We start from the raw sequence: 68,029 nt of genomic DNA on the forward strand, positions 1-68,029 counted from the left end.
TATTAATTAACTAATTTATTTATTTATTGGCCATGGCGTGTGGGATCTCAGTTCTCCCACCAGGGATTGAACCCGTGCCCCCAGTAATGGAAGCATGGAGTCTTAACCACTGGACCACCAGGGAAGTCCCTTGATATTATTAATGAAATTATTATATTTTTTTCCTGCTTTTAGAGTCCTTCCCCTTCCCCACAATATGATTTACAGAGCCATAGGCAGCTTCCCTACCAAGCCTCCTAAAACAAGAGGTTATGGGTGGGGACTTCCCTGGTGGCACAGTGGTTAAGAATCCACCTGCCAGTGCAGGGGACACGGGTTCGAGCCCTGGTCCAGGAAAATCCCACATGCCACGGAGCAACTAAGCCCGTGTGCCACAACTACTGAGCCTGCACTCTAGAGCCCGTGAGCCATAACTACTGAAGCCCACGTGCCACAACTACTGAAGCCCATGCGCCTAGAGACCGTGCTCCACAACGAGAGAAGCCACCGCAATGAGAAGCCCGCGCACCACAACGAAGAGTAGCCCCCGCTCACCTCAACTAGAGAAAGCCTTCGTGCAGCAGTGAAGACCCAACGCAGCCATAAGTAAGTAAATAAATAAATAAATAAATAAGAGGTTATGGGTGGACCAGAATTTCCTGATTAAGAACTTTGAAGATAAGTTGCTAGCTTTATAGCACAGGGGAAATGCCACAGGGGATATGAGGCTGGTCTCTGGTACCAGACAGCATGGATTTGAATCCCAGATCTTCTATCAGCTAGCTCTGGGGTCTTAGTGTGTTGAAGTTTTCTGGCTGAACTGGAGATAATCATACTACTATTTCCTAGATCTATCGTGAGGAGTTGATGAGTTTCTAAAGAAAAAGCATGTATAAGAGTGCTCAGTACATAGCAGGCACATTCAGTAAATGTTAGTGTGGTTAGTGTGCTTAGTATTCAGTGCTGTTTATCAGGCATTCCTGGCTTTCTGTCTTCCAGGGACATGGTAGTGTCCTGCTTGTGGCTGGGTAGAGCCATGACACAAGTTCTGGCCAATGAATTTTGAGTAGAAGCGTTGTGTGTCACTTCTGGGCCAGAGCAGTTAAATGCTCCAGAGTACCTTCCCTTTGTCAGGATGGCGGAAATTCCAGATAGTGGCTGCCCCCTTATCCTGGTTTCAGGCTGATGAGGATGAACATTAACCTTCGTTGTTTCAGGCCTCTGAGATTTGAGATTGTTACTGCAACATGATTGAGCCTATCCTGACTAACATGTGAACTACTGTTCATATTTCTAGGATATACTCCTCAAAGCATTTAGTAACTCTTTTGAAGGGTCCTTAGTAGGACTTGGAAATGCTTGCATTTTTGTAGGATAACTGATGGTAGCCCCTTTCTGCGTGACTCCCTGTGTAGTGCACCCCAACTTCAGTGCTCTGCATTCTGAGTTCTGTCAGTTTGCTTACAGAGTTCTCATTTTCCTGAATGGAAAGCAATAAAAATGACTGCAAAAACATTAACAGTCTTAATGTAATTGGATTCTTGCCACTAATCAAAGGGTTTTAAAAATAAGAAATTCCTGGCTTCCCTGGTGGCGCAGTGGTTAAGAATCTGCCCGCCAATGCAGGGGACACGGGTTCCAGCCCTGGTGCAGGAGGATCCCACATGCCACGGAGCAACTAAGCCCACGCGCCACAACTACTGAGCCTGCGCTCTAGAGCCCGTGAGCCACAACTACCAAAGCCCACGTGCCTAGAGCCTGTGCTCCGCAACAAGAGAAGCCACCGCAATGAGAAGCCCGCGCACCGCAATGAAGGGTAGCCCCCGCTCGCTGCAACTAGAGAAAGCCCACGCGCAGCAACGAAGACCCAACGCAGCCATAAATAAGTAAATGAATAAATAAATTTATTTTAAAAATCAGAAATTCCGTTTTCTATTTACCATTTCCTGAATGAAACAGAAATAGTATAAGGATTAGGCTTCTTTGGCGAGATCTAAAGAAGTTACAGGCAGGCGTATTTCAGTGCACGCTTCCCAAGCACTCTCTCACAGTTGAGATATCTGGCAGTGGAGCCCACAGCTCGTAAGGACTGAACTCCCTCTGCTGGAGGCATTCACAACCAGTCACGTCGGAACCAGCGGTTCATTTTTCCTTCCACGGCACCCACGTTTCCAGCCCCAACACCCACTGCACTGTGTGTGGTGTGAGAATCCTGCTGTGTTCTGCTGCTCCATTCAATTCCAGCAGGAACTTTGGAGGGTGGGGATGTTATCCCTGGTTATCCCTGTGTGGCGTCCCTCACTCTCCTCTCTCATGCCGTAAAAAATTCCATACTTAGCAAATGCTCAGGAAATGTTTGTGAGAATAAAACAAACTGTCAACTTAGAGCAGTGGTCTCTCACCTGGGCTGCACCTGAGCATCGGCCAGGGAACTTTAAAAAAAAAAAATCCCGAGTCCGGGCCATACCCGAGACCAATTAAATCAGAACTCCTGGGGGTGGGCTTCAGGCAGAGTATATTTGAATGCTCCCCAGGTGATGAGTGCCGCCAAGATGCAGGACCACTGAAATGGAGGCTGTGTGACCATATATCAGGGGTGTTAAAGTAAAATAATAAATTTCATGTGCTGTTATTCTTGAGTAATATCTGACTTCATACTTGTTTAATGCTTCACAGTTTTCAAGGTGCAGTGAATGTTTAAACATTTAATAAAGATCTTACAGTCCAACAGGGGACAGAGATATGTATCAAATAATGCCAGGAAGTTAGAGGGAGGCGGGGGGTGGGGGGGTGGGGGAATGTGTGTGCCCCAGTCTTGGGAGGGGAGAAAGTGCCGAGCACAGCATTCGATGCAAAAACAGCCTAAAGGAAGCCCGTGGTGGCAGGAGGAAACAGCATCCCCCTGTGGCTTGGGAAAGCTGCTGTATGCCCACCTGTGGCAGAGGTACACCGCTTCCTCAGTTGTGCTGGGGCAGAGCATTGTTGTTGGTGCCAGCCCACAAAGAGGTCCGGTAGCTATAGCAAGGAGAACTAACTACCTGGGGAGGCTGGGGCCCTTCCTAGGACCCTGACAGGGACCCTGGGCTCTTGATCGCTGTTACCAACTCCCTGGGTTGTTTATGGGTGTCCCGTTTTAGGGGGTCCAAGGTCCCTACTTTTGAAACCAGGCCCTCCCTAGTGGAGCCCTGCCAATCGCTCCAGCTTCCTCGTCTGCTCCCACTTTTAGCCTCAGGAGGACCACAGCGTTTGCAGCTGTGTGATGCCTCAGGGCTTGCGTGCCTGCGGGGACCCCCTCCCTCCTGCTCCTGCTGAATTCCTCATTCCTCCAGCCGCAGCTCAGGCTCTACTCATCCTGGGATCCCTTCACCCCGGCAGCGCCGGGGGAACCCTCTTGTGCGGCGCTCCCACAGTCTTGTTTTGGAAGTCAGGACACTGGATCCATTCGGGTCGCCCGTCTGTCCTCCAGACGGGGGAAGGTACCAAATGCATCTTTGTATCCTCAGCACCCAGCACAGGGCCCGCCTGGCCTCCAGGCGACAGTCAGGAGACCTGAGTGAGTGAGCCAGTGAGTGAGTAAGAGGGTGGTAAGTGAACGAACGACTGAATGACAAGGTGGGTAAGTGAGCGAATGAGCTAGTGGGTGAATGAATGAGCGGGTGAACGACTGGGCGGACGAGAGGGTGAGCGTGTGAATAAATGAATGAATGACTGAATGGGTGCCTGAGTGAGGGCAGGTGGGGGCTGAACGAGTGGGCGAGGGTGCTGGCAGCGAACCGGCGGCCTGGAGCGGCGGACGCGGGAGGGCTGAGCGCACGCCCGGACCGCGCCACCTGCCCTACCCGGGGCCGCGTGGCCGGGGCGGGACGGGGCGGGGCGAGGCGAGGACGGGAGTAGGCGTGGCGAGGTCGGGCGCGGGCGTGGTAGGCCCGGGTGGGCGGGGATAAGCTGGGAGTGGGCGTGGTAGGCCCGGGTGTGGGCGGGGCGAGGCCAGGCAGAGCCCAGGCGGGCGCGGAGGAAGTCACGTGGCGCGCGCTCACATGACTGGCGGCGCGATGGACGTGCTACCCGCGGCGCCAGCAGCTGCTGCGGCTGAGCCGGAGGCGGACGAGGAGGCGGACCCGCCGGCGGCAGGTATGGCAGGCACCCACCAGGCTCCGCGCCGCTCCGGCCTGCGCCCCCTGAGACCCTGCGGCCTTCGGCACTCTGCTTGTCGGCGGGCGCCCCGCGCCCCGCCGGGTCCCCCCTCCCGCTCCCGCGTCCACGCCCAGGAGGGCGCGTGGCCGCGCGGCCCAGAACCGGAGCACCTGTCCGGGTCTGCGCCTCGCCGCGCGCTTCTGCCCGCGTCTCCCCGGGACTGTCCGGGTCCCTGGGGGCCGCAGGGCCCGCCCGCCCCGCGCTTCCTGCCTGCCTGCCTGCCCGCCGCGTGGGGCGCAGTCCCTGGACCTGCCGGGCCTTGGCAAGAACTGTGGCCGCTCAGGACTTGGGTGTTCTCGAACGCCAGCCCTTCGTGTTTCTCCCTAAGTGCTTTGCTTAGCGGATGAGCGTGAGGCTTGCGTTTTCTAGGATGTCCCTGTTTAAATTGGTACCCCCTCTAGTCCTCTAACTGGAGGATAGATGAAGGTGGGGGTTGGTGTGAGTTACTGCTGCTTCTTGCGGGGTGGCGGGGGCCCAAGGTTGGAAGCTCCGGCTGGGCCGTCTGGCGAGGTGTCCCTGAGGAGGCCATGCTTAAAGTGAGTTCTGGAGGGCTGCTAGACAGTGGATTCATTAGGGAGAAAAAGAGGCGGGAGTGGCGTGAAGCTCCTGGGCGCAGGGCTGGCGTTGCGCCGGGTTGGCCTCATTGGCGTGAAGTCCCTTGGTGAGTCTGCGTCTAGGCAGCAGTCCCCACCCCGCCACCCCCACTGGTCTTTAGTTACTTTTCCTTTCCATGTAGCCGTGTAAGGAGAAGCATGTGATGGCTCTTGCTCGTGGTTAGAACACTGTGTTCATGAGGTCACACGTTCGAGCCCAGGTGGGCCAGTCGGCCCACCTGTACCAGGGCCGCACGCTGGGCCCCCAGTGTTTGGGTAGGAATGGTTCTTCCCCCGAGGATTGTAAAGCAGCTCAGCGTTCCTGGATGTGATGGTTACTCAGGGGTCTCTTTGCAGGTACAGGGACAGCACCGTTTCCTGCAGGGCTCACCCACTAGCTGCTGTTGTGGTGTCATCTACCACAGTTTTCCGAGACTGGCAGCGGGCCTTCCTTGGGGCCCTGGTGATTTTATTAGCCATCCTGGATGGCAGGTGAAATGGTAGAGGAAAACAAAAACCAAAAAACCCACAACCCAGAGGCAAGTGACTTGTCCACAGTGGGCAATGTTAAGGGGGCATGTCATGGTGTGGATGGTGTTTGGAAGGGCTGGAGTCAGAAGATACAAGTCTTTGAGAATGAATTTTGTCCAGAGATGATATGTGTATCTCTCATGCTTTAGCAAGGGTTTATTTTTGACTGTTGAAGAAGTAGTGGCTTATGGGTATACAACAAATTTCCTCCTCTCTGGTGTTCTGTCCACACAGCCAGAGCCCACCGTTAGTGTTAATTGTGGGGATCGCGGGGGTCTAGGTCTTTGTAGTAGCTTTGGGATTGTCAGAAAAAATTGTGTTCACTGTGGTTTTCAGCCTTAAGGGTCTTATTATATTTCTAATCCCTGGAAGCTTAAGATGTAAATGATAACTTCCTCCTGACAAATTTAACTTTCAATTATGCAATACATGGACAAACGCATAGAACATTATAGATTAAAGTCTCACCCCATTTGCAATCACCTCCTCTTACCAGTTTGGGACGCATCCTCTTATCTCTATTTTTGTGTCTTATACATACGTGTACTCACACAGTGTTCACCTCCTTGTGTGCTTGTGCCCGTGTTTCCCTAGCGCAGTGTATTAGTTTTCTGCTGCTGCTGTAACAAATTACCACAAACATAGTGGCTTAAACAGCAAAAATTTATCATCTTACAGTTCTGGAGGTCAGTTGCCCCAAACAGGTTTCCCTGGGCTAAAATCCAACTGTGGGCAGGGCTGCGTTCCCTCTGGAGGCCCTCGGGGAGAAGCCATTTCTTGGCCTTTTCCAGCTCCCAGATGCCTTACGCATTCCTTGCTGGAGGATCCCCTTGCTCCAGCTACCATGGGCCACACCTTTCTTGTCCTGTCATCTCTCTGATTCTCTTTCTTTTGTTCACTTCTTCCGCTTTTAAGGACCCCTAGCATTACATTGGGCCCACCTGCTAATCCACATCCTTGCCCTCCTTTCACGGTCAGCTCATTAGCAACCTAAACTTCATCTACACCTTTAATTCCCCTTTACTGTGTAATCTAACAGATTCACAGGTTCCAGGGATTAGGATGAGAGTACCGTTAGGGGCCATTATTCTGCCTTAGATACCCCCAAGGAGTGGAATTGCCGGGTCATAGGGTGGCATATTTTTTGTTTTAACAAATCCTTACAAATTATCCTCTCTGATGGCTATTACCAATTTATACCTGTAACAGCAGTGCATCTTTTCCCCATAACCTCATCACCATTTCATACCATTTTTTAAAAAACTCCCTTCAGCATTAGAGAAATTAAGAACGTGTTTTATTTTTGTTTTAATTTCTATTTCTTCGATTATCAGTGAGGTTTAGTTTCTTGTAATACTTTGACCTTGTATGGCCTTCTGAACTGATTGTTCTTATTTTTTGCCCATTTTCTTAAGGGATTGTCTTTTTTTCTTTGATTTTTAGCAGTTCTTTGTGTATTTTGGACATAAACCTGTGGTGGGTTTTATATTAAAATCATTAACTATCAAAATATCTGACTGGAACACTCTGTTTTCTGACTATGCAGCATGAGAGTTTATTTCAAGGCTTGTTTAGAGGTTACAAAGCTCAATGATTGTGCCTTAGAGTGACAAAGAATGAGTATGATATGTGCTTGATTGTCTAATCTGATTTTTGCGATTGCATCATACACTGATAAAAAAAATATAGACAGATTACCACTGTGTATCCCAGCCCTGCTTTCTTACAACCCTGCAGACCTAAACTTGGTTTTAATTTATTGATTTATTTATTTATTGGCCACTCTCTGCGGCTTGGGGGATCTTTGTTCCCTGACCAGGGATTGAACCCGAGCCCTTGGCAGTGAAAGTGCCTCGTCCTAACCACTGGACCGCTGGGGAAGTCCCCTAAACTTGGTTTTTAGAACAAGGGAGAATCAGCTTCACTTCCGTTGGAGCGCCTCATTGGACGGTACTCCATACATCCCATTTGGTTAGGAAACTCTGAGCCGTTTGTCTTCCCAAACCTCTGGCTGCCTCCTGGTTGTCTATGGGGTCAGGCCTGACCTCTGCTCATCCTCCGAGCGCCTCCATGACCGGCCGCCGCCCTCTCTGCACGCCTGCGCGGTTTCCACGCCCCCTGTGCTCCCACCACCACCCTCGCTGCTCCTGCTCTGCCTGTACACATCTGTTATGCAAGTCATGAGCTGTCACTTGAGATGTGTGCATTTGACGGATTAAATTATACCCTAAAGTACCATCTGCATTGGGGCAAAAAACCTTCCTGCCCGTTCCTCTCCCTCCGTTACACACATTTCCGTTGTCAGCTCCTGATCGGCGGAAACCATTATTTTTCTTTACATCCCAGTGTCTAGAATAGTATCTGCTTTTCGGAAAGGGCTCTGATGTTGGAAAAAGTTTTTTTTTCCCCCCCGTGGCATGCGGGATCTTAGTTCCCTGACCAGGGATCGAACTTGGGCCTCCTGCAGTGGAAGCTCGGAGTCCTAACCACTGGACCACCAGGGAAGTCCCTAGAATTACATTTTTATCGTAAGTGTTTTTTAGGATAGTATCACATTTTAGTTTGGTAACAATGGTAGCTATGCGGATATTATTTAAATCGGTGTTAATGGTCTTTGAACTCCGTCTCTTTCTCCCTTTCACACACACACACGCACACACACACACACACACACACACATATACACAATTTGCAAGGTAAAAGGTGTCCATTTGAAGAAAGAGGAACTGAATCACTATTACGTAGAACACATTTTGCCAGAACTTGTGGTTAGCAAGAAAGTGATATGTTCTGGGTTGGGGAATTCTGTTTTGGTTTATTTTTTCCTTCCTAAGAAAAAAGCACCAGAAAAAGAGATGTTTGGCCTGCAGTGTGCTGGGGTGACGGGGAGGGGCTGGAGTGGTGAGATGTTGGAGAGATGTGAGCCGCCTTCTGTGGCCCGCGGTGCGTGTTAAGAGGAGCTCTGCCCTGGTGGTTAGAACCTGGGGCAAGTGAGCAGACAGGCGGCCCGGACCCTCGGGAATTCGAAGAGCTCGACCCTTGACCACGCACATTACCCTCTGAAGAACTGTAGTGCTTTCATCCTTTGAACGTTTTTGTTGCAGAATCGTTAAGAAGTCATATCCAGACTTGGGGTAGACGTTCTTGGTGAAAGTACCAGTATTAAAACCTCACGTGGGACAGACGGGCGCAGGAGGGCCCCAAACATGATCTGTGAGTTGAGCTCTAGGGGAAGCTGAGGCCCCACTTGGCTCTATTTCCTGCTGGCCAGGTTGTAGGAGGACACACGTGTCCTTGGGGTGTGTGGATAGGCATGTTGGCGGGGGCGGGGTGGTCCTTCAGCTCTCTTACCCAATTTCGAGTATGTGTGCTAAGCAAAAGGAAAGTGAAATTTCACGATTGATGAATTCCAGGGACGCTTGGTAGGGACTGGAGACATCCCTGAGAAGTACATTTACATGATTTTCCGAGAGTCTTTAACCTGATTTGTGCTAGTGAATTCTCTCCTACAAGTCTTATGAGTGAAGTGCAAGCAGACCAGTAAAGTCTCATGTGGTATGTGATTCGGCACCGCGAGGGGAATGTTGCTGTACACGTAAGATAAGCGCAAATACAAACGTCTTGTCAAAGGGAGCGCGCCCGTGAGCTCACGGCTGCTGTGTTGTAGCGTGTTTCCTTTTTCCTGTGCATATGCGTTTGACATAGTTAACCTCAGGGTGCATTTACGTTCGGTTTGGTAGTCTGTGCGTTTCACTTAGCGTCATTCTACACTACTAAGAAGTTTTCCTAATTCACTATTTGATGTCTGTGTAATAATGAATCAAGGAATGTACGTTTGTGCCTTTAAAGTGCTAATGTTGTAAAATTTGATCCTTTACGTTGAATCAGTATTAAAAAAATGTCCTGATGCTTGCACTTGGTAAACAAAGTTTCTCTCCTGCTAAACTAGTTCCCCAACCTAGAGGTGACCGCTGCTGTCAGCAGTGCGTGTTGAATCACAGTCTTAGTAAGCTCTAGGGGGATGTCCTTAGATGATCTCTGCCATGTCCTGTTTAGTGACCTTTTGCAAATGCAAGTACTGAGTCCCAGCACCCTCCACTGAGGATGCTGAGAGAAGCCAGAGAAAATACAGACCGTAAGACTCCTCTTTATATTAAGTTCAAAGCCATGCAGAATTAGACTCTGCTGTGTGGGTTAGAATTAGACTCTGCTTACGCAGGTGATGAAAGTATAAATGAAGAGCAGGTGAAATGGCGTGAAAATGGGGCTGTGGTCGCCTCTGATAGGAGAAAGGAGGGTCTGCGAGGTACAGGTCATGGGGGCTTCCAAGATCCCAGCCATCTTTTAATTTTTGACCTGGATAGTGGTTCCACATGTGTTTGATACATAGTTTTGTTAAACTGTCCATAGACATTTTATACCCCTGTGTGTGTGTGTGTCTATTTCACGGTAGAAAGTGTTGGGGGAAAACCCAGTGTGTCCCAGATCCTGAGACATTAGGTGGACTTGCTAACAACACAGTTTGACAAGCAAAGGTGGGTGCTGGGGATCTCATTTTAAAACAGTTTTGTGGGAGTTTTGGTCTCCCTTAGTTTTCACTCTCGAGTTAACATTGGAGGTGTATTTATAATGAAACGCATGTTTTGTTGTATTGACATCCACTCCTCATCTCGCTGTTCATCAGCAGGAGATCCCTGGCTCCGCTGTGTCCGATGTCTGTGTCTGGGTATTATTGGCGCTGGCCCGGCCCGCTGGCGAGTCCAGGTGTTCCAGTGGCCCCTGGGACCAGCAGGAAGGAGGACCGAGACGCCAGGGCCGCTGGCATCTGTGTGGCAGTGGGAGGGATGTCTGGGAAAGTCACCTGCTGTTCAGAGTACGCAACTCTTTGGCAGAGGCCATCTGCTGAGGCAGAGAGTCAGGTGATACTCCTGACTTGGCACAGTTAATTATCTTTAGAAGAGTAATTTCACCTCCCAGCTCCGGAGATGTTCCAGTCCAGACCGGGGGTGGAGGGCTTTTCCAGGAACTGGCCACTCACTGCTGGGGTTTCGCACGAAAGGGAGATTTGAAATTGCGCTGTCAGCTCTTGAGGACCCGCGGACGGTCTGCACGTGCGCGGGCCTTTATCTCGTGACGGCTTCTGCACACCGAGCGTCCTTCTTAGGATGGACCGTGAAGTAGGGGGTCTTGTGGGAGTTTCTCCAAGAGGTTATAGTTTGCCTCTGCCCCGTGGAAGGGGCCTGTTTCCCCTGAGAGGGTCTCTGCTGGGCGTACGGAGTCTCCCATCCTCTACCCCCTTGCTGGGAGGGAGTTGATTTGGGCGTTCTTTGCAGAGCAGTAGCGCTGTGTGGTAGCTGTGATGACTGAGCCTTCAGAGCACGTGCCGTGTGCCAGATGCCCTTCCTCGTGCCTGATGTGTGAAGCAGCTTAATCCTCTCTGATGCTATGAGGCGAGGCGTCTCACCACCCCTGCTTTACAGATGGGGAAACCGAGGCACGCAGAGGCCGTAACTTGCCCGGCACCTACAGCTAGCGGGTGGCGGAGCTGGAGTGCCGTCTGGCGCGCGGCTCCGGCCCCCGGTGGGAGTGTTGCCTTCCCGCTCCAGCGGCGTAGCTCGGCTGCCCCGCGGACCCCTTTCAGGACCCCGTCTGGAGGATTCGCTCCCGACTGCTTTAGCCAGTGCCTCCCCGACGGAGACCCTTCTCTTCTCAGAGGGCTTTTCTGAGCGGGAGAGGTGGCTCCGTGAGCCTGTGCTCGTAAGGAGCGCCCGAGACCCTCGTGAGGTGTCACGTTCTCTCTGCAGAAAGGAGCGCCAGCGCCGGGCAGCGGTGAGGGTGCGGGCTTGGGCCTCAGCCCTGCACCCCGTCTGCTGAGCGTCCCGAGTTCAATCCGGGGAGCGGGGCGTCGACCGGGGGCTTGTTTCCAGCTGGCTTGGGCGTGAGAGCTCTCAACAGATCACGTCACGTGTGTTGAGACCCACGGGCCGAGTTCCCCCAGCTGTTTGAGATGCTTAGATCACCCTGGTTCACCGGTTTCGGAGTTCTGGGCAGACAGGCACTGCGTGAGAGTCCCGTCTTCGTGGCCTGGAAAACTGGGTCTCCACCATTTAGTGCAGAGGTTTGATTGGGGCGGGGAAGCTGACTAAATATTTTTCTCTCTGTGACATTTTTCACGGTTCCTAATTTGTTCATGCCAGTTTCCGAGGCGTTCCGTGTTCTGGTTGATTAATTGCATTCCTGGTCGTTTACCCCGCAGGCAGCTGGAAGGCAGGGGCCTTTTTTTAAAAAAAATTTTATTTATTTTTTATACAGCAGGTTCTTATTAGTTATCTATTTTATACCTATTAGTGTATATATGTCAATCTCAATGTCTCAGTTCATCCCACCCCCCGCCCCCTCCCCAGGCAGGGGCCTTGTCTCACTCCTTGTGCCCCCTTCTGTGGATCAGCAAATATCTGTTTAAATGGATTGAATTGTATGTCACTTGGCTTGTGCTGTCGGGTGATCGCTCGGACTTTTATTAAAGGGACCGAATGAGGCTGGGAACACAGGTCCTCCATTTAGCCGCCACTGGGATCGAGACACACCGAGTCTGCCAGATATTTTGGAACGTGTTCACTTTTGTGTCCAGAGACCCTAGAAAACCGGAGTCACTTTCAGACGGAACCATCCAGGCCTGGGAGGAGGGTTTAAAAAAAGAGAACAAAACCAAAACCAGATGGAATTTAGTTACACAGAGGTGAGTATTCTTTTTGGAACTTTGAACTTCTACTTTGTGAGTTATTCCAAGATTTCCCGAGTTAGCTAAAGTAGTATTCTTTTTAAACTCTGGAAAAAGTCCCTGGGTCTCCCCACATAAAAACATTCCAGAAATGAGAGACCTAAGAGGCTTCTGGAGGGAGAGACTCAATGAACCCTTTCAGAAGCAGGTTTGGTGAGATTCACGGAGAAGCAGGGGTCCCGTGGCTGCCCTGCGGGTTCCTCTTGCTCCAAGTTGAGTCAGAGGAAGTCGTCTGATAGGTGACTCCTTTCGGGACTGGACTTCAGTCTTGTGACGTCCTAAGGAAACAAACCAGCGATCTTCCCCTCTCTTTGTGCTTTGGCCCCTCGACTCTCCCTCGGGAAGGAATAGCCACTTTCGGCCGGAGAAGCCCCGTGTGTGTGAACGTGAGTGGTTCACGTCCCCGGGGGTCCCAGGGGCAGTCGGCGCTCTGGGGATTGCCAGCAGAATTTAGGGAGTCACGTGTCAGGGGACCCAGTGCTTGAGGGAGCCACGTCCCCTGGCCAGCAGTTCATTCGCTCTGTGGTTTCATCTGGGCACGGGTCCTGTAAAAACCAGCCGCGTGCTAGTTGCCTTCACATATAAACATATATTTAACATTCTTGTAGCCAGCCAGTAATGTAGATGGTATTGTCCCCATTTTGGAGAGGAGAAAACTGAGTGCAGAGAGGTGAGCGGCTCGTTCACAGCAGGGTTTGCGCTGAGACCCTCTGACCCCTGGCCCAGGCGTGGGGTGTGCCCGCCCCTGCTCCTCTCCACGTTGTGGGCCTCGAATGAGGCCCTGTGAGTTAAGGAGGCAACAAGGATCTGGTGTCATCGGGTAACCTGGTGCAAGTTCAGGCCCCACGCATCACCTGGCTGACTCTGACCAGGCGGGCCGTGCTGCCGGCTGGGCCTCCAGTTTTCACATCTGTGAAATGGGGTCACAGTACCTACTTAGACTGTTTGTAGGATTCAGGAGATGTTATATCAGCATCCAGAAGGTTCAGACAGTGGTCGTGGCTCTTGCTCGAGTGGTGGTCGATACCGCATACAGCTATCCGGGTGACCGTCTTCCTCCCTGCCTTTGAATTCATGCGAAGAGGAAGAAGAGGGGAGAAAAGCACTTTATTAAGGGGAACTTGACTGGTTTCTTGGCCCTCAGTGGCTGCTTCCCCTTCGACTGACTTGCAGCTTCAGGCCACGCGGACCCCGGGGAGGTCCACAGGGTCCTGAGTGTGGCCACTTGGAGCTTCTGTGGCAACATCACCAGCTCACATTTTCTTACTTGTGCCTGAAACCCAACCGAAGGGTTTCACGGGTAGATGGTATTGTCCCTTCTTAGCAGACACCTTCTTTAAGATTGCGAGCTGTGTTCCAGGCACAGTGCTGGGGTGGGAGGATACTTAGTTTGTGTTCACAAAAACTAGAGAGGAGGGAAGGAATTCATAAAGCATTTTTAAAAGCTTTATTGAGATATAAGTCACATACCACATAACTCACCCGTTTCGAGGGTACAGTTCCGTGATTTTTAGCGTCTTCCGAGAGTTTTGCAGCCTTCGCCACAGTTGAGTTTAGAGCATTCTCATCAGCCCGTACCCATTAGTAGTCGCTCCCCATGCCCCCAACCCCCTCTTCCCCCAGCCTAGACAACCACTGCTCTTTCTGTCTCTGTAGATTTGCCTGTTCTGGAAGTTTCATATAAATAGAACCATATAATTTGTGGTCCTTTGTGACCGACTGCTTTCACTCAGCACAGTGTTTTCAAGGTTCATCTATGTTGTAGCATGGGTCAGTACTTCATTTCTTTTTATGGCTGAATAATATCTCGTTGTATGGATAATTCACATTTTACTTATCCATTCATCAGTCCACGGACATTTGGGCTGTTTCCATGTTTTGGCTGTTATGACTGATGCTGACGTGAACATTCATATACAAGTCTTTGTGTGGGCATAGGGTTTCATTTCTCGTGGGTGTACACCTAGGAATGGAATCATTGGGTCACATGGTAACCCATGTTTAACCTTTTGAGGAACTGCTGGACTGTTTTGCAGCAAACTATGAGGGTTCCAACTTCTCCACATCCTCACCAACACTTGTTATTGCTTTTTTCATTATATCCATCCCAGTGGGTGGAATCTCATGTGGCTGGTCATCTTTTCATGTGCTTGCTGGCCTTTTGTACATCTCCTTTGGAGAAATGTCTATTCAAATCCTTTGTCCATCTTTAAAATTAGGTAATTTGTCTTTTTAAAAAACTTGAGTTATGAGAATTCTTTATGTATTTTAGACCCAAGACCCTTATCAGATACATGGTTTACAGATGTTTTCTTCATTTCTGTGGGTTGGCTTTTTACTTTCTTCATGGTATCTTTTACAGCACAACAGTGTTTAATTTTGATGAAGTTCAATTCATCTATTTTGTTCTTTAGTTGATGCTTTTGGTGTCATACCTAAGAAGGCTTTGCCTAACCCAAGGTCATAAAGATTTACTCCTGTATTTTCTGCTGAGAGTTTTGTAGTTTTAGCTCTTACATTTAGGGCTGTGATCCATTTGGAATGAGTTGTTGTGTATGGTGTGAGGAAGGGGTCTGGTGTCATTCTGTGGCATTTGGAAACCCGGTTGTCCATCATAAAGAACTTTTGGGGTGCACGTGCTGTGTGCCACTCCTGTGCTAGGCAGTATTAGGGAATCAAAGCGCCCTGAAGGCGTTTATGTGGTGTGTGGGAGAAACCCGTGAACAAGATGGATTAGGAAAGCTCAGCAAGGACGTTCAAGCCAATCACGAGAGTAGGAAGGGTCAGTGATTCCAACTGGGGCTCGGGAAACACTTCACTGGTGAAGGGGTGTCTGAATTGAGCTTTGGAGGCTGGACGGGATTCAGTTTGGGAATTCTCAGCTAATAAGTACCAGAGGGCTTGGAGGGACCTTAAGAGAGAGTTTATATTTTGCTTCAAGGTACAAACACTTAAACCTTCTCAGGAAGGTGAAAAACATTCTTCTCTTGCTGGGTAGGTTGGTTACCCGCAAGGCACGTTACAGCTTTCTGTGATCAGGGGTTTTGCCTTCTGTTCTTTGAGGGGGGGTAAAAGGATTTCACTGCAACCTGGCAGAGAGGCCTTGGGGGGGCATGGGAGGACACCGCCAGCTTGAGGGTGTCGCTGCTCCGGGGCTCCGCGTGGCCGTGCGTGTTGACAGCCGTCCTGCGTGAGCAGCTCTGTCTTCTCGCGCGGCTCCCCGAGGCGCGGTGCCTGTCGCTGCCGAGGCCTGAGTGCGCCTTGTGCAGGTGGGGAGGGCATGGGGCTGTCGCCTGCCTGGGAGAACACAGTAGGCCTCGAGTTCCCCGCACGGCCTTCTTGCTCCTGCGAATTGGGGTCCTCCTTTCCGTCCACAAATGCTCACCGAGCGCTCACTACATGCCAGGCAGTGTTCTCGATCGCTGGGATACCAACGGTGAACAAAATACACAGAGAGGCCCGCTCTCGGGGGGCCGATGTTCCTGTAGCGGGAGGCGGACGGTACTCGGCAGACGCGGCGAGTCGCTGGCGCACGTTAGAGCCGCGGGGGCAGCCAGGGCGCAGGGCCGTTCGTCCCTGAGGGAACGCCACTGAGAGTGAGTTCTGCCCCCGATTGGAAGGAGGTGGCCTGGTGCGTTTCTGGGAGGAGAACCCTGGCAGAAGAGGCGGCAGGTGAAGGCGCCGGGCCGGCAGCGGCGCGCCGCGTTCACGGGGCGGCCGGGCAGCTGGCGTGGCTGGAGAGCGGGGGGCAGGCGGGCGGGGGCTTTGCTGGCCGAGGAAGGTGAAGGGGCTTTTTGGGGGGGCGGTGGTGGAGCTGGGGAAACCCCGCGTTCGGAGCTATTCTCCTTAGCGGTTGCCCTTCTGATCCTCAGTTAGGAAACTTCAGTGTTTTTTTTTTTAAATGCTGCCAGGAAACATGCACAGATCACTCAGGTGACTGCGGTAACTCTCCGAGGGGGGTTTCTGCAGGGAGTGCTGGTGACGTAGTGCGGTCCACGTGGGAAGATAAAAGCCTTCCGGGAAGCGTCTGTGAGCAGGAGAAAAATGTGGAATTCTTTAGGAGTGGATTCTAAGGATAGAATAAAAAATAGGGCAGACTATTTTGTGAACGGTGACATTCTTCATGCTGTCTTTAAGAGTAGAAAGCAGTTAGTAGGAGAACGGCTAAATGATTTTTAGTTCCATATCTAAGTTATTATTCAGTCTTTACAGGTAACAGTCTTAATAACTTCGAAAATATGGAACAGTGTTGTAAAAGGAAAGAAATCAAGGTAAAATGGCAGATGAATTGCGACTGTATTCAAGAGTCAAGGGCCTACCAGAAGGGCGAGGAAAACCGGACGGAAAATAATGAGTGTCGGCCAGCATGGGAGGCAGCTGGAACCCCTGCTGCTGGGAGTGTAAACTGGCTCAGTTACTTGGAAAACTGGAATTATTTACTGAGCTGCACATACGAAACCCCAGGATCCAGTAATTTCACTCTCAGGAATGTACCGAACAGAAATGCGTACATGCGTCCACCAACGTGCCGGTCGGTGCTGGCGTGTGTGTAGCAGCAGCGTGTGAAGCTGCCCAGATGCCGCGCGGCCGCAGAGTGAGTAATAGGCCGCGGCTGATCACACGGCGGGATCCACAGCAAGAAGATGGACCGTCTGTGTCCCATGAGCCGCGCAGAGGGGCTGTACACACCACGTTGAGTGGAAGAAGTCAGAAACAGAGGAACTCAGGATTTGAGTCCACGTGTATGGTATCAACAAAGAATCAGGCAGAGGTAACCTGTGGCTTTAGAAGTCTCTCCCTTGGGGAGAAGGGAGCGTGACGGGTACCTTCCTTTATCCAGGTGCTGTTGCCCTGACGTGTAAATTCATTGAGCTGAACAGTTTTGAGATGTTCGCTTCTCTGTTAGCACACTCTGTTTCAATATAAAAGGGTTTTAAAAGCCAGTGGGGAAAAAAGGGAATTGTATGTTTATTGTATATAATGAAAGACAATGTTTGCATGGACTTTCTGGACACTTATGTAGAGAAAGTGCACAGACCTGCCTGGAAATCGTACCCATCAACTCTAGGATAGTGGTTACTTTGGAATAGGAAAAAGGGGGTGGGGAGGATGGTATGCATCTGTAACATTTTGTTTATTAAAACTTCTCTTCAGCAAAAAATAGGGCACAATGTCCTTTTTAGTGAAATCTTGGTGGATACATGGGTTCTGATAGTTCCTGTATTTTCACGTATGTTTGAAGTATTTCACAACAAAAATACATGTATTTAAAAGGATAGGATGGAAGTGAAACAGTGTTCATAGTGATTATCTGAGTGGCTAGGAATTTAGGAGGTTTTTGCTTCTACAGAAAAGCTGAAAGAAACGTGGTCATGGAAGCTTGGAAACATGCTTGGTATTTGAAAATTGTTTGTGTCATATCACAACCCTATACACGAGGATAATGCACACAGTGAACACGGATATATATGGATTGTTGAGTTGGAGAGATTTTATTTCAAGATTTTTTTTTTAAATGGATTTTAAAAAATAAATTTATTTATTTATTTATTTATGGCTGCGTTGGGTCTTCGTTGCTGCACACAGGCTTCAATAGTTGTGGCTCGTGGGCTCAGTAGTCGTGGCTCACGGGCTCTAGAGTGCAGGCTCAGTAGTTGTGGCACGTGGGCTCAGTAGTCGTGGCTCACGGGCTCTAGAGTGCAGGCTCAGTAGTTGTGGCGCACGGGCTTATTAGTTGCTCCGCGGCATGTGGGATCTTCCCGGACCAGGGCTCGAACCCATGTCCCCTGCATTGGCAGGCGGATTCTTAAACACTGCACCACCAGGGAAGTCCCTTTATTTCAAGATATTGTAACATTACATAAAATAGGTTATTAAAAGAAAAGTAAACCTTAAAGTTGATGAAATTGAGGCCATGCACAGTTTGTTCAGTTGAGCTCCTGAGTTAGGGACAATCAAAAGCTGGCTGGTGACAGATCACTTTTTAGGGCGAGCTGACCACAGATGGGGCAGCTCTGTTTCCTGGCGTTTGGGGGGCGTTCCTGTCATTCCCTGGCCATGGAGCTGCTGAATGCTCATTTCTGAGGCCATGGCCATGATAAGGATGAGGAAACTTCTGCTTCCATTTCCTGACAACAGTTTGTTAACTGCAGAATAACAGTGTAGCCTAGAGAAGTTTTCAGAGGTTGAGACAGTTTCATGAGCCTGAGAAGGAATATTCAGGTTGAAAAGGGTGTCTGCTGACCCCATCTTACGTTATTTCGGTGAAAAGGTTGTCTGTCGTCTGGAATGTCGTTCGTTCCGCATTTGACGACTGCAGAAAGCAGGGTGGCAGCATTTGTGCACATCTGCTTTTCGTTAGATGAGGGGCACGGGTCTGGGTGAGGCCCTGAACTCCTTCCCTCCGGTTGCCCTGTGACAGTGGTTCTCACGCTGTGGCCCCCGGATCAACAGCAACATCTGGGGACTTGTTACAAATTCAGATTCTTAGGCCCCGCCCTAGACTCTGGGACTGGGGCCCAGCAATCTGTGTTTTTTTAAGTGTAAAATATACATAACGTAAAATTCTAACCGTTTTTAGGTGTACAGTTCTGTGGCATTAAGTGCATTCATATTGTGCCTCCATTGATACCATCCATCTCTAGAACGTATTCATCTTGCAAGATGGAAACTCTGCCCCATTGAACACTCCCCCTCCATCCTCCCGGCCCGCAGCCCCTGGTCCCCACCATCTGCTTTCTTTTTCTATGAATTTGCTCTAGGGACCTCACGTGAGTGGAATCATACATTGTCTTTTTGTGTCTGGCTTATTTCGCTGGACACGATGTCCTCAGGGTTCATCCACGATGTCGCCTGTGTCAGTACTTCCTTCTTTTTTAAGGCCGAATAGTGTTCCGTCGTGTGGATGGACCGCATTTTGTGGATGCATTCATCTGTCAGTGGCCACTTGGGTATTTCCACCTTTTGGCTACTGTGAATAATACTGCATTGAACATGGCTGTGCAATTATGTCTTCTAGTTCCTGCTTTCAGTTCTTTTGGGTACAGACCCAGAAGTGGAATTGCTGGCTCCTATGGGGATTCTATATTTAATTTTTTGAGGAACTGCTGCACTGTTTTCCACAGCGGCTGCACCAACTTTTACGGTCCCAGCAGCCACACGCAAGGATTCCAATCCCTCCACGCCCTTGCCAACACTTCTCTTTTTTTGGTAAGAGCTACCTTAACCACCAGTGGGCGGGCGAGCCCGCAGGTGCTCCTGATGCGTGCTCAGCTTGGAGACCTCAGCCCTGGGACGGTGCTGTGTCTCGCTGGTCCCTGTCCTCCCCACATTCTGGTGAACGAGCAGCCGCGGACGGCAGTGGTGGTGGAACCCTGAGCGTGGAGTCCATCAGAAGACATGTTCGTACGCACCTGCCACTAAACGAAGAAAATAGGGACCTTCCGCGCTGGCTGCCTTTGGGGGCCACGTGACCTCTCAGGGCTCGAAAGGCACTTCACGCTGAGGGGAGCTCTGCCAGCAGGGAGGACCCCGGGGCTGCGTGGGCTGAGCGGGGTTAGGAGGCTCTCCTAGGGCTTAGAGCAGCCCCCCACTGGAGCCGGCGTGGGTCGTGTGGGCAGCCAGGCTGGCCTCGGCCCCCGTGGGTGGCACCCTGTGCTCACTGTGGGGGGGGGGTCTCCCAGTCTGGACTTCCGTGTTGGTCAGCATTTGCTGAGGTTTGCTTAGATAAAGCAAGGGTGTGTGCGAGACAGCGTGGTTTATTCAGCAAGTCCTGTTCGTTTCCCAGAGCTTTGTTTGGGAGTAAGGGCCCCAGATGTTAGCTGCGAACAGAACACGTGGGGTTAGACCTCTTGGGATGCATCCCAGTGGCAGGGTTACTGCCTAAAGGTTCTGATGGGAGTGTGTTGGGAAGGATAGTTGGTCTGTGTGTGTGTTTGAAGTTTCATTGCTTTGATTTGTGGATAGCCGACTTGGAGAGTCCCAGAATCTCAGAGTTGAAGGGGTGTTAGATACTCCTAGCTGGCGGCTTCCCTCTTCATGCTGTGTGACCTTGGGGGCACACAGTGCGCTGGCGGCTGGCCTGGGAGCACTGCGGCCCCTCGTCACTGTCACCCCGGAGCCAGCGGAGCGAGATATCCAGAGAGGGGGGAGTGTGAGGCCCGGCCTCGCTGACCGTGAGGCCCTGATCCGTGGGCCAGCCTGGAGCCAAGGGCCCGACACGTGTTGTCTTGGGGAGCACGTGCTAAGTTTTACTCAGCAGATTTAGAGACTCTCTTGGGATTGGAACAAATGAGATCTGGGCTGGAGGCAAGGGTTCCCAAATGCGTCTGGGAGCTGGTTATCTTAGCTCTGCTGTCTCGTTCTGTTCCCACAAGGGCCATCCGTGTGGGCCGGTGTTAGCCTGATTCTCAGCCTGCGGGTCTGAGAGCTGCTTCCTGGCCCAGTGTCAGGACAGTGGGTGGCTTTTCAAGGCCAGGGCTTCCGGCTCCAGGGGACCCCACGGTAGAGCAGTTTTGTGCTGGAAAGTTTGGAGGGAACACCCTTGGAGAGGCCTGTTGGAAAGCTCAGAGGCCGTCACTCGCCAGCCACACTGCTGGGGACGTCGGAGACTGGATTTCCGCCCATGTCTGTCTAAGGTCAGAGCCAGCCTTTGTCCACCACCGTTCATCAGGGGCCTGGCTGGCCTCTCTTGTCCGAGCTGTTTCATCTCTGAGGGGGCTGGCTTGGTGGACAGTGCCTCTTCCAGGCCCTGGTCTTATGGGGCTGCTAAAACCTGTGTAGGAGGCTCCATTTGATAAGAGTCTTAAAGTCCTGCCGGTGACCTTGACATTGACTCCCTTGGTAAACCAGAATCTCCTCCCTGCGTTTCTGCCCTTTCGTCAGCATCAGCGTGTGGGCCATCACATGACAGTGCAGCCTGTCTGAAATGGTCTTTTTCCCTTCTTTTTTTGCTCTTCAGTTTTTTTTTTCTTTGAAAATATGGGTGTCTTAGTTTAGTAAATTGATGTTTGGGATGGTGGCTTTCTTGTGATTGAAACTTTTGCAAAGGGCTTGTTCTCAGGGTGGTTGAGAGTAACGTCTTTGGTTTAAAATGTGTCTTTTGAGTTGTCTTTTAAATCCTCCAGCGATCAAAATTCAGCTTTCTCAGCAGCATGTGATCATTTGGTAATCATTATTGAGCTTACATTCTGTCTTGGGACATTATCTTATTTTAATCATCAGGAAAATCATAAAGTTTTCTCTATTGAGTGTGTATTAATTTTTATCTTACATAAAAATTTTAATAGAGACCTCTGGTGCTCTTTCAATGATCTTTCCCCCATTAATTTAATTTTTCCTCTGTTCTTTTGTTACAGCTTACTTTTACATTAAATAAGTATTTTCTAGTGTTCCATTTACATTCCCACATAGTTTTGGTTATTATACTTTTTTGGGGTTATTTTCTTGGTGATTGCCGTGGGAGTTACAGCTCCCATATTTTATAACAGTCTAGCTTGGATTAATACTATTTGATTTCAGTAATATATAAACCTTTTGCTTCTGTATAGCTCCATTCCTTCTCCCCTTTCTGTGCTGTCGTCATCATACAAATTACAATTCTATAAATCGTTTGCCCATCAAAACAGATTTATAGTTGTTGCTTTATACAGTTGTCTTTGAAATCAGCTAGGAGAAAGAATTACAAATAAAATAAATACACGAGTACTGTCTTTTGTGGTTACGGGTGTGCTTCATTTCTTCATGTGGATTCAGTTCTCGTAGGGAGGGTTTGCTGGTGAGGAATCCTGTCAGTTTTGGGAATCTGGGAATGTTTTAATTTCTCCTTTGTTTTTTGAGGGATAGTTTTGCTGGATGTAGAATTCTTGGCCCTTTGACTACGTCGTCCCATTGCCTTTTGGCCTCCATGGTTTCTGACGAGAAGTCAGCATTAATCTTAAAGGGGCCCTTTGTACTTGGCGAGTCATTTCTCTCCCGGTGCTTTCAGGGTTTTCTCATTGTACAGTTTGAACAGTTTAATTATGATGCGTCTAAGTGAGAATCTCTTCAAGTTTATCCTAGTTGGAATCTTTTGAGTTCTTGGATTATTTAAATCAGATTTGGCTATTATTTATTCACGTGTTCTCTCTAACCCTTTCTCCCTTTGGGATTCTTGTTAGGATTCTGTTGGCATGCTTGGCGTGTCCCATGCGTCTCTGAGGAGTTGTTTGTTTCTCTGCACCCTTTTTCCTTTCTGTCCGTCAGGCTGGAAAAAAACATCTCAACTGACCCAACCTCAAGTCTGCTGGTTCTTCTTTCTGCTCACTCAGATCTGCTGTTGAGACTCCGGAGAATTTTTCAGTTATTGAACTTTTCAGCTCCAGAATTTTTATCTGTTTCTTTTTTATGATTTCTGTCCGTTTAGTGATATTCCCTGTGAGCGAGGTGTTGTTCTCATACTTTCCATTAGTTTTTTTTTTTTTAAATAACAGATTGTGGCTAAAACAATCATTCTTTAATTTTATTTATTTATTTATTTATTTATGGCTGTGTTGGGTCTTCGTTTCTGTGCGAGGGCTTTCTCCAGTTGCCGCAAGCGGGGGCCACTCTTCATCGCGGTGCGCGGGCCTCTCACTATTGCGTCCTCTCTTGTTGCGGAGCACAGGCTCCAGACGCACAGGCTCAGTAGTCGTGGCTCATGGGCTCTAGAGCGCAGGCTCAGTAGTTGTGGCTCACGGGCCCAGTTGCTCCACGGCGTGTGGGATCCTCCCAGACCAGGGCTCGAACCCGTGTCCCCTGCATTGGCAGGCAGATTCTCAACCACTGCGCCACCAGGGAAGCCCCTTTCCCTTAGTTCTTTAGAGATGGTTCCCTTTAGTCCTTTGAACGTATTTCAAATAGCTGATTTAAGGTCTTTAATAGGTTCAGTACCTAGGCTTTTTTAAGGACAGTTTCTGTTGTGTGTGTCCCCCGCCCCCCCCTTTGGCACTACCTTGTTGTTTCTTTGCATGTCTTAGAGAATTTTGTTGAAGACTGGACAATTTAAATAACGTAGCTGGGACTTCCCTGGTGGTGCAGTGGTTGAGAACCCACCTGCCAATGCAGGGGACACAGGTTCGAGCCCTGGTCCGGGAAGATTCCACATGCTGTGGAGCAACTAACCCCGTGCGCCACAGCTACTGAAACCCATGCGCCTAGAGCCCATGCTCCGTGCAACAAGAGAAGCCACCACAATGAGAAGCCCGCCCACGGCAGCGAAGAGTAGCCCTCGCTTGCTGCAACTAGAGAAGGCCACGTGCAGCAACGAAGACCCAATGCAGCCCCAAAATAAATAAGTTAAAAAAAGAAAATAATGTAGCATCTCTGGAAATCAGTTTTCCCTCCAAGGTGTTGTTGCTCTTTGTTGTAGCTCGTTTATGTAACAACCTTTCTGAACTAATTCTGTAAAGTTTATAGTGTGAGTTTCCTGGGGCTGCTGTAAGAAAGCGCCACAGACTGGGTGGCTTAAAACAACAGAAATACCTTGTCGCACAGTTGCGGAGGCTGGAAGGTCATGCTCCCTCTGAAGCCTGTCGGGGTGGGTCCTTGCCGCCTCTTGTAGCTCCCGGTGGTGGCCAGCCATCCTGGGCGTTCCTGGGTCTGCAGGTGCAGCTCCTCAGCCTCTGCCTGTGCTGTCACGTGGCCTCCTGTCTGTGTGTCCATGTGTCTGTGCCTTCATGTGGTCTCTTCCTCTTATGAAAACTCCATGAAGGCCCACCCTACTCCACTCTGACCTCATTTTGACATAACTAATTATTGCATCAATAAATGTACCCTGGATTGCCACAAACCTTTAGTCACTTCCCAGTGTTCTGAAAAAGCTGATTCTGACGATTTTGCTAGTGTCCTCGTTGCTTTTGTGGAGGAGAGGATTTTTGGAGGTCCTTACTCTGCCTTTCTTATTGATGTCACCTATCTTTGATACTTAAAGAGTTTATAGAGATATCATTTACGTGCCAGGCAGTTTACTCAGTTGAAGCGTATAATACGGTGGTCTTTAGTATATTTACAGTTGCGCAACCTTCGCCATAGTCAATTTTAGGACATTTTATTGCGCCCCAGGAGAAACCCATTATTCTTCACCAGTCACTCGCCCACCTCCCCCCGATTCCCTCAGGCCCCTGCATTCCCCCAGCCTCGCCCCAGCCGCATGCAAGCACTAAACTACTGTCTGTTTCTGTAGGCTTGCCTCTTCTGGATATTTCATGTAGATGGAATCATCCCATATGTGGTCTTTGATGACTGACTGCTTTTCACTTACTATCATGTTTTCAAGGTTCATCCGTGGTGTAGCATGAATCTGTACATGCTGAATAATATTCCACTTTTATGGCTGAATAATATTCCATTGTGTGCATAGGCCACTTTTATTTATCCATTCATCAATTGATGGACATTTGGGTTTTTCCTCTCTTTGGCTCTTATGAATCATGCTGCTGTGGACATTTGTATACAGGTCTTTGTGTGGACACACATGTTCATTCCTCCTGAGTGTATACCTAGGAGTGGAGTTGCTGGGTCATAGAGTAACTCTATTTCTAACATTCTGAGGAACTGCTAGACCGTGTTTGAAGGCAGCTGCACTATTTACACACCTACCAGCATATGTGAGGGTTTTCCACATCCTCACCAGCACTCAATGTAATCTTTTTTTTTTTTTTAATTGTAGTCAACATAGGGCATCATCTTAGTGTGGCTGTGATTTGCATTTCCATGACGGTTAGCGACGTTGAGCATTTTTTTCTGTACTTCCTGGACATTTGTACATCTTTGGAGAAATGTCTATGTAAACCCTTTGCCCATTTTTAAATTGGATTGTTTGTCCGTGTTTTTACTGAGTTGTAAGTTCTTTGTATATTCCAGATATAAGTCCTTTATCAGATGTATGATTTGCACATATTTTCTCTGATAAAAATATTCTCCCCCATTACCTTTTTAGCTTTATTGTTTCCTGTTTTTCCACATATTCTGCGACCTAGTTAAGATTTTGCTTTTCCCCAGAGGTGCTCTGTATTTCCCTCCTGGAAATACAATAAATAACAGTAAATAGTCACTCAGCAAACATTCCTTGAGCCCCCGTTGTGTGCCAGGCTCCCCTCGCCGGGACATACCTGAGAACAGAGCTGAGCGAATCCCTGCCCTTCCGGAGTTTGCGTCCTGGAGCTGTGTCCTGATTCTCAGGGCGCTGTTAAGAGTTATCGTGAGCTGATTCCCATTCTCCCCGGAGTTTGGATATTTATAGATTGTGCCTGGCAATGGTGGACACAGCTGTTTTCTGTGTGGATGAATTAATGAGCTCAGGGACCCTGTCTTATTCATCACCGTGTTCCCTGGAGCTGGTACTTAAGAAATGCTTGTTGGCTCCTTGAGGATTTCTGTGGTCCCCAAGGAGGCTGGGTAAACACAGTTTTAAGGCCCCTTTCCATGTAAAAATATTTTTACATGGAAAGGGGCTGGGGTCTTGGGATGACTTCGGAGAACAGGTACCTTCTAGAGATGTGGTCTCCACACATTTTTAGTCATTAAGGTATTGGGGACTGCCAGTTGGGGACACCTGCCCATATACACACTTCATATACAGACACTTATGTACACACACTCATACATGTGTGTGCACACATGTACACATACACACTTATACACACTCACACCTCATATTCAAACAAACTCATACACACGTACACACTCATGTATGTATGCATTGGTACACACACACCCAAATGCAACACCTGTACGCACTCATACACATGTACACAATTTATACATACGCATATTTTAATAATTTGTATGCATGTACTACACTCTACTACTCTTATGTACATTGTAATATAAATTAAAAAGGAAGAGATAGAAAATACAAGTACAATGAAAAAATTAAAAAAAATAAAGAAAATACAAGTACAGTTGTTAATGTCTTCTTCCTGCACTTGGTGGATTGTTGCGACCCTGGGATATATGCCCTCACTTGAGAGCAGCCTGCTTTAGAGCACATGACATTTAGTGGGGGGTTTTTTTGTTTTTTTTTTAAATTTATTTTTGGCTGCGTTGGGTCTTCATTGCTGTGCGTGGGCTTTCTCTAGTTGCGGTGAGCTGGGGCTACTCTTCGTTGTGGAGCACGGGCTGTAGGCACGTGGGCTTCAGTAGTTGTGGCTCACGGGCTCTAGAGCTCAGGCTAAGTAGTTGTGGCGCTCGGGCTTAGTTGCTCCGTGGCGTGTGGGATCTTCCTGGACCTGGGCTCGAACCCGTGTCCCCTGCACTGGCAGGCGGATTCTTAACCACTGAGCCACCAGGGAAGCCCGACATTTAGTTTTTGTATGGAGTTTTGAGGCCCTTGGGGGTTCCCAGATACAAGTTAAGCCCTTGTTTATTTTCTTAATCTTTAAGGTCAGTTCAAGGCAGCTATATTTTAAATCCTAAAATGCTGAGTGATTTCACAGATGAAAATAATCTGGTCATTAATTCTGTATTAGAATGTAAACCAGAATCTTGCACTGAAGAATTACTTTAAGAAGTAAATCATAAAAAGTGATACACTGACGTTGTAGAAAATTAAGAAGGTGGAGAAATGTGATCTACCATTTGTTGTATTTATTTATAACAGTGTTACTTGGAATGAGACCTTTTTCCCCCAAGGGATACCTTAACTTCTTCTTTTTTTAACTGAAAAGAACCTTTTTTTCTTTAAAGTTCTAAACTCTTCTCTGTACTAAAAACCAAACTGACCTTTTAACAGGATTTCTTTGTTTGTTTGTTGGCAGGTTGTTAGATATAAAATCTCTGATTTGTCTTTCCCTGTCCTGTGAATGATACGTGGGTGACTTCTTGTGTCTAAGGAAACTGAAGCTTTAGGGCTTAATGCTTTGGTTTGTGTGAGCAGGAACTCTAACTCAAGCAAGCATGTAGGTTTTTACACATTAGAATGATTGTGGTGGCAGGAACGCAGTGTGCTCTGATTCTGGAAACGCCGGCACATGTAGAAGATCGTATGGCCCGTTTCTCTGTTTTAACCCTTTTCTTGACTCTGGAGAAAAGGAGGACTGTATTTTTGCACGTAACTTGTAAGTATTTCACTTATTTTTCTCTGCCCAAGTTGAAAACTAGACTTGCCCGGTCCTGGACATGTGGGCGTGTTTGCTGATTCATGGCGTGGTGGTTTATGAGAGGAGGACGTGGCCCTGAGTGGACCCCCCAGCCTGAATGAATGAGCGTCACCGGGGCCAGGACGGGGTTTGGCCGGTGACGTGGCCGGAGTCCACGTGCTGAGCCAGCAGGCGGCGTCGGAGGGGCGGCCTCCCTGTCTGAGCAGCTGCGCTCACCTTGTCTCCAGCAGACTCACCACCAGCGCCCCAGGTCAGCGAGCCGAGGGCCCCGGACTCCAGTCGGATGCAGATGCCGCCGGGGAACCCACTGCTGTTGTCGCTCACGCTGCAGGAGCTGCTGGCCAGGGACGCCGTGCAGGTGGAGCTCATCCCCGAGAAGAAGGGCCTCTTCCTCAAGCACGTGGAGTATGAGGTTTCCAGCCAGGTACCTGCGGCATGCAGTGGGGGGCGGAGGTGGCGGGAGGGGGAGGGCCGCCGGGAAGACCCACAGTGGCGGGCAGGCCCCCCAGCATGCTTGCCTCTGCGGCCGCCCCCCAGCGGCCCTGCCCGCCCTCGCTGTCGGAGCTCTGGGATCCTGCCTCTCAAGACGCTCGGTGGGCTCTGGAGGGCAAGCCCCGGGCGGGCCGGCCTGGGGCGGTCCTGCAGTGCTGGGACGTCCCCGAGGGTGAGAGTGTGGACCCCAGAGAATGTGGGCTCCACACCCCGAGTCAAGTGTGCGGGGCTCACCCCCAAAATGGCGCTGCCGTCCCTGTTAGGGGCACCCCTGAAATCAGAGTTCATCGATGCCAGACGCCTGGCCCCGGGGTTGGCCGCGCGCGTAGAACCCTGTGGCATCTGCAGCGTTTATGTTTTGTCCGTTCGCCTGTTATCTTGGTTCAGTTAGGATACGTTCTGGTGGGAGCTTTTATTCTTTGTCCTGGGGATTAAGTCATCGGTGAACTCAGAGCACCCGTGTGTGTGTGGCGGGGGCAGATTCGCAGGGTCAGAGCTGCCCCCGCGCTGGGAGCCGCCCGGGTCACAGGCTCAGGCAGCAGCGCTGGGAGCCGCCCGGGTCACAGGCTCAGGCAGCAGCGCTGCAGGGCTTGGGCTGGGAGAGCATCACGACCGTCATCGCAGGGAGAAAGGCGCGTGTCCAGAGCCCGGGAGCAGTTCCCCGTCGCGGACGCTGTTTGCCGTGTTCCATGAGAATCAAGAATCACAGGATTTTTGTTTTGTTGTGTTTTAAAGGCAGGATGACAGAAGTCTGGGAGTAAACTTCGCTCTGACGCTGGTCAGTGTCGCTGCCAAGGGGGAGGGCAGAGGTCAGAGAGGGAAGGAGGCCCTCGCGTGTTTAGGGGACAGCGTTGCCGTCTGGCATTGCCGCGGTCTGGCCTCGGCCGCGGTGAGAATGGAGACTCCGGCGCCTCCTCTGGGGCCTTGTCGCCCACGGGCCGGGCGCCCCGCACGTGTGACAAGCTGCTCTTCTGTGAGAGTGGCCTTATCTTCAGTCTCATTCAACTGCCTGCTCCTGAAGTAAATTGATGACCTCGTAACGAACATTTTTAGAAGGAGGCCGTTTGGCCCAGGTCACCTCCTGAAACGTGCGTGGAGGGGTCAGCCCGCTAACGTTAGGACCGCGGGGGTGGCTTCTGGGCCACGCGGCTCCTCGGGCTGTGCCCCCTGCTTGCATGCTTGCTGGAGTTGGAGTGAGTGCAGACGTGGCACGATGCCCGCCAGAGGTGGACACATGTGGCTTCATACTTGTCCTTCGTATAGTATATTTAGCTTTTTATAGACTTTGTTTTTTGGGGGGTGTTTTTAGGTTCACAGCAATATTGAGCAGAAGGAACAGATTTCCCATCTTCCCCTCCTCCTACTGTCAATCCCCCCGGCCAGATGGTGCATTTTTTATAGGTGGTGAACCTGCCTAGACACGTCATTGTCACCCAGGGTCCACAGTTGACATGAGGGGTCACTCTTGTTATTGTACATCCTCTGGGTTTGGTCCACCACTGTAGAATCACACAGTGTAGCTTCACTGCCCTAAGCGTCCCTGTGCTCCGCCCCCCTTCACCTCTCCCCCACCTCCACGCAGACACCACTGATCTTTCACCGTCTCCGTAGCTTTGCCTTTTCCTGAGTGTCGTGTCATCGGAACCACACAGTATGTCACCATCTCAGACTGGCTTTTTCCAGTCAGTGATGTTAATTAGTAACTAGTGTAACATAGTTAATTGTAGCGATCACTGCTCATGCTGGTTCTTGTGAGAGCTCTTACATTCGACCCCAGTGAGGTTGCTCTCTGGACAGGATGTTAATCCTGTGGAACCTGCAGGTTTATCAAGGGCGGGCTCATGGTGGACTCTGTCGGCAGTTTCATCTGAGTTGCGTGTCTGCCGTGTTTCAGTCTTCGTGTTCAGCGTTTGGTCTGCTTTTAGGCCGTTGGGTCTATTTCAGGAGGCGCAGTGCTGCTTGTGTTAGCACGGTTTGAAAGTGTATGTTGAGGACATACCCTCAAAGGTGATCCCACGTGACACCTAAGGGGAGGAGGGATGCCGCCATATAGGTGGAAGCTCCTGTAAGGAGACTCGTCTTGTTCAGAAGATGCAGAATGATAGACGGTGAACTAAATACACAGTTAGAGCTATGCAGTGTTTAAAAGTTGTATTTCCATCCATCAAGGACATAGAGGATTTCTCCTTCTGATAAAGGCCTGGTGAGAGAAGGTGAGGAATTTAGTCCTGTTATTTCCGCAGGTTCTGTTTAGTGGTGGAAGGGGAAGGTAAGGGGAAACTGTGAAGTGTGAGGGTGTCTGCTGAGCTCCGAACCTCTTTTCTTGCAGCGCTTCAAGTCCTGCGTGTATCGGCGGTACAATGACTTCGTGGTCTTCCACGAGATGCTGCTGCAGAAGTTCCCGTACCGCATGGTGCCGGCCCTCCCGCCCAAGAGGATGCTGGGAGGTAAAGCTGGGTTTGCTGGCGGCCGGGGGGCGTAGGGAGGTGGGGTCCCCCCGCCCTGTGCTGAGGTCCTGGCTCCGTGATGGACGCCACTCTCCCCTCGTGGCCCATCTTCCTCTGGCCCTCTGTCCAGCAGGGATGGGACGGTAGCAGGGCTGTGGTGCAGCACCAGCCCCTGGGGAATCTGGGCGCAGCTGTGGCTTAGAGCCCAGGTCTGGTACGGGACGGTGACATCACCTGGTGCCCTTAGCTGCATGAGCCTCCTGCTTGATAACTGACACGTAGGGAAGTGCCCCGTTCTGCAAGGGAGAAGGAGTGTACCCCAGTTCTCCTTCCCAGAGGGCAGAGGCCAGGCGTCCTGGGGCTCCTGAGTGGGGGACCAGGAGCGCTATTTGTTTTGCCGGCTCTTGGAGAGCAGTGGGTACCACCATAGTGTAAGGTGTTCTGTGAGAGAACAGAAGTGAATGTCAGCCCAGTGATCTAACCTGCATCTCAAAGGAAGTGAAAACAATAGCGGGTGGCTGTCTCATCTTCATGCTTCACCGGCGATTACCTGGGGCTAGGTGAGGGATCACAGGTGTCTCCGGGCCCCCTGCACTGGCCTGTCTCTCCCAGGGTTCCAGAGCGCGGGAGACAGCTGAGGCCTCCTCTCAGGTCTCATTGACCTTCACCCACAGCCCTTTTCTCAGATTCTAGATGAAACCCGATCCAAAGGCAAGTACCCAAAGCTGACCATTGATTTTCTGCCGTTTTCCACCGTCCTAAAGTATTTCTGCTCTCACTGGTCGCTGACTAGCTCAGAATCTGATAATGTCGTTTTCTTCTTGCCCCGCCTGAGCACGTGGAACAAATCCTATCACGTGGACGGGAAGGGTGCTGAGGGCAGGAGCTGGAAATACTTCGGGAGTAAGGGGGATTCTCACTGAGATCCCAGCGTCGAGGTCGATTGGGTGTGGGTGGGGCTTAGAACCTGGAAACTGTCATGCAATGCTTGGTCGTGTGACTCGGCCTTAATGAAAACGTAGCCTTCAATGGACGGGGTCCTGGTGGCCTTGAGGGGGGGAGATCCTCTTCCAGCTTTTTCTCAATAATTAAAAAATAATACTTTAAATACCATTTTTATTTGCGGTCAGATTTAAATACCCTCAGTGCATCATCGTACACTTTTACTTTTTTTGCCCTTGGAGTGAGAATACGTAACCCAAACGAAAGCAGTTCGCAGTTGGAGAGTGAGGAATAAGTGACGTGAACTGGAAAAGTGGGTCAAATTAATACATGAGTTTAGCAAAGTCCGTTTGTTCATAGAGAGCGGCATCAGAAAGGGGTCACAGTGCGGGGTCCAGTGCCACTGAGCGAAGCCAGAGGGCTGTGTGGTTTTCCTCGGCAGATCCCGGACCCCGTGCGTCCGCAGGCGGCAGGGCGCCGAGCTGGGGGTCTGCTGCGCCTTCTGCAGCCTCTGGTCTGGGTCCCGTGCCCCCCGCTGGCCCTGTGGCTTGGAGAGCTCTCCGTGCGGGAGGCGTTGGGCCCTGAGAGCGAGGTCGCGGGGGCTCGTGCCCCAGGCTCCGTGTGGTCACCCCGTGTTCTGCGTCCAGCTGACAGGGAATTCATCGAGGCCCGGAGGAGAGCACTGAAGCGCTTCATCAACCTGGTGGCCCGGCACCCGCCCTTCTCCGAGGACGTTGTTCTCAAGCTGTTCCTGTCCTTCAGTGGCCCCGTGAGTACCTGCCGCACAGCGGTCTGCGTGCTGGGGCCTGAGGCTCCCCGGGTCTTATTGTCATTCTTTTTTTTTTTTTGGCCGTGCCGCACGGCTTGTGGGATCCTAGTTCCCTGACCAGGGATCAAACCCAGGCCCACAGCAGTCCCACTTATTTTCATTCTTAAATTTGCTTTTGTTTCGTGCTCTCCCCTTAATCTCCTTGTTTGGGTGCCGTGACAGAATCTATTTACATGGGACAAACACAAATAAGATTTATATTCTCCCAAGGTAACAGGTTGAGTACGATTCTAAGAGGCGTCCCGGTTCCGACTTCGCGGGGTTTTGTGTGGAAGGGGTGGCTTTTCAGCGCAGTCTCTGAGGGCTTGAAGCTGATACACAGGAGCCTCTGTGGTTTGGAGGGTTGGCAGACAGGCTAGCGACTCCACATGTGAATGTGCATTTACTTAAAAAAGAAGGCTGGGGACTTCCCTGGCGGTCCAGTGGCTAAGAGTCCGCCCTTCCACTGCAAGGAGCGCAGGGCAGGTCCCACCCCTGGTCGGGGAACCAGGATCCTGTATGCTGTGCGGTGTGGCCAAAATAAAAAACTAAAACAAATGGAAGGCTGGGTTGGACTCCGTACTACCGGGAGCGCCCGCTGAGTCTCCCCGGCCGAGCTGCAGGGCGGACGTGTGTCCTGGGAAGGGGGCTCCGCGTGGCCTTGATTCCGGTGAGACGCTGGAGTGGCAGCATCTTCGTCCAGGCTGCCGTCAGGCCGTCCTGGTCCGTCAGGACGCCGAGGCACAGCCCGACGAGGCACCGCCTGGACGGCCCCGTGCGCCCAGGGCCGAGCTCTTCGGAGGCGGAGCGGCTTCCCCGAGGGACCCTCTCCTCGTTGGGGTGGGCGGAGGGGCTCCAGCAAGGACGCCCCCCACGGCCTGCGGTGGGACCGACGTGCCCTCGCCGGCCGCGGGCAGGTGCGGGCGCAGAGCCGCAGAGGTGGATCCCACACAAGCCTGGCCGCCTCCTTTACCGCTCTCTCCCTGGAGGCCACAGGGGCCTCTGACCCCTAGAGACACTGTGGCCTTTCCCTCTGCGATGCCTGGGGCGCCTGTCGGTCTGCCCCTTTTATGGGACCCGTTCCAGACGTCCAGGGAATGCACGCTGTGGCCTTCTGCCCTTGCGCTGGGAGGGTGGGTCTTTCGAACCCTGGGGCTGGACAGGCTCCTGTAAGAGCTGGGATCTTGACCGCAGCAGAGGGACGCGGTGGGGCAAGGGAGCTACGCGCAGCTCGAGGCAGAGGGACGCGGTGGGGCGAGGGAGCTACGCCCAGCTCGAGGCAGAGGGACGCGGTGGGGCGAGGGAGCTACGCCCAGCTCGAGGCAGAGGGACGCGGTGGGGCGAGGGAGCTGAGGCAGAGGGACGCGGTGGGGCGAGGGAGCTACGCCCAGCTCGAGGCAGAGGGAGGCTGGTGGGAGGGCGAGCTGCTGCGGAAGCCAGGTGGCGTCAGGCTCCAGCAGCCCCGGCTGCCCTTACACAGATGCCTGTCCCTGGGCCTCCCAGCACCATTTGCTTCTTGGTAAAATGAGGGAATTGGGACAGATGCTCTTCAAGGCATCTCTGAAATGTTACGACTCCTTCACCCACACACAGCTGCATGTTAGGGTCTCTGCCTGTATCTTCCGTGGCTCCTTGTGGGGCTCGTCTTAAGGCTCGGCTTTGCCAGGGAGCCTCCCTTCAGAGGGCAGAGCTCAGAGCCAGGGCTCGGGACCCCAAGTGCTGCCCTTTCTCTGCCGTCAGCTCCCCCAGGGCTCTGGGGACCCTGACCCCATGGGTCTGATCATAGGAAGGGAGGAGACTTCAGTCCCTGTTTCTGTGCCCCACGTGGGACCTTCCAGGATCTAGTGACTCCGACGTCTGTCCCAAGTACTCATGTCCCTGGTCTGGAGGTGGAGTTTCCGTTTTTCTGGAGAGAGAGCTCCACTCCAGAGCTGGAGTTTGCAGTCCTGTCATGAGGTCGGGCTTTCCTGCCTCTGGAAGACCGACCACCCCAAAGGTTAAGGCCAATGCGAAAAAAATGGAACAGGAGACAGGAAGAGATTACAGAATACTTACGTTAAAGCAAACACATGGAGGGCTTCCCTGGTGGCACAGTGGTTACGAATCCGCCTGCCAACGCAGGGGACACGGGTTCAAGCCCTGGCCCGGGAAGATCTCACATGCCACGGAGCAGCTAAGCCCAAGCGCCACAACTGCTGAGCCTGCGCTCTAGAGCCCGTGAGCCACAACTACTGAGACCACGAGCCACAACTACTGAAGCCCGTGCACCTAGAGCCCGTGCTCCACAACAAGAGAAGCCACCGCAATGAGAAGCCCGTGCACCGCAGCGAAGAGTAACCCCCGCTTGCTGCAACTAGAGAAAGCCCGCGCGCAGCAACGAAGACTCAATGCAGCCCCCAAAAAAAAAAAAAAAAAAGCCAACACTTGGAGACACTCCTCTCTCGAGGAGGGACTGGGCCCTGCTTTCTGGTGGCTCAGTTGGTCTCATGCCTCCGGTTCTGTGGCTGGTTGAGGGTCAAGTGTTTCTCTCTCGCTTTTGCAGGACGTGCAGAACAAGTTGAAGGAATCCGCTCAGTGTGTGGGAGACGAGTTCATGAACTGTAAGCTGGCTGCTCGGGCCAAGGTACCTTCCTGATTTTGATGATCCCTTCCCCCCGAGCAGTAATCATGTGAACAGTTAGTGATGTTTGTTTTGCCTCTACCGTGTGCCAGACATCGTGCTAAGATGGGTCGCATGGTTTTCTCCCTTGACCCTTGTTTCAGTTGATCTGAAACCCAGCGGGTGTCACGCCCATTTTACAGACGAGGAAACAGAGAGAGAGGCTGCCATTTGCAAGGTCCCAAACGCCTAGGCAGAGGGGCCCAGGTGTGACTGAGCGCTCTCCGACCACAGGGCCCACCGGCCCCTCGTGCCATGTCCTCAGGCATTTTGTGATTCAGATGGATGGATACTTGGTCATCAGCTTTTTGGACTTCAGGGGATTGATTGTTGCATTGGTTTATTTTTAAATTTAGTTAATCTGGTCTCTTTCTCAAAAGGATGAAAGTAGCTATTTGGTAGCTTTTTTTTTTTTTTTTTTTTCTTAAACTACTTCTCTATACAAAAATACAGATTCTTTTACCTCCATTTTATTTCCTAAGCCTTTTGTTTTCTAAGCCTTGTGTAGTTACCATTAGTTAATATAATAGGTAGTTAGTATTAAAGCTGGTGAAAAGTTACCCTTCGGGAATAAATGAGGAAATACAGAGGCCTGGCCCTCGTGCAGAGTCAGGACCGCACGTTCATCGTGTCGAGTTTGCAGATTGTGTTTTTTGTGGTGTGCGTGTAGTGCTGGTTTCTGTGTCTCTTTTGGACAAGAGGAGGGGTCCAGGGCGGGCGGTGGAGAAAGAAGTGGGCTCCTGGGCTGCGTGCTGCGTGACCTGGCCTGGGGGCCTGGGCTCGTTTACCTGCTCGGTCGATGGAGTTGCTTCCTCTCCTGCTGGTCGTCTTTTCTGGAAGGTTTTCACGTCTGGTGACGCACAGTCTCCTCCCTCCTCCCCCGTCAGGACTTCCTCCCAGCCGACATCCAGACTCAGTTCGCCATCAGCCGGGAGCTGATTCGCAACATCTACAACAGCTTCCACAAGCTTCGCGATAGGGCCGAGCGGATGGTGTCGCGGGCCATCGACAATGCTGCTGACCTTCTCGTATTCGGGAAGGAACTGAGGCAGGTGACCCTGGTGGGCTCCATGGGGTCAGTTTTGTGGGGCGGGGTCTTTAGCCTTTGGTGGCGGGCTTGGAGCAGAAAGTGCGTTTACCATAACGACTCTCGTTCTGACTCGTTCTACCCCAAAGGGGAAGGAAAGGGCTGGGGAGACGAGATCGCATTTAGAAGCAAGAAGAGAGATGGAGAGTGTAGGCAGGGCATCGGGGTTCCCAAACGTAGGGGTTCCCCCGCCGTTGTCAGGATCAGACCTGAGAAAAGTTCATCTGATCCGGGAAGGGCCGTGCTGGGCTGGTCACGCTTCCTCTCCTCTGGAGGAGGGGCCGGGCCTCGAGCCAGGACGCTGCCCTCTGCACTGTCCCCAGAGCTGCGTGCCTCCACCCCGCTGTGCACACGTTCCCTCGGGGTCTCGCTGACAGTTGGCTCCAGGTCTCGGTGGATCGAGACCCTACCGTTCCGACAGACTCCCGGGGCTCCTGCTCTGCGAGTAGCAGGGGTCTTGGTTGGGAGATGTGCGGGGCGGCCACCCTGGGGTGCTGTGCCGTGGGGCAGAGGGGGGCGTCGGGTGGGCTGCCCGCCCAGCTTCCAGGCCTGAGTGTCTCTTCCCCTGTGTGTCTCCTTCTTCCTCAGTGCTTTAGGGTCTGACACGACCCCGCTCCCCTCCTGGGCCACTCTGAACAGTAGCACGTGGGGGTCCCTCAAACAGGCGCTGAAAGGCCTGTCCGTTGAATTCGCGCTGCTCGCTGACAAGGCTGCACAGCAGGTGAGTGGGTCTGCTCTCCGAGGCGCTCGTTCCGGAGAACATTCTGGGCCGTGGTGTGCGGGAGCGGCTCCTTCTTAGATGGACATCACAGCTCCGAGTCTTGGGTGAGTGGGCAGCGGTTCTCAGGTCGGAAGCGCACGTCCCCGTCTGTTCCGGGTGGCTCCCTGGGAGTCCTTTATGCTCTTGAGAGGGTTGCTGACGACGTGGACAAATTGGGCTCTGGTCTCTGAGATCTGACCTTGCTGAGATTAGAAGGTGTGCTGTGTCCCTGGAGATGTAGTCTCGCACTGCCCGGGGCGCTCCCGTGGTGCCGTCGTAGCCAAGCAGCATTTGGCCACTTGAAAGCTCAGCAGGACAGCCAAGCTCCCAGCTCCCCCAGAGAATCCCTCCATGTCTCGCCCTAGACACCCAGTTTACCTCAGGAAATGCTTCTGCTCTGTGGGCAGGTGCTGTTTGTGGAAATCTGCAGAGTCTTGTAGTCGTTGGGGGTTAATGTGCAGATACAGTGTTTACCATCAGAGGGAAATGTTCATCTGGGTGCTTTTATGCTATAAAACTGTTACATAATTTTGAGGGTGAGAGTTTGCTTCCTAGTGCTTGGGGAAATGGGCTTTAGGCTGCTGGTAGCTGGTTTTAAATGCATTAAAATGGAGGCCTTGCTGCCCGGCTGAGGCTCAAAGCTCCTTAGTAGCGAGTCACAGAACCACAGCGACGGGTGGGTCTGGGGTGTTTTCAGGCTCCAGGTGGGGCGTTCAGGTGCCAGGACAGCTCTAAGTGATGAAAAGGGAATCTGACCACGTTCCTGGTGTGGAAAGTGCTGGGTGTTCTTCCCCTGTGGTCCCCGTGCCTGAGTGTGTCTTTCAGACACTGAGTGTGGCCGGTGTCCACGTCGTGTGGAATTGGCCTGGGGCCCAGCCCATCTCCAGGTGAGAGGAGCCTGCATTTCCATGGCGGGCGGGGTGGGGTTGGGGACCAAGAACGTGGTGTCAGAGGACTGGCTGGGTAGAGAGGTGGGCGAGCTCGGGCAGCGTGCTTTGTGCTGGCCTGTGTCTCGTGCTGGGACCTCGCTCGGGCTGCTTTGGTCCCTGGGTATTTTTCTCTGTGATTAGAAACAAGGGAGCTGGCCTAGATCATTAACAGCTTTTTGTTTAACCCTTGGCCCTGTACTCAGAGCTCAGTCAGTAAAACATACAAATGAAGCTGTTCTGTTCCCGGGACTCAGGCCCTGGGCCCACAGCTCCCTCTTGGACAGGTAACCTGGAGGGGGTACACAGAGCAGGGTGGGAACCCCAACTCGATCATTTCCAGCGTCTTTTCTGATTCAGATTTGGATGCTGCTTCTGCCCTGAAGAGGGGAGAGGGGCGTCAGGCTTCTCATGTGGTGCAGTTTGAAGTTCCTCCTGCCTCCAAGGTTCCTCACAAATGCTGCTTTGCAATGTCACGTTTGCACGGTGCTGTTTCCTGAATATCCCTCATTGTTCTTGGTGGTTTCTATGTTGAAGTGAAATCAATATGGTTTTAACACAAAACTGGATCAAATGGCCTGTCAGGACTTTCATCCGTCAGAGCTAGGGTTCCACTTCACTCTTGCTGTGGAAGTGAAGATATCCGAGGGTTAGTTCTAAATTCCGTTTTTACGTATCACGGTTTTACTCTCCCCAGACCCGTCAGGAGACCTGATAACTGTCCCAGCCAGACAAGTGAGACTCCCAGTGGGGCTGTTTCTTTCTTGGTGCCAGGGTGTGTGCTTTCTGCAAAGGCACACGCGCTGGTGGTTTAGGGTCTTGCACAGCATCAGAGCAGAAATGGGACTTGGGAGCAAATGACACACGCAGGGGTCCCCCCTGCTACACACCCGGGGAGGAACCTCTGTTCTCCTGTGTCCCCTGCCCAGTCAGGAGGGACGGGGCACCTGTGGCCATCTGGTATTTCCCTTTCTGAGCTGAAAAAACCTGCAACATGCCTGGTATTTTCCTGTCCCCTTACTGGCTAGAACCTTGACTGTGGGTGCGGGATTGAATGGCTGGGAACCTCTGGGCTCAGCGGGTCCGAGGGCCTAGGTCCCCCTGAGTTGGTGCCGGAGCCTGGGTGGAAGCCCCTGGCTCCCATTCCAGCGCTTGTGTCCCCATTGGTCGTGGACTTCTCTTCATTTCTTCTGCCTGCACCCTCCCCATACCAAGTCCGATGTGCGGTTTATGGGGTGAGCTTTTCATTCTCTGCCATGGCTGGAGCTCTGCAGGTTGTAGAAGGGGCTTGGTTTCCCGGAGGAGCCGGTGCTGCACTTGGGAGAGGGGCTCAGCAAACACCTGGCAGAGGTGCTCAGCGCACCTGGAAGAGGGACTTGACGCGTGTTGGTGGCTGAGGGATGTGAGGGTGCGAGAGCCTCCCAGCACACGTGGCCGGGACCACAGAGCTAGCATGGGGGGTTTCCTGGAAACCACCGTAGCCTGACCGTTGCTGTGGCGACCGAGGGAGGGTGTGTGGTGGCCTGCAGGCCTGTGTTTGCCATTCCTGGAGCAGGAGGTGGAGAGACCGCGCTTCTCCCTCATGCTGCCCTCCCTCGTCTCCAGGCACCGACTCTGGGCCCAGAGCAGCCCAGCCCAGGGCTTTGGCACCGACTCCTCCTGCCCGGGAGCGGCTCCGAGCATCGATGCCCACTGGCCGTGTGGACACGGCTCGTCCGTGCGAGCGGCCCTGGGCTACATGCCTCGCGGGTGCGGTGGGTGACTCCGGGAGCGGGGCTTCACCCCGTCGTTACCAGGACACCCGGTCAGCGACCAGCCCCCTCCCACGACACCGCGGGGCTCCCCGTGTCAACCTGGGTGCAGAGGCGTGTGCGGGGTCCGGGCCCCCCGCCGCCCCCCACGGCCTGCCCCTCCCCCGCCTGCGTCTCCGCGTCAGCAGAGCAGCAGCAGGACTTGGTTCATGCAGCTCGGCTGAGTCTTCAGATTCAGTCCCTTCCCTCGGCCCCTCAAAGGCCGCGCTTCTCTCCCTTTCACTGAAACCGCGACGACTCCCCTTGTCCCCGGTGCATCCCTCCCACTTGCTCCCCCGTTTAAACCCAGCTCCGCTGTCTGCGGCGGCCAGGCTGCTGGGTGGGTAGGGAGGCGAGCGGGAGGCGGGCGGGACGCGAGGTGGACGCAGGGCACCCGGCCCTCATTCTTGTCCACCTGCGGGTCCCGAGGCTTCGGCCTCACATCGGCGGGCTGTCGTGTGGACGGGGCCCCCTGCACAGCTGGCCCGCGGTTCTGGGGGCCGAGCCAGCCCAGGCCTGCGGTGGGTGTGCGCCCCTGGCTCTGGGCCCTGTGTGCTCGGTCGCTGTTGGCCCACCTGCCCCGTGTTTTCCAGGGCAAACAGGAGGAGAACGACGTGGTGGAGAAACTGAACCTCTTCCTGGATTTGCTCCAGTCCTATAAAGTGAGTCTCGGCTGCTGCTTGGTCGGGGACAGAGCTGTTGAGAAGGCTGCTGTGACCTTTCAAGGGTGTGACTCTGGGGGAAATGGAAAAAGAGCCTGAAGCCAGGGCTGCGGGGTGTGGATGGGCCTCCTGCAGGCTCCCCGGGGGAGGGGGGTGTGCGTCCCGCAGGGTGCTGTGGGCAGGCCTCTGGCTTCCCCGATGTGAGAGCGAGGGGCGTGTGCGCGTGAGTGTGTGTGTGTGTGTGAGTGTGACTGCCATTGCTCTCTATAAACACACGAGGGGCTGGCCCAGCGGGAGCTGCCTCTTCTAGGGGGTGGAGGTTCTGGGAAGTCAGGCCTCAGCTGGGGACAGGGGTGGCTTTCCAACCGTCGGTGGCGGGATGGATCGCCTGTGAGCCCTGAGGATCCTTTGTGCTGAGCTCAGGGGGAGCTGGCCCAGCGCTGGCGGGGAAGGTTGTAGAAGGGGTTCCTCTGTTGGGTGGGATAGCAGCCAGTGGCCTCTGAAGTTGCAGCCCTGTGATTCCGTGGCTAGTATCCCCACGGGAATTGTGATCGGGGTTACTTTAGGGCCCCAGGGAAATGCCAGTGCGTCGTCCTTTAGGAGACTGATCTTGCTGCTGGAGGGACACTGGCTTTCTGGGCGTTGGCCAGCACGACGTGTGAGGTCCAGGGCTGTCCCCGCTCTGCGCTGCTCCTTTCCCCGTGGGTTTCTGGCTGTGCGGATTTGCACCGCGACCCCCCACGGTTCGCCCCGGGTGGCTCAGCGGGACGCTCCCTTCCACGAACACCGAGAGTGGAGTGAGCGGGGTGCGCGTGAGCTGCTTCTAGGCAGGAAGAGCCGTCCTCGCCCCCCGGCGTGGGGGCCGCGTGCAGCGGATGCCGTCTGTGCCTCCCGCCTCCTGGGCTGACGTGCCACCTCCTCCCGGCAGGACCTCTGCGAGCGGCACGAGAAGGGCGTGCTGCACAAGCACCAGCGGGCGCTGCACAAGTACAGCCTGATGAAGAGGCAGATGACGAGCGCCGCCGCGCAGAACCGCGAGCCCGAGTGTGTGGAGCAGCTGGAGTCCCGCATCGTGGAGGTGGGCCCGGCGGCCCGGGCCTGCCTGTGGGGTGGGGGGCGGGCGCGAGGGCACCTTCCCGCACCTGCCGCTGGGCCCCGGGCCGTCCTCCCCGGCTTCCTGTGGTTGGCTCCCTGAGCTGCCGGGACGCTGACGCCCAGGCACCGGGTGACGGAGCCGGCGTGACCGATGTGTTGCACGGAGGAGGGGCTTGGCCCTGGGCTCAGGAGGGCTGGTGTGTGGGCCCTGGTGCTCCTCCTTCCCACCGTGTGCTGGGCCAGCCGCGAGGGGCTCTTTGCTCTGCAGCAGGAGAACGTGATCCAGACGATGGAGCTTCGCAACTACTTCTCCCTGTACTGCCTGCACCAGGAGACGCAGCTGGTCCACGTCTACCTGCCCCTTACCTCCCACATCCTCAGGGCCTTCGTCAGCTCCCAGATCCAAGGGCACAAGGAGGTGGGTCCCCCACACACACCTACCCGTCCGGGCCAGCGCCCTTCTTCCTGCAGCAGCCCTTCCTGCAGCAGCCCTTCCTGCAGGTCTGGCAGCCCTGCGGCTGGCCTTGAAGAGTTACTTAGGAAGTGAGTGCAGCGGGTGAGCTAGGACTTGGAACCATTCTCGTCCAAATCTGCTCGTCTCATTGTAGCCGACGATAATCCTGACGTTGTCCTTGTGGCTCCCGGGGGGGGCGGGGTGGTGGAAGAGCAGAGCAGGACTGTAAAGGGAGAATTTCTTCGCTTCTGGAGGAGTTCCAGACAGAGGTCAGAGGCAAAGCACATGGAATCCCCGGGAATGAGAGCAGACAGCGGGTGTCAGTGTGAGGAGGTGCAGGGGGACCACAGATGGGATATTTCTCTGAAGCCCCTGCTGAGCCCTTGAGAAGCGCTGTGACGGTCTGGGGACCCTGCAGACTGCGATGACAGCCTGTGTCAGCCACATAAGTCTAGCTTGGTGTTTGGCTCTTTGCCCACTGCCCCCAGGTGCAGCCTGGGATGTGTGTGTCCGGCCAGGGCTGAGAGACGCTTAGACGACGTCTGCCCGCTTCTGCGTTTGCCGCCTCATGGTGGCCCACACCCTCCTGCTCCCCAACGTCCTCCATCCCGGGCTCCTTCTTGGCTCTGGGGGCTCCGGCACCTCCCGTGAGGGACACGCCTGCCGGGGGCCACGTCTAGCTCTTTGATACGCAGGCGGGGGGTGGGGAGGTAGTGTAGGCTCAGACTCTCTCAACCTCACATCCTAGCTGTCTCAGCTTCCAGCTCTGCACCAGTTCTGAGCTCCTAACGGCCTTGGTTGGGTTGTTTAACCTCTGCGCCAGTGTCCCTACCTGACAAGTGGCATAGAATATGACCCTTGCAGCCTTCCGAGACCGGCTCGGGGATTTGGTGGAAATGGGCTGCTTAGTCGTCGTTCCGTGCCGGGTTCTGTGGCCGTGCTGGGCACACACCTGCCCCGCGGCCGTCCCTGACACCAGAGGAGTGGGAGATCCCGACGGGTCGGCCAGCTGGAGGGGACGGGTCCCACGCGGGGCCCCGGGGGTGGGCCGGGGTGCAGTCTGGGAAGCTGGCGACCCTGCCCGGAGGGCCAGGGAGGCCTCTGTGAGCAGCGTGTGGAGGGAGCTCAGACCTGTAGTTCGGAAGGTGCCGGGCGGTGGCCGGGCGTGCGGGTTCAGGGGTAGAAGACACGAGATGGTGCATCCAGGCGGGAGGTGGCCGGGCCAGAGCGGTCTGGAGGGTCTGGTCAGCGTGTGGGCTAGTGTACAGATCCCTCTCAGACTTGCTTTCAGAACCGCTGGGCCCGGGACTCAAGGGTCTGTGCTTTCAGTGGGACGCCAGGGGAGTCGGGCATGAGTGAGAAATGTTGCCCGCCTGAGACAGAAGTTCCTTGACTTTCTCTTAGTGCCTCAGTGACTTTTCACAGCAGCGCGAGGCCAAAGTACCTTTTTAATGGTTCTGTTTCTTAGGTTCTTAGCTCCAGACAGCGTCACAGCAGTGGTCCACGTAGCCTGTGACAAATGCCGAGTTTCCCTTGAGTGTTTCTCGTAGTTCGTGGTGCCCCTGGAGTTCACTGGGGTGCCCAGGGTGCCCTCGGGCACAGTGTGGGAACTGCAGGTGTGGCCAAGGCAGCAGCAGCGCTGGGGGAGGTAGGGCTGTACGCCGGTGAGACCTCACGGGCAGGTCCGGGCGGCCGGTGGGGACATTTTCTGACGCGATCCTGGATTTCTCCGCTGTGGGTGACTCGTGAGTGTCCCGGTCTCGAAACTCGGGGACTAGACTCTGCTCCAGCCGCACGTTCCCAGGGCCACGCTGCTTCCTGTTGCGACGCGAGCCCCTCTGCCCCAGTGCTGGTCTCGGACATGGGCCTCGCCGCTCAGCCTCCTTCCTCGCAGACGCCTGGGGCCGGGAGCTGTGGTGGCGGTCGCCCTGCTTTCGCTGTGCCCGTCTCTGTGTTCCTCTGGTGGACGTTGTCTTGGCCTCTGAGCCGCCCAGAAGGCCAGCACCTGCAGACCTGGCAGAGGGAGCAACCCAGTGATAACACGTCTTACGTCGAGCAGACCTGTGCTTTTCTGTCCCCGTGCGGGGCGGTGGCACCGGCCACCGTGACCTCTGGTGACCTCTGGTTGCGGTCCGCCCTTACCTGGGCTGGTCTGTGGAGGGGTCTTCGGAGCGCTGGGCCGCGATGCGGGTGGGAAGGCCGGCCCGCCGCCACTCCGGGAGCTCTGGGGGAGGTGACACACGGGCTGGCGTGGCTACACGGGCGTGTCCTCTCTCCGGGGGCATTTCAGGAGGAGAGAGCTGGTGCGTCAGGCCGCAGGCGGCCGCCATCTCCTCACCCCGCCCTGCCCCCTCCTCCTCCAGATGAGCAAGGTGTGGAATGACCTGCAGCCCAAGCTACAGTGCCTCTTCGCTGGACCGCACGGCGCCCCAAGCCCACCGAGGTCCCCGCAGGACGGCCTGTCTCCTCACTAGTGCCGGGAGGACGTGGGCGGCAGCTGCGGCGCCCTCACTAAAACTTCTTTCCAAATGGTGTGTTCCTGTTTGATTCCCTTCACGTGTGGCTGCCCGGACCCCGAGGGGGCCCGGCGTTGGGCTGCAGCCCCTTGTGGAGGAGCTGACGCCCGGGCGGGCTGGGGCCGGGTCCCGGTGGCCGTCGCTCCCCTCCCCTCGCGGGGAGCAAGGCCGAGGACACGCACTAGGCCGCCGGGCGTCCACGGAAGCCGCGGCCACACGGGGTCTGTCCCGGTTGCCCTCGACCCTGCCCGGCCCTCCCGACGCGCACCGTGGCCTGTCAGTCTGGTGGCGAGAGCGTTGAGTCCCTGGAATGGTTTTCTCCCAGGACCCACAGAGGGCGAGGCGGCAGGGATGGTTTTCACACAGCAGATCGTGCAGGGGGGCGTGTGCAGGGGACCCCATGTGCTAGAACAGTCGGGAGGGTTCTGGAATAGCTGAGCGGGGAGAGGGGGGCAGGACCGTCCCCGCGGCCGGCGTGCTGCCGTCGGATGGCGGTGGCCGTGTCCCACACGGAACTGGTCAGCGAAACCTTCCGCTGCGGCCCGCAGACAGCCGTGGCCGTGCGAGCGGGAGCCCGAGGGTCCCTGGGCCCAAACTGTGAGTGAGTCCTGGCGGCCCTGGCGTCTGTGTCCCTCCCTGCACGGCACGCACACGTGTGCACGCTCACACTGTGACCCTGTTGTGTGCCCGGCGGTCTGAGGTGTGGAGCACAAAGCGGGGACCGAGGCGTCTGGAGGTTCGTGAGCCGGTGCTTCCGCCGTCTGTCCAGGTGCAGGCGGCTGCCGGTCTGTTCTTGGGAGGCCACACCGTGAGCGTCGAGGCTGGCAGGGCAGGGGGCTCCGCACGGGGGATCTGTGTAGCTCTGGTGACCCCCTGTTACACCGACTTCGCTTCTTCAGGGCAGCAGGAACCCTCCTTCCAGCCTCCCTGCCACGCTTGCCGGCCCAGGGCCTGCTCCGAGGGGGCGGCCGTCTGGAGCCGTGTGGGCTTATGTCCGCCTGGGGCCTGGGTGTGTCCTGCCCTGAACCCCTGTTGTGTAAGTGCCCCCTGTCCTTCACCGTTCTCACTGGCTTGGGAGGGCGTTGGAGGAGGTCGACTGCACCGCAGGGTCTGAGATCCCTGCCTTCCTGCAACACGTGCCTGGCTCTGGGGGTTTGCCCTCGGTGTGAGGCACGCACGTGGGACCCAGAGGCTCCGGGTGGCACCAGGCTTCCCTGGTGAGCTGACACACGTCACAGACCAGGGCAAAGTGAGCGTGCCCACCGGGGCCTGGGCTCACCCACACGTGGATCCTGCCTGTGCCAGCAAAGCCACAGGCGTGCGGGGAGGCCAGCTGCACCCCACCCTGCTGGAGCCCCACGGCAGCCAACGTGTGCCTTCCTGTGCCGGGCTCCCAGTCTCCTGGAGGACGAGGAGAGGGGCGGTGTGCCCCTGGAGCCTGGCCAGCAGGGGCCGTCTGTGCCATTTGTCCCTTTGTGGGCTGTTTCTGCGTTTTGCTCTCTCTGTGTAGAAACGGGTTCCCAAGCACTTTGCGTGGCTCTGTGCTGCCCTGCAGGTTGGTCCCCGGGTGCTGTGTACGCTTGAGCCGTAGCGCGTGACCACCGGCCTCTGCTGTCCTGGCCCCGCGGCGGTGGCTGCGCACCCCCAAAGTCTGCCCGTGGGTGGTGACGGACACGAGGCCACGGGACGGCGGAGAGCGGGGGAGACGCCCCGGCCGCGTGGTGGGCGGTGGCGCAGCGGCACGGAGGGCGGGGAGCGTCTGCCCGGTCAGGTTGAGGCTTGCTCTCCCCACACGGGTCACCAGGCAGAGCTCTGACACCAAAGACTTCAGACGCACTTTCCAGGAGAGAACCCTCCTGGCGGGACCGGCCCCCGCGTGGAAACCCGGAGCACGTTCTCGGCTGGAGGCCTGGCCTCGCTCTCCTCAGGGGCTCACCTGCAGGGCGCTTTCTGGTCCACGCGCCCCCCCCGCCCCAGGTGCTGGAAAGGGGTCAGCGGGAAGGTGCTGGAGTGACCGTGACCCCCTCGCGTGGCAGCTGGGGGCGCAGAGGCACCTTTTCCACAAAGCTCCCCGTCCACCCTCCACCCGGGCTGCCGCTGGGTTCCCGGGCTCGGCAGGCAGGGTTTTCTGCTCAGTGTTTGCTCAGGGAAGGGGGGGAGAGGCTGCTCCAGCTCCAAGGTGGGCCCGCAGACCTCTGCGTCCGAACCTTCCTCGCACCCGGGGGAGCCTGGTCACAGCCCCGTGAAAGGACGTCCGCTTCCGTTTTCCCGGTGGCAGCCCTTCGGCCGCTCCCGTCCCGTTAGGGCTGAGTGCGGCTCACCACTGCCTTAGCCCGGCCCAAGGCGTGTGCCTTCAGGCCACGTCCCTCCAGCCTGTGTCCGGCTGGCTCGGTGGTGACCCACAGCGATGTTCCAGTCAGCGGGCGAAGACGCAGAGTGGGGAGGGAGGACGTGGCCAAGGCAGGCTGCCGTGGGGACACGGGGCTCGGGCTGCCGGAGGTCAGGACGGTTCTGTGTCTGAGGCCCTTTCTCTTGCTTTGCGTTGAGTCTGGTTACGTACGAAGCACTTTATACGGCTGCAGGGATCAATGACCATCACACCCAGTTAACTGGAATTGTTTACAAATGAGCTACATTCCGAGATTTTTATCACTGAACTTACACATGAACAACTATCATTAAACGTGTTTATAAAAGTTGCGTCAAGTTGTGAAGTTTTTGTGTCAGTGGTTGGTACCCGCCAGCCCCCTCCCCGGGGTCAGAAACCAGGACGAGATCAGCCTGTCTTGGGGGAGGGAGGGTGACCAGGTGATGGTACATCAGACGGGGGTTGGAGCCCTGGGCCCTGACCGCGCCTCGGTTTCCCCTTAAGGGGGGTGGTGAGAGGAGGACACGGCCTCTAGCCCACCCCCGGATCCTGCGGCCCCGCGCACACCTACGCCCAGCCTCCCACACCAGCTCTGCCCCGTGGGACGTCCGAAAAGCCGTCCCCTCCCCTTTTGCACCTGTGTCTCTTCCCCCCATCTCTGTCCGGTGGTGCAGGTCACAGCCAGGCACATCTGGCGGCTCCCCGAGGATGGGACTTCGTGAGGCCCGGTGAGGAATGTTGAAAAGGTAAAAGGTTTATTTTCCTTTCCACCCAATCACGCGCCAGACAGACTGGAGGCCCGCCGGCGTTCGGAGCCTGGAGCCACAGCGTGGCTGGGCAGAGTTCCCGTGGCCTGAGGGGCCAGCTCGGCTGTCCTAGACGGTGTCCACCTCGCGGAGCTTGTGGTCCAGGATGGTGTCGTGATTCTGGAACTTGAAGTAGCCGTGGAACTTCTTCTTCTGAAGCAGGAGGGGAAACCAGTAGCTGTCATCGGGCCACATGTCAGCGAAGGGGATCTGGTCCAGTTGGAACCACTGGGGGCGCATTTCTGAAGTCAGTGAAGAGGAACAGTCATCGATGTTCAATCCAGATTTTAAACTGACTTTTTGTGAGGAATTACTGAGTTGTTCTGTGTGAGGAACTTGACATACTTTCATATTTAACCCTTGTGACTGTATCCCTTATCTTACACAAGAGTAGGGAGGCTCCGGTGCTGGTGCGATTCAGCACCTGCCCCTGGGGGAGGGGAGGGCTGCCGAGCCGCTCGTCACCTGCCTCCCTCTCACCCGCCGTGAAGGGACAAGCCCTGGGACTCACCGTCGCTCTCCACTGGTGTCCCGTGGACACTGTCTGTGCAGAAGATGTGCACGTGCATCAGCTCGGGGTCGCCCACGAACTCAAACACGATCTGGCCCACCTTCTGCAGCGCGTCCACGGTCAGACCGCTCTCTTCCTGCAGCTCCCTGTGGGCAGAGGCAGGTGGGTGCACCGACGGACGTAAGGTGACAGTTAAAGCATGGCGCCCACGCAGAAGCCAGGAATGGGGCTGGGAGGATGGAGGGGCGGAGTGTGTACATGTGGCCAAGGGCTCGGGTTCGGGGACCGCTGTTTAGGGGCAGCCAGACCTCCGTAATTGAGCACCCTGGGCGCACCGCGTGGCACGTCAGGCCTGGCCCCGCTCAGCTGCTCGGAGGTCCCACGGGAGGCCAGTGCTAGAGCCGGGAGACCCCACCTGTCCTGCTCGGCTCTCCCGGAGGCCGTCACGTGTGCATGGTGCTTTGCGGGCTGCAGCCCCCAGAACCCGGCCCTGAGCCAAAGTCCTGCCCAGAGAATTCTCCCATCCTGTCCCTGCTCAGAGCTCAGGATCAGACTGCAGGTTTCTACTGTCTCTTCCCCAGAGAAGGGGCTGTTTTAACTCCTGTTTCACCAAGGAGACAGGCCCCACCCCCAGCCAGCTCACCTCAGCCGCGCTTGACGGTAGGGCATGAGCTTTGGGCCTGTCTCGCTGTGTCCCCGCTTCTCAGGACCCCGTCCCCCAGCTCAGCCACCTGTGCTTGGAGGAAGAGGTCAGGGGGCTGATCTCCCCACCTGAGTGCACAAGTGCCGGGCGACTCACGAGGAGAACCGGGACTCCCCCCCTGAATTGAACAGTGCTTCCCCAAGCTGCATATTCCCTGTAGACAGTCCAGCAAACACACGGACCCCTCACCAGCAAGAACCCTTGCCACCACTGCAGTTTCCCCTTTGGGTCTTTCTCCTTTGTGCATCCCTTTTAAAAACTGCAAATGTGCTGCCCGTACCTTGTACCTGTGCTTTTCACACAACACTGCAGAGCCATGTGCTACACTTCAGGGAATTCAACCAGCTGTTGTGTGTCATAGAATAAAAGTCCCACCCTGCTCATCACGAAACCCGCCGTGATGAGCATCCTTGTACACACCGTCGGCCACCAGCCTTTCACCCCACCGGCTGCCCCGCCGCGGTCATCCTGCATCTCGTTCCATCCTTGGCAAGCGCTTTCTGGATGTTTTGCTGTGCTCGGGACTCTGGGGACCCCACGAGCCCTGCACCCGTGAAGCTCAGCACCTGTGTCTCCTGCTAGAGTCTCACTTCCCCACTGCCCTGTATTTATTTTTGTTGCTGTAAAAACATTCTAATTATACCTGACTATTTAGAGTGGTAGGTTAAAAAAAGGTCTTTTTAAGCTTTGATCTCTAAGTTATGTTAGGAACACAATGCATAATTACTTCCTGTGCCTGTAATGAGGAGTCAGGGAAACCAGTGTTTGTTAAACGTGTGTGTTGGGTTAAACGGTCTTATTTAAATGGACGCCTTATTGAGCTTGGAATCTGCCCTAACCTTCCTGTGAGGCCCAGAGAGGAACTGCATCCATTTGCTGCCGTTCAGATGCAGCCCAAGTGATGCGCTGGGAGCTGGAATTTATTGGAATTTATTCATTGAGATGGTTAATTAAAATTAGACACGAGCTAAAGAAATGAACGTGTGTTTTCACTTGCAGGGGTGGAAACGGCTCCCCAATTAAATGTAACAGAAGCCTTCCGCAGGGCCCGCCCCTACCTCCGGCAGCAGGCTGGCGAGCTCGTTTTTAAAAACGTCACCTACTGATTTAATGTTTTGACTAATTTTGGCTCATCTTCCCCGAGTCCACGGCAGTGTATGAAATATCAATGTGTCCGCGCAGGCAGAGCTGAGCTTGTTTCGGGCCGGGATAACCAGGCAGCCGGGGGTGACACTGATCCAGTTTTGCTGACGCGTCTGATTGCATCTCTGGGATGTTCCCCACACGGCGGGGGCATGGGGCGGTGGCCCTGCGGTCCGGAGCCCGCGGTGCAGCTCGGGGGCCCGCCGGCCGCACGGCCTTCCAGAGTTCTCTGACACGGTGCTCTGTGTCCTCACCGCTGCTCTGCGGGTGCTGGCCAGAAAGGTGGGCGTGCGCCACACCCGAAGCTGAAACCTGGCTGTGAGGCACCCTGGGTCCCCAGGTGCCTGCAACTCCCTGCAACCCCCCAGGAGGAAGGATGCATCTTCCTTGGTGCTCAGATGGCTTCCCCCCAAGGACGTCCAGCACAGAGGAAGGGACAACCAGTCTCACACGGCCACCTGAGTCTGCTGGTGAGTGAGGAGCACATGTTAACCCAGCTGTTGAAGTGGGGCCCACCCTGGGACCCCAAAGAGCAGTGCACCAGACACCCCCAGGGCCGCCGTGACCTCGCTCGTCAGGGCAGGACAGCCAGGGCCTGGGGCCTAAGGAGCAGCCCACACCCGTGCACGGGAAGAGGCCAGAGCTGCCCTAGGGGCCTGGGGCCGACGGCTGAGTCATCCCCAAGGTGGGCGAAGCCCTGTTGCTGCTGGAGTCCCAGGGCCCTGGGGTGGGTCTCAGTCTGCGCCCTGTGCGTTAGAACCTGCCACCCGTCCCGACCCCCCCTGCAGGTCCTCAACAGTCCTTTGTCGGGGTGGTCCTGACGCTTGGCTCCATCCTACACCCAGGCTGGAACCCTGGGGAGAGGACACGGGGCTCCTGGAGGGAGCTGCCCGGAGCTGACCCACAGGCCCTGGGCGCCAGCGTGGTGCCATGCAGTCACAGGCAGACTGGTCTACACCAGGCGGGCGGTGTGGGCCCTGGATGCTGCACTTCTGGCCTCAGTCTCAGGGTAAGGCCAACCCTGCCTTAAGGAAGGGCCCCCGGGCAGAGCATGGAGACCATTAGTGCCCCGTGCCTGTGGAGAGGACGTCCCCCAGCGGGGCACGCTGCCTGCAGGGGCTGAGTACGCCCTCGAGGACGCCTGGGTATCAAAACGGAGCTCAGGGTGGCCTGGGAGGAAGCGCCCTCCACAGCCCCACCTGCTGGACGAGGCCTCCAACGGGCAAAGAATCACGAGGCTCTAAGAGGGTAACTGAGACCTTGATAATAAAGCAGTCAGCAAGCCTGAACGACAACAAAGTCATCGATTTCAGGACGGTTCTGCGTATCTGTGGTGAGGTCGGCACAGAGGAGTGAGGTTGGGGGTCACGGCTGCAGCGCCTTCTGGTCGTCCAGCGAGCGTCTGGGGGGCAGACTGCAGGGCCCAGCACGGCGTTTGCTCGGCTGAACCGAGTTTATGCCAGTGGCCCACAGACGCTGAGCAGGTGGCCCAATTTCATTAGTCATTGGGGCAGACAAATTAAAACCTCCACAAGGTATCACCACACCTGCCGGGATGGCTAAGAGGAAAAGGACAGAAGATGCCAGGTGTCGCTGAGGGTTTGGAGGAAGCGGATCTCATACGCTGCTGGCGGGCGTTTAAACGAGCACAGCCGGTTGGCAGTATCTGCTAAGGCGGAACACCTCGAATTCTCCAGGGGAGCGTCCGCCGGAAAGACCGTATAGGACCGTCCACAGCTACACCACTTGCAACTCCAACCCGGAAGCGGCCCAAAAGCCCCCGGCCGGGATGAGCAGGCTGCAGCGTGTTCCTAAACCGGACTGGACCACTGCCACGTGCAGACATAATGCCGGGAAGAAGCCACAGCTGCAAGGCTCGCTCTACAGGGTATTTCCGAATGGGCCGAACCATCAACTGTGACCGAAGTCAGGGTGCAGGCTGCCCCCCTGGGGGCAGGGTCCACCCTCCAGTCCCATTTCTTGATCTACGTGCTGGTTAAATGACGGACCCATTTCTTAAAAATGCCCTGATGAAGACTGGCATTTTCCTACATGCACTTTATACTTCAATACAAACTTGACTTATAAAAGGTCTTCAGTCCTGGCCTCATGACGGACAGAGGGCGTAATTCAGTGTGATCAGAAAGGTGGCGGTTCTGTGAAGGAAATCCAGAGGTCTATGGAGAAGAGCTGGGGGAGGCGCACCTTCTCCGATGTGAAGGCCGAGGAGGGGTCAGCCAGAGGAGGAGCCAGGAAGAGTGGGAGGGTGACAACAGCTTGGGGTGTCCGGGGGGCAGGGATGGGAGCGAGGGGGCGAGGCCAGACCGCGTGGGGCTCAGTGGATGACACAGGAGGTTGGATTTATCCACACAGGCCTGCGAGGGGCAGGAAGGCAAAGGGGCTGCGGTCTGGAGGCCTGTGTGATCTCGGGCACACTGCTCAACCTCTCTGGGCTTCAGTTCTTCCCATGTGAAAGTGGGTGTGTCAAGGAAGAACTGAGACTGTGTGCGGAAGCTCCCAGACACGCTCGTCACCAGCTCCCCTGAACAAAGGAAGGAGCCCAGTGACTGGCCGGTCCCTTGGCTAGAAAGAGGAAGCCAGGATTCTCCTGCCCAAGCCACCGCACAGCAGCTTCCCAAATATGTCCTAAAAACCACGACTGCAGAGCAGCAGCTAATGTGTACTGAGCACGGACCACGTGCCAGGCCTCACTCAGTCCCTTATGTTTATTTTCTCAATCTTCACAACAGTCCTAAGAGGTAGGTACTGTTATTATCCCCACTTTGCAGATGAAGAAACCGAGGCTCAAGGATTCAGTCTGGGCTCCAGGTCATGTGGCTCTAAGCGGTCAAATCAGGGGCCTGGCTCTACAGCCCGAATCCTTGTCGCCTGCGGAAGCTGGTTCTGCGGTCAGGCCTGCCCCTCCCCTCACCTCTTGGCTCCATCCTCGATGGTCTCTCCTTCTTGAACTTTGCCTCCGAAGCCGTTCCACCGGCCGGCCCCGAAGCCTCGTTTCTTCATGCCCAGGAGGACTCGCTGAGGCTGCAGCACGAGTACCAAGGTGTAGAGCCTCGAGGCACGCATGGTGCCCTTGGGTTCTGCGGGGAAGGCAAGGGGTTGGGTCAGCTTGACCTGGGTGTGGACGAAAGTGGTGTATTGCAGTGGGCAGGGGCCGGGGGTACAGGAAATGTGCTCTGCAAGGCAGGGGGAGGCAACGTCCCAGCTCTGCCACATGTAGCAGGCTTTCTGGGGTAGGCAGAGGCCTGGCCCCCAGAACCCAGGGGCATCAGTGCCCAGGCCCTTCGCTTACTGGGCTGATGCAGCAGGTCAGATGATGGCCCATCCCTTCCCCTCCCCACTCCTTGGCACAGGGCTGTTCCTGCTCCTGTGTCCAGGCCTCGAGCCCACCGGGCACCAAGAGAACCATGCAATTTACCCAGCGGTTATTGGGTCTGGCTTTTGGCCTTGGTCTTTTCATTATGGGGCCTTCTTCTGGCCTACTGTGTTCTGGTTTCTGCCTCTCTGCACGAGCAGCCCCCCAGATTCCCAAGACATGCACGGCTTCTGACAGTGGAGAGTCCACCCAGCGAGGAGGCCTGGCTAGTCCCCGCTCCTGTGACAGGTTTTCACACTCTGCTCACACCTGTTGCTGCTCTGGGACCTGGTGCTGGAACCCAAGGGCCTCTCCTGCTCGAATGGGTTTGTGTGGTCCAGAGGAAGACTCGGAGGGTGACGTCTGGCCACTGCTGGAGAAATGCTGGAAGAGCAGGACCAAGTTAGCTGTCAATCCATCCCCACCCCAGTCTGGGGCCCACACTGGACGAGATGCAGGATTCAGGACCAGCGATCCTCCTGGGAAGTTGCGGTGTCTGAGAAAAGGGCCCTAGGCCTGGGTCCTGGTGCTGGCGGTAGGTCAGGCAGGAGAGGTGGGTCTCTGCGGTCCAGCCTCCCTTTAGTCTGCGGACTTTGTCACGTCCCCGACCTGCTCGCGTCCAAAGCCCTGGCTTCCTAAGGTAACTGGGATACTGCTGCTGCTGCTAGAAACGTCAGCTGTCAGTGATCAGGCACTGATTATATACTTCCCCCAAATTATCCCCTTTAACAGACCCAACAACTCTGTGAGCTGACGCTTACCTTTTCCATTTTCAGCCAAGGAAACTGAAGCTCAGAGAGGCTACGTTTGACCCCAAATCAAACACTGGAGCCGGTACCCAAACCTGCGTCTACCGCATGTTGAAGTCTAGTTGGCTACAGCTCTTGGTTCTGCCATCAGACGGGTCCCCAGCGAGCCCGCCTAAAGTCAGGGGTCGGGCAGCGCCCCGTGTCAGCCGGGTGGCCTCTCAGCGGGGTCGCCTGTACACCGAGGCCCGCGACTAGGGTTTAAAGACAACGCACAGTCGAGCGCCAGGCTCGAACTCCCGTGCCGGGGCCTCGTCCGTGCAGGGTCTCCAGCCGCCCCCGCCCACCGGGCGCTCCCCGGCAGGTCCCAGGCCCGTCTCCCGCGGCGACGCTCCCGGACTCACCCGCTCCCGGACTCACGCGCTCCCGGACTCTGCACGGGCCTTTCCCACCCGCGCGCCGCTTCCGGGGGCGTGGCCTCGGGCCGGAAGCGAGGCCGGCACTTCCGGTGGCGGCAGCTGGAGCAGGTCGCCGTTCATGGCCAGGTGAGCGGGGCGGTCGGTGAGTGGGGCGGTCGGTGGGCGCGGCGGTCGGTGGGCGCGGCGGCTGGCGCTCAGCTGGCATTTGTGGAGCACCTACTGCATGCCTGCGGGAGGCGGAGTGGCCAGGGGCCTGCCCCAGGTTTCCGGTCCGAAAAGGGGCGCAGAGCCCACCTCGTCCAGGCCCGGAGAGGGTCAGCCCCGGCGAGGTGACTAGGGGAGACCTGCCAGCACGAAGCGGACGCTCGGCGAAGGCTCGCGGGGAGGGGCGGGCGGGCGGGCGGAGAGCTGGAGGGGGCTTTAGGAAGGGAGGGGCGGGTGGGGGGGCGCCGCGGGTGGAGGGGAAGCTGTGTAGAGCTCCGCACGCCTGAAGCCTGCGTGCCAGAGGTGAGAGGCCCACGTGGCTGAATCCAGGCCGTGGGATGGGGCTGGAGGCCCGCTGCCCAGATCAGGTGGGCTCGGGGCGTGTAACTCCGCTCTCCACGCCTCCGCTGACCGGTGGGATTAGTTCTGGCGCCCAGGACCACCCTGTGCCCTTTTTCCTTGAGGCTCCTTACGCCTTTTGAAGGCAGCAGTTCCCACGTTATTGTCTCCAAATCTTGTCACCATGTTTTCATGCTGAAGGGACTTTTGGCTGCTAGCCATGGGGCTAATGGCAGCCTTTTTCATCAGAAGAAAGGACGCAGAGCTTGCTCTGTTGGGTTCTGAGACTTACATGAAGGGAGGTGCGGCTAGCTCGCAGTCGGTAAGCTGTTAACAACCCCACTTCCCCTAAGAGGCTTGGAAATTGCGCTTCGTTCACACACAGGGTGAGTTCAGTTTTTTTAAGAAGTGTGACAGGCCGGTCAGACCCTGTACTAGCCGCCAAAGCCATGGAACTAAGCAAGGGAAGGACCTGTCCTCACGGGGTTTTCTCAGAGTTTCTCAAAGCCCAGTGGAAATTTCTATCTGCTGGGAAAGAATGTTACTTTCATTAATTTTATCAGCATTTTTAACCAGTCTTGGGAAAACTTTGGTTGACAACAAACAAGGTGACTACCATTAACGTTTGAGCTTTCCTGAAGAAAACTTCAGGAGGGAAAAGACACCTTTGGACTGAAGGGGAGAGGCCTGCTGGAGGAGCTTGCTCGGGCTGCCATGAACAAGCACCCCAGGACGGGCGACTTACAGAGCAGAGATTTTCTGGCTCAGTGTCTGGAGGCTGGAAATCTGAAATCAAGGTGTCAGCAGGGTTGGTTCCTGGGACATCTCTCCTCGACTTGTAGGCGGCCATCTTCTCCCTGTGTCTTCATGTGGTTTTTGCTGTGTGTGTGTGTGCCTGCGTCCTAACTTCTTCTTACAAGGACACCAGTCATATGGGATTAGAGCCCACCCATGTGACCTCATTTTACCTTAATTACCTCATTTAAAGACCAGCCACCTCTTGAGGTGCTGGGGGTTGGGGACTTGACCATAGAGACTTCGGGGGGATACGGTTCAGCCCATAACACCTTCTTCCCGGCTGTGGGGCCTCGTCAAGTCACCTCTCCCTCTTGGGCCGCACTGTCCCATCTCTGAAAACGTGCGGATTGAGCCTGGGGCCCCAGCGAGCTCCTGACCTGCTGGTCTTTGCGATGCCAACCTGCTTCCTCCCTTTTCCTCACCAGGTCCTTGAAGCTGGTGTGGGCTTCCTTTCCGCGTCAAAGGTTCCACACCGGTGGGAGTTGCCTCAAGGGCCGGACCGGCGCTGAGCACCTGTGGCTGATGCGGCATTTGAGGGACCCGTTTGTGAAGGCTGCGAAGGTGGAGAGTTACAGGTGTCGAAGTGCCTTCAAGCTCCTGGAGGTGAACGAGAGGCACCGGATTCTGCGGCCTGGCCTCCGGGTGTTAGACTGTGGCGCCGCTCCTGGCGCGTGGAGCCAGGTGGCTGTGCAGAGCGTCAACGCTGCAGGCACAGGTGGGGCCTCCTGACCACCGAGGTTTAGACGCAGGCGCCGCCCTCTGCCAGGGGATGCAGAGCAGCTGAGCCGCCTTGCGAAGGCACGTGTTTCTGCGCGGTTGTTTAGGAGGAATGATACAACACTGACATTTTCAAAATGAGAGACAGGGTAGAAAGGGATAATGAAAATGAAAATCACCTCAGATCGCGCAGCAGTAGTGTGTAGACTAATATATTGGTGCACATCCCGTACCTTTGTTGCTGATCTGGAGCCTCAACAGAGCTATTTTTTTTTTTTTGGCTGACTGATATATTGACGTCTTTCCACGACAGTATAACTGAGTCAACCTCAGGGGTTTCCAGGTCCTGGTCCTTGCAGCGCTGGGTTTCCTGGAGGTGCTCCTGGGGCTGCCTGGGGGGCCCTCGTGGCTCTGGATTCCCCACTTTGGCTCAACTTGAGGGACTTAGCTTTTATCTGTTTTACATTTAGGGGTTTTGGCTAAGATCGTCTACATAAAAAAGTTTCCTCTCACTAATAGATCAACTAACTACCTATGCAAGGCAGAAAACTATGCCATCCTTTGAAACAGCTGCGTAGTATTCCAGATAACGGTTGTACTGTTGGTGTTTAGCCAGTCTCCTCATCGTGGGCACCAAGGTTGCTTTTGGGTCTTTTGCTAGCGTGTGCAGTGCTGTGGTAACGATCCTTACCACTTGCATTTCCTGCTGTAAAGTCTGAGGGTACCACATGCACTGGCATTATGACACATGTGAAGTTCACAAAGATCTCTCCCAGACACCTTAAAAACAGTTAAAAAAATTTCTTTTGAGCTTAGTATTTATCAGCTAAGTGAATGAATGAGTCAGAAGCTTCTGTTCCTTTTCCCACCACTGAGTCTATCCACAGACTTCCTAACAACTGATTTGAGTGGTTCCTGCCCCCTAATTTCTCTTCAGTAGAAGCAGGAAAATGCCCAAGTTTAACTTGTAGTAAGAGGTGGCAGAAGCAAAGAGTGTGTGGATCAAATGGTTTGGGTTCTTTTACTCCCAGAAGTTGCAAAAATGGAACCAAAGCCATTTGCCTTTAGAGGACACTTCCTGGGGCTGTAGTACGTGGGACGTTAAAGGAGACACCAGAAGTGTATAAAATGGGACGAGAGATGTCCCACTTGCCAGGGCTGAAAATGGAGAGCTTTTGCCTTTGAAAAATGAGGTATCCTGCAGAATACCCGGACTTCCAATCTTTAGATAGAGATAAAACACCCTGCCCCTCACCCGTGGAGCAGCTTTTTTACCAAGCCGACTGAGCTACGAGAGTCTGTTCCCTTCATCTGTCTAACCTGTATCTACCCTGGCGTGTAGGGGTGGTGCAGGGAGGGGCCACCAGGGCTTGTGAAGAGGGGAGCTTGGAACGGGAAGGGAAGGGAAGGGAGGTGGAGCCTGGGGGCAGCGGCCGTGCGGGCAGGAAATCTTGTTTCAGGTGAGGCGAAACAATGACATCTTTTTGTTTCACAGCTGGCATCACTCAAATATGGGCAGGGTATCAATTTTTTTACCTTATTTTGCATTTGTCCGTTTCCCCCCTCTCTTGGCTTGTTTCTAATAGTTTCTACATTGAAAGAAATTGGATTAAACTGCAGAATGGATTTGTTGATTTAATCCAGAGGCACTTTGTATACTGGTGTGTCATTTTCTGTTTCAGTTTGTCATAAAGACCACTCAGAGATAAAAAGCCCTTTCATGGAGAGCAAGGCTCAGGGAGTGAAATGAAATCAGAGATGGTGTCGAGGCCCAGGGTGTGGCCCCAGGTCTGCCTGTCCCCTGGGACAGTCACTTCTCTCTGGGCCTCAGTTTCCTCGGAGGTAGAAGGACCACCACTCCCCGCCACATGTTTTTGTAGGATGTATAGAAAGTGGGGAGAGGCTTGTGTCCACATCTTTGCACATTAGCTCTTTTCCTCGGTCCTGACGTTTTATTTCTATTTTATTATTTTGTTGCATTTATTTTTTGTGGGAAGACTCAGGGTGTAAATAAGTAAGCACATCCACTGTTTCTTCCTTAGATGCCTGTGCTCCTGTTGGCTTTGTGCTTGGGGTAGATCTCCTTCACATACTCCCCCTGGAAGGAGCAACTTTTCTGTGCCCTGCTGATGTGACTGACCCAGGAACCTTCCAGAGAATCCGAGAACTGCTTCCTGCTGGGAGAGCGGATGTGATTCTGAGTGACATGGCACCCAACGCCACAGGGATCCGGGGCCTCGACCACGACAGGCTCATTAGCTTGTGCTTGTCCCTTCTGGACATGGCTCCAGAAGTCCTGCACCGTGGGGGAACATTCCTGTGTAAAACCTGGGCTGGAAGTCAGAGCCATCGGTTACAGAAGAGACTGACAGAGGAATTCCAGAAAACAAGGACTGTAAAACCTGAAGCCAGCAGGAAAGAATCATCAGAGGTGTACCTCTTGGCCACACAGTACCGAAGAGGGAAGGGGGAAGGTCTGTGAAGGAATGAGAGTTTCATCTGCTGTTTCTGGTTCTTTTTCACTGCAAATGTAGCTTGAGCCCTTTCTTGAAGTGTGGCTGGGGAGATCCGAGCTTGATCTGGGATGCAGCGGGCAGGACAAATGGGGGACCTTTTTTTAAGCCTAAAAGATATGACAAAACTATATTCAGTGTCCAAGACATATGATAAAAAAAGTCTCTATAACATGATTCGTGAAGAGGAAGAGATAGGCAGAGATTAAAGGATGAAAAGGCAGACTGAGGGAAGGATAAAAACACTCGGAGGCAGAGAAACATACACACGGACACCTTTATGTAACTTTCTCTTCATACCCACGTTAGTATGTTACAGAGAAACAGGCTTCCACCCTTGCTCCGGAACAACCCACGAGTTTCCAGGTGTTATTTTGGGTTTACCATGTAATGTAGAAAAAATCTGAAGTTTCAGTCTGGGGATTTGTGTCCATCTCTCCGGCAAATGATCTGGAACTACATCCATTCTTCAAGCAGTGAGAGTTCTCAGAACAATTAGGGAAGACATTTGGTATGAATTATGCATGGGGTGGGTGTGCTCTGTTTTCTCACTGGAATTGTTGCTGTAATACTCCAGCCTCCAAAGACTTAAAGGTAAGTGCCAAAGCAAGCAGAGAAGTGGTGTGTTCGTTTATTTCCTTTTACTCTTCCAGGAACTCGATGCAACTTTACAAAACAATATAGGTCGTATTATTTTATGGAATTCCCATGTTTTTAAGTTTGTCTTTTGAAAAATTAATTTCTTCAAAACCATTTCCTGGAGGTGTGCTCATCCCTTAAGAAGAGTTTATTGATTGTAATGATGATTAAATGTGTAGACTGAAAAAAAAATGCACCACCTAAAAGTTGAGAGTTATGTTTTATTTGGTGGACAAAACTGAGGACTTAAGCCCGGACACAGCATCTCAGATAACTCTGAGAGATTGCTCCAAAGAGGCAAGGGGGGGAGCCAGGATCTATAGGAGTTTTAGCAGCAAAGACCAGGTAGTTGGAACATCAAGTGATCACTGTTAAAAGAAAGCAAGACATCTCAAGTTAAGGAATTTAGTGCTTTTCTACGTTTGGGAAGATGTCAGAGTCGGGGCTCACTGAAATCATTCCTTTGATGTGCACCTCAGCTCTCTGGGGCCAGCGTCCTGAGTTTCCTCGGTGTGCCGTTGGGGTGGCAGGGGCGGTGAGGTGGTGGCTGCAGTGTCTGACGGCGGGCTTGCTGTTTCCATCCCGAGTTCCCTGGGCTCACCCTCGGGGGTGGCTGTAGTGGCTGGTGACCGGAACGTCTTTTATTTACTGATATGGCAGGCAGCAGTTTTAGTTTACAAATGCGAAGGATCGCTGGGGGAAGGAATAGATACCCAGGAATCTCCATAGGGTCCTAGGGTAGTCCAGATCACTGAAGGAGGCTGCAGGCCCGACTTTTTAAATTTTGTTTTATTTGCGCTCGTAGTCCGCTAATGTAGCCCAGAGAGCCTCCTGTCTTGCTTGCACCTCCCCATCCCGTTTCTTTCCGGCCACACAAACTTGTGTTTTATTCTCTGGAAGAAGGGAATTCGGTGCAGACCCTCGGGCGCTTAGCAGGGGGCGGGGAGGAGGAGGGGCCGGTAAGACCCGTTAGTGGACGCAGGTTGCTGTGCTTCCAGGAGGGACCTGCTGGCTGTGGGCTGACCTCGCCCCGCTCTGCCGTTGCGCCCTGGAGAACTGGGACCCAGACGACGGCATCGCGCCCCGACAGCTCACAGGGCGCTGGGAGGGTAGCTTAGTAGCCCGGTTTTTCGCGTTGTTTTAGAGGGCCAGGGGAAAGTAAAAAAGGCATTCATTCAGGCAAATACTGTAGTGGCAAAATCTGCGGACTAGTCCGGCGGGCAGGAAAGTTTGGCCCTGCGAGGCCACCGTTGGCCGGTGCTGTTCCCCACAATACAGTGCGAGGCAGCCGCCCTGTGGAAGCCTGACCCGCGGAGGCCGGGGCCACCAAGATAGTCCCACGGGCTGGCCTTTGGTTCCTAGTCCTCTCCGAGCGGGGTCTCCTGCGGGTGGGTGGCTACGGGGACGAACACGAAGGCCCCAGGACCCGTTGGTGCGCGGACCCGGAGCTTTACGGCTTGCCCCGCCCAGGTCTCGCGAGAGCGCAGGCGTACGTCTCGCGATACGCGGGCGTAAAAGAGGGAGATCTGAGCAGCGCTGACGGCGGCACGGAGGCTGAGGCGGCTAGGTGAGCGGCCGGGGTCCCGGGAGGGGGGCCGGGCCGGGCTGGGCTCGGGGGCGGATGCTGAGCCGAAGCGGCGGGGTTCGGGCGAAGAAGAGGCTGGGGCAGCCCGCCGGGTCTGGGTGCGGGCGCCGCCCCCTCGGCGTCCCCGCTTCCCTCTTAGACCCCGGCCCTGGGTCTCTTACCGGCGCGCCCACTGTCTGTCCGCGTGCTCACCGGGGCCGGGGTCCCTGCCGGCGCGCCCCTTCGCTCCGTGCTCTGTCCTCCGAGCCTGGGCGCGTCCCCTGCAGCCGCCCAAGGTTTCCTCTCCGAGAGGAGCAGCTGGAAATGGTCAGGGTTCGAGGGGCGAGCGAGGGCCGGGGTGGAGGCGGCCACGGAGGAGAGGTGCTTCACCGCCCGGCCTCCGGGAAGAAGGCCTCCCCCCCAGCCGCCTCCAGACGGCCCAGTGCAGAAAGAGGAGCTCTTCCCCCGGTCCCGCCCTTTCGAGTTGACAGCACTGTCGCCCCCACGTCTTCACTTGAGCAGTGTGGGAGTTGCCACTACTTCATTTTACAGCTAAGGAAACCGGTGGGAAGATGGGAAGCGCCTTGCTCGGAGTCGCACTCCTGGCAGCTAGTAGGGCGGGAACTTGCATCTGATCTCTAGTATAAGTTAGGAGAAAGCAGACAGACAGGTGGTGAACTTAGGCCAGCGTAAGTGCCCATGGCGGTGTGAAGTGGTGTTGCCGGGTGGGGAGCATCCTGGTAATTTCTGTAGGTGCCCTCAGGTGTCCTTTTGCCAAGGAGGGCAGTCGAGAGGCGGTGTGCTCTGGACTCCCAGCTCAGGGGTTCCGTTGAGAGCAGTTCACGTTCAGTGACTAGACTTCTGGAAGATTTGAGTGTCTTTGATAGAGAGGATGGAGTTTGAGCTTTCACCTTATCGCTTGCCTTATGGAGTGGTTTCGTTCCAGGCAGGTGAAAACGCACGTGTGCTTCTCATTTTGGTGTATTAAGTGCATCAGCTCTTGCGAAGGGGGTGTATTGGCTAAATTTCCCATCACGGGATGGAAAGGATGGCCCTGGTCAAACGGGAGGATTTGCCTCCCAGAGCAGAGCGCTGCTGCCTGGCTGCACGCGGGCCTGAGTCTCTCAGGGAGGCTCCCAGCACTGTGGGTGCCCCTCCCCGGTCTCTCTTGGAGCCCATTTTCCACTTGTAATATGAAGGAGAGGTAGAGAGAACAGCTGTGTCGTGCAGGGGTGGAAACGATGGCCTACAGAAGACAAGGGCTCTTCGTGCCCAAGGCCAGGTTTCTTGTTAAGTGTGAAATTCGGAATCAAACCAAGATTCTTCACCTTGTTTGGGGGCGGGTGGGTTGGGGGCAGGTGTCTTCCGTCTAATACTTAGGGGAAGTCAGCGAGGGCTGGTTGCTTTCCTCGGGGGAACACAGTACGCACCTGTAGGAATTCACACCTTTCGGCTGTTAACTGTGCCTGGGACACCTCCACACCTTCTGCCTGGTAGACGGCCTGGTGTGAGGCTGTAATCAGCGCAGGGTTGGGGGTGCGTGTTCTTTGCTGCTTTTGTCCTCGGCCCTTCACACGTTGGCCTGTGGAGCACCCTTGACCTTTAGAGCCAGACAGACCCAGGTTCCAGTCTAAGTTCCGTAACTTTTGGAGCCTCATTTTCTATCATCTCTGAAAGAACGTGTAAGGAGATCTCATTCATCTGCCCATTGTGATGATTGCCGTGTCATGTGTTAAATTACAAGCAGAGTGATAGTCAAACTCAAGGGCAATAGCTGTACCATCTGCCATTTGGAGACTTCTTTTGGGCCTTATAATCCTCACAACTTTGAAAAGTGGGATCCTCAGTTTACAGATGAGGAGACAGGCTCAGGAAGTGCTGGTGCTCAGTGAATGTCAGGTACCTTTCTTTGGGGTGCCTGGCTGAAAATAGTAGTGACACTCATTAATGTCTTTGTTAAGCTATAATAAGCACTGCTATGGTTGTCATCCTTACGGCCACTGTTGTGTGCTTTGTTTCTGATTCCCGGAAGCTAGGCTTTTTGTGAGTGCTTATGTGGGAGATGTGCCACCTGACTGCCCAACACCTCATCTTGGGAGCCGTCCGTCTGTCCTGCTGGTGCGCAGGTCAGCACTCTGATGGTCAGCAGCTTGGTGGCATGTTGTCTTTTTATGCCTCCTTTTCTTCTCTGAGAAATTGGCAGTGTGGGCTCCCAGTTAACTCCAAAGAATGTGGTTACGGACACTGGAATATTATAAGGGCTCTGGGAGAGCATCAGGGGAGTGGGACTGCCCAAAGGTACCCCCTGACCGGGCAGCTGGCAGAGCTGATGGCGCATCAGAAGGCTCCCTGTGACCCTTCCCTTGTTTTCCTCCAGAAGGGAAGTGGCCATGGAAGACCTGGGGGAAAACACCACCGTCCTATCCACCCTGAGGTCTTTGAACAATTTCATTTCTCAGCGAGTGGAGGGAGGATCTGGACTGGATGTTTCCACCTCTGCCCCAGGTTCTCTGCAGATGCAGTACCAACAGAGCATGCAGGTGAGTGGTACGCGCTGGGATAGGGGCCTCCAGGTAAAGGCACCTGCCCTTAGGTGGGGCTGGTTCAAGTTCCACATGGTGCAGGTGAGCGGTTTGTGTCCGGATAAGGGCCTCTACGTACACAGACTTTCCCTTAGGTGGGGCTGATTCAACTCCCATATAGTTGAGGCAGGTGAACGCTTTCTCAGCCTGGAGGCCAGCTGGCCATCTCCCACATCTCCAGCATGGATAGTCATAGTTTGGGAGGACAGCCAGAGGTCATGGTCTGGCCCTGAGCTGTCCTGGCTCAAAAGCCTGAGATAACAGCACCCCCAGAGTGGATCTGGTGTTCAGCATTGTGCTGACACTAACGAGCTTGCAGGCGCTAGAGGTAGGATTGGAAAGCCAGTTTATTCATTTAATCGAGGGAAATAATCCGAAACTGCCTGGGCACATGACCACTGGAATTGTGCAGCCAGCTGCTGGCTCCCTTGATGGTGTAGCACACGGCAGGGCTGTGTTGTAAGCACAGGTTCTTGGTCAGCCTGGCAGGTAAGGCAGGGCAGTGAGTGAGGGATTGGGCATATGACAGTCTCAGACTATGGGGGCCATTTGCACATCTTCGCTTCAGTCTGCCATGGGGTGATTTTTACAGTTTCACTTTGCTCATAGTCTTATTTCACTTTATTCCAAGTTTTCGGCAATGCTCATTGTGGACACAGTTGTAAAGGCTCAGGTCTCCTGAAGGACTTCAGGTTCTGAAGAGTCTTGGGGTCAGTGCTAGTTGGGGCAGGGATCACTGGGTCCACATAGGGAGGGAATGTGGTGTCCGAGCCATGTCCAGGCCCCTGCCACTCTCAGGGCTGCATCAGGTGATCTCCGGCTTCTCTGCTTGCATTCCTTCTCTCTTGTCAGCCTTGCCTGTGTTGCTGCAGCCTTTCTGCTATAGTGTCCTGTGTCAGATGAGCCAGTGGTTTCCTGTTGCTCTGGGAGCCCTGATGAGTCCATGCCACATTTGCTAAAACAGAGGCTGGTGTGTTTGTATGCATTCGTTTGCTGAATAGTTGAATTACTTAACTATGTGTTTGTTAGTGGGCTAAGTTGCTCACTGCCCTTTTTTTTTTTGGCAAGGACTGTTCTTTATCCTGAAATTAGGTCATTTGTATTTGTTTTTGTTGTTAAAACACCTTTTTTTGAAATGGTGGTGGTGATAGATTATAGGGGTTTTTTTTTGTTTGTTTGTTTGTTTTTTTAATCCTTGCTCACTGGCAGAATATGAAGTTGGCAACTTTGGTCTAAGAAAGTTATAATTTTATTGATGCAGATGTCTGGGAACTTTTGGCCTGTCGGAACTATAGAGTCTAGAATTTCCAGGGTCCCTAGTTCTCACTCATCTATGACCTGAAAGGCTTCCCCAGTTGGGATATCAGTAAATGAAAGCTGTAGCCAGAGTGAGCTGGTTAGAGAGCCACGTGGCACAGGACCTGCCTAGGAGCCCTGACCTTGGACCTGTCCTGTCTCAGGACTTCAGTCAGTGTTCTGTCTCTTTGCTGCCATGCCTGGCAGGTGAGGGAACAGAGCAGCTGCAGGTCTGGGGAGTCTGGAGGCAGAGAGCAGTGTCTTGCCTGCTAGTCCCGTCCCCTGGTTTATTTTAAGGTTCCTGTTTCTGTGTGCAGGCGTTTATAGTCCGCTGTGCTACGTGTCAGCATTGGCTTAAATATAAAAATATGTTCAGTGACTTTCCTTCAGGTATGGTCAGCCTTCCAGGAAGATGCCGCCAATGGATGTGTGTCTCTGGGACTCCCGTGTGGTACCCACACCCTCGGAGCTGGGGTCCTGCCATCCTCTGAAGAAGCTGGGCCCTAGCTGCCGACTCAGAGTGAGACTAGGAAGGCTGAGTTTGATGGAGGGTAGAGTTAGGAGCTCCCAAATGTCAACAGGTGGGAACTGAAATGAGAGAAAGTATCAGAGGGGTAAAGAAAGTGTGGACTTTGGCCTCCAGAGCATGTGGGGGAAGGGTGGAGAAAATGTCTTTTCTCTGGCCTGGGATTTCTCACACTTGGCACTGTTGACATCTTGGGCTGGATAATTTTTTGTTTTGCAGGACATTCCTGTGCATCGTGGGATGTTTAGCGACATCCCTGGCCTCTACCCGCTACGTGCCAGGAGCAAACACAGAGTGTCGCCCCTTCTTGTGACGCTCAGTTGTGTCTGCAGACAGTGCCACATGTCCCTGATTGAAATGAGAACCACTTTCTGTAGCCCAGAGCATCTTGAACTTTCATGTGCATGTGAATCACCTGAAAATATGTTTAAAAGGAAGGTTCCAATTTGGTATCTGTGTGGTGTGACCCGAGACTCTGCATTTCTCTTAAGTGCCCAGGAGATGCTGTGTTGGTGGACTGCAGGCCATTCTTGGAGGGGTTGGGCTCTAGCCTCCTGAAGACAAGGCCCTTGCAGTTGGTGATTCGGTGGTACTGTTGGCTGTGTCTTCTGAGGCCCTTCAGAGCTTTAGTTCCCCCTTATTTATGTACCCTCTGGGGGACGCAGACTTCTGAGATGGGCCCCAAACTGCTGGCCCCTGGTGGACTGCGGTTTCTCCCACTTAATCAAACACTAACTAGATGTTGTGGCCCCGCGGTTTTGCAGATAGAATTAATAGCTCCAATCAGTTGACCTTAAGGTAGGGAGAGTAGCTGGGTGGGCCTGACCCAATCAGGTGAGTCTTTAAAATCTGGGTCCAGAAATCAGACAAAGAAGTCAGAGATGCAGAGCAGGAAAGGGATTCCACACGTGCGAGATTCTCCCTTGTTGGCTTTGGAGGTGGAGAGGGCCCCGTGGCAGGGAATGTGGGCAGCCTCTGGGAGCTGACAGCAGCCCGGGCCTGCCAGCCAGCAAGGAAATAGGAACGTGGAAGAGGCCCCTGAGCTACAGGGGAGAGCACAGCTTGCCGACTGCATGGATTTTAGATGTTGAGACCCTGATCGGAGAAGCTGCCTGTGTGTGCCTGGCCTTCTGACCCACAGAAGCGACAGTCAGCATGTGGGCGTGTAAGCTGCTGCGTTGGTGGTAGTTTGTTACACGGCATAGGAAACATGCCCTCACACTGTCATCTGAAAACGCACCTTCCTCTTTCGTCCTTTGTCACCTTCTCTTGCCTTGCTGCCTCCCTGCACCCCTTTCCCACCTGGGGGCCCGGTGTTCCTTCCTCCCCAGAGCTGAGCGAGGGCCTTGCTGGGAGCAGGTGCTCGGTGAGGGAGTGCTGAGTGAGCCCCTCACCTGTCAGGCGCAGCTGCTGAGGCCCTGTCTTTCCTTTGCACGTGACCGGTCAGCTGGAGGAGCGAGCGGAGCAGATCCGCTCCAGGTCCCACCTCATCCAGGTGGAGCGGGAGAAGACGCAGATGGAGCTGAGTCACAAGAGGGCCCGCGTGGAGCTGGAGCGGGCAGCCAGCGCCAGCGCCAGGAGCTACGAGGTGGGCTCCGGCGGGCCCGCCCCAGAGCAGGGGGGTGGGGGGGGTGTGTGTGCCTGCCGGACCACGGGGAGCGAGAGCCCAGCCAGCGGCCCAGGGGCTGTCCTCCAGGTGTCCAGGGCCTGCCTTCTTAGGCCGCCTGAGGAAGGGGGTCGGGCCTCAGGTGTGCCCTGTGTCCCCGAGGAGGGCAGCACGAAGGGATGGCTGCCCTGCCCCGTCTGCCCGGTGAGGTGCTGGTGGGCACTTGTCTCCGCTGGCTGCGTGGTTGCCCTCTCTTCTCTGAGAATTGGGATGGAGGTCTGGCACAAATGCCAGGTGGCCTGGGGGTGACAGGCCTGGAAAGTCACTGGCTTGCATAAGAGTCTCAGGCCCAGGCTGGGTCTTGCGCCAATAGTTATAGGGCCTCAGCGCCAAGAACCCCAATGTTGGGGGCTGCTTCTTGTTGCCCTTGCCTTACCCAGGGCAGGCTAGGAAAGCATAGCCCCCTGTTACCCAGAGGAGATGCTAGGTTTTTACTTAGTGCATAAATTCCATGCTTCCTTTGCTTTGATTAACAGCACTTTGCCAGGGTTTTTCAATAAGTGCTGATGAGTTGTGGCAGTGCTGCCAAGATCCAGGCAGCGCGTTGGATCAGAAGGTCTCTGGCCTCTGTGCTTCCCTGAGGGTGGATATCTGGCCCCATTCTCGCGTTACGTGGCATTTTCCCCCTCTTTCCGAGGCCCTGTAGAAGTAGCTGACGGCCTCGAGGGTGCGATGCTAGCTGGATGTACTTGAACTGGACGTGCAGGCCCGTGGCTGTGCCCGTGGCCGTGGTGTGCCGCACGGACTCAGCAGCCCAGTGCGCCGCGGGTGGGGCGCTGCCGCCTCGGCATTGGCCCTGGTGCTGCGCAGTGTGGTGCTTCTGCGTGCAGTGGGGCTTTTGCCGACGTTCTGGGTTGTCCTAGGAAAGATGTCCTGGGGGAGCCGCTGGGAAGAAGAAGAGGGAGAGGCCATGGGAATCTTGCAAGTATTGAAGTGAGTCACTGACAGTCTTTCGTGGGGAAATCCAAGGGTACAGGGCTGACGGAGCTTAATCCTGGGGCCCCCTCGCTGAACTTGCGCCTTCCTCTTGGAGAGGCCTTTCCCCCCTGCCTGTAGACTTGGCTGAATACGGCCCTGGAACCATCTGAGCCAGTGGTTTTCAGATTGTCCCTTTGAGTCTTGGGTATCTGCGAAGGTTTCTCAGGGACTGCCAGTTTGGTAGTGGGTGGAGAGGGCAGGTGGATGGGAATCTCAGCCCTCCCACCTGGAAATACCGATGAGATGGTGAGACTTCGGTGTCCAAGGTCTGGGGACCTGCCTGCACTGCCCCATGTGCACTTGGGA

General features: G+C 54.5%; 3 protein-coding genes across 10 annotated transcripts; 2 read left to right on the plus strand and 1 right to left on the minus strand.

Annotated features, from left to right (window-relative positions):
- The first annotated feature begins 3,993 nt into the window (after positions 1 to 3,993).
- On the plus strand, positions 3,994 to 43,850 carry SNX8 (sorting nexin 8). Of its 4 annotated transcripts, none has more exons than XM_036824352.1 (11): positions 3,994 to 4,110; positions 27,401 to 27,618; positions 30,016 to 30,133; positions 31,723 to 31,844; positions 34,426 to 34,506; positions 35,430 to 35,590; positions 36,218 to 36,350; positions 39,699 to 39,767; positions 40,696 to 40,845; positions 41,131 to 41,280; positions 43,680 to 43,850. In XM_036824352.1, exons 1-11 carry the CDS (start codon positions 4,017 to 4,019, stop codon positions 43,788 to 43,790), a joined length of 1,407 nt encoding a protein of 468 aa, XP_036680247.1. In that variant the 5' UTR covers positions 3,994 to 4,016; the 3' UTR covers positions 43,791 to 43,850. The 4 variants fall into 4 exon arrangements, with proteins under 4 accessions (XP_036680247.1, XP_036680249.1, XP_036680250.1 ...); XM_036824354.1 differs by having other exon boundaries at positions 27,422 to 27,618; XM_036824355.1 differs by having other exon boundaries at positions 27,425 to 27,618.
- Positions 43,851 to 46,929: 3,079 nt separating this feature from the next.
- Positions 46,930 to 54,004, minus strand: NUDT1 (nudix hydrolase 1). 5 transcript variants are annotated; one of them, XM_036824359.1, is made up of 6 exons: positions 53,887 to 53,931; positions 53,498 to 53,736; positions 53,007 to 53,120; positions 52,296 to 52,461; positions 47,518 to 47,663; positions 46,930 to 47,248 (listed from the first exon to the last, which is right to left on the minus strand). In XM_036824359.1, the coding sequence occupies exons 4-6, from the start codon at positions 52,445 to 52,447 to the stop codon at positions 47,076 to 47,078; spliced, it is 471 nt and encodes a 156-aa protein (XP_036680254.1). In that variant the 5' UTR covers positions 52,448 to 52,461; positions 53,007 to 53,120; positions 53,498 to 53,736; positions 53,887 to 53,931; the 3' UTR covers positions 46,930 to 47,075. The 5 variants fall into 5 exon arrangements, with proteins under 5 accessions (XP_036680254.1, XP_036680257.1, XP_036680253.1 ...); XM_036824362.1 differs by lacking the exon at positions 53,498 to 53,736 and having other exon boundaries at positions 53,887 to 54,004; XM_036824358.1 differs by lacking the exon at positions 53,887 to 53,931 and having other exon boundaries at positions 53,498 to 53,880.
- On the plus strand, positions 53,978 to 59,323 carry MRM2 (mitochondrial rRNA methyltransferase 2). Its single transcript, XM_036824356.1, has 3 exons — positions 53,978 to 54,027; positions 55,668 to 55,957; positions 58,002 to 59,323. The coding sequence occupies exons 1-3, from the start codon at positions 54,020 to 54,022 to the stop codon at positions 58,439 to 58,441; spliced, it is 738 nt and encodes a 245-aa protein (XP_036680251.1). The 5' UTR covers positions 53,978 to 54,019; the 3' UTR covers positions 58,442 to 59,323.
- Positions 59,324 to 68,029: the final 8,706 nt, after the last annotated feature.

Source organism: Balaenoptera musculus, chromosome 15, assembly GCF_009873245.2.
Source record: "Balaenoptera musculus isolate JJ_BM4_2016_0621 chromosome 15, mBalMus1.pri.v3, whole genome shotgun sequence".
Taxonomy (NCBI): domain Eukaryota; kingdom Metazoa; phylum Chordata; class Mammalia; order Artiodactyla; family Balaenopteridae; genus Balaenoptera; species Balaenoptera musculus.

Coding starts and splice junctions, on each gene's coding strand:
- MRM2 (XM_036824356.1), top strand. Junction 55,958..58,001: donor CGTCAACGCTGCAGGCACAG/GTGGGGCCTCCT, acceptor TTTCTTCCTTAG/ATGCCTGTGCTCCTGTTGGC.
- SNX8 (XM_036824352.1), top strand. CDS start 4,017: ATGACTGGCGGCGCGATGGACGTGCTACCCGCGGCGCCAGCAGCTGCT. Junction 30,134..31,722: donor GCCCAAGAGGATGCTGGGAG/GTAAAGCTGGGT, acceptor TTCTGCGTCCAG/CTGACAGGGAATTCATCGAG. Junction 36,351..39,698: donor CTGACAAGGCTGCACAGCAG/GTGAGTGGGTCT, acceptor CGTGTTTTCCAG/GGCAAACAGGAGGAGAACGA.
- NUDT1 (XM_036824362.1), bottom strand. CDS start 52,447: ATGCGTGCCTCGAGGCTCTACACCTTGGTACTCGTGCTGCAGCCTCAG. Junction 47,664..52,295: donor ATCGAGGATGGAGCCAAGAG/GTGAGGGGAGGG, acceptor CTCTGCCCACAG/GGAGCTGCAGGAAGAGAGCG. Junction 47,249..47,517: donor GACACCAGTGGAGAGCGACG/GTGAGTCCCAGG, acceptor CACTGACTTCAG/AAATGCGCCCCCAGTGGTTC.